This window comes from Doryrhamphus excisus, chromosome 4, assembly GCF_030265055.1.
Source record: "Doryrhamphus excisus isolate RoL2022-K1 chromosome 4, RoL_Dexc_1.0, whole genome shotgun sequence".
NCBI classification, from domain to species: Eukaryota; Metazoa; Chordata; class Actinopteri; order Syngnathiformes; family Syngnathidae; genus Doryrhamphus; species Doryrhamphus excisus.
Window position 1 is genome coordinate 13,983,441 of NC_080469.1, and position 72,089 is coordinate 14,055,529.

The following is a 72,089-nucleotide window of genomic DNA, read 5'->3' on the forward strand; positions in this document are numbered from 1 at the left end:
TTCAATTTAATGCTCGTTTGCAATAAATTGCTTGCTCAAAATGTTTTTGCATCAATCCCATTTCTTCTTTTTCCAATCTGAAGCTCTTTACCATTATTAGAGCCCTGTAGACATGAAATAACACCCCTATAGCCCCTTTTACACTCCTTTTATTCTTTGTTTACACCACTTTGCTCAACTGTAACACACATGGTATGCAGTATGTAACGCACTATGGTATGCAGGGACAGAAGAGATGGCCATGGCATGAACCATTAGCGATGTGACTGGTTAGCATCCATTTTATTTACTGTATTCTAAACTTAAAAAGGGTTTAAAATGGAGTGGGGAAGAAGAACAAAAAGACCAAAACTTACCACTTCCACATTTTATCTTTAAATATTTTTGAGTAGGCTGCACGGCGGTTCAGTGGTTAGCGCGCAGACCTCACAGCTAGGAGACCTGAGTTCAATCCCACCCTCGGCCATTTCTGTGTGGAGTTTGCATGTTCTCCCCGTGCATGCGTGGGTTTTCTCCGGGTACTCCAGTTTCCTCCCACATTCCAAAAACATGCTAGGTTAATTGGCGAATGGTTGTTTGTCTACATGTGCCCTGTGATTGGCTGGCGACCAGTCCAGGGTGTACCCAGCCTCTCGCCCGAAGACAGCTGGGATAGGTTCCAGCACCCCCGTGACCTTTGTGAGGATAAGCAGTAGAAAATGAATGAATGAATATTTTTGAGTAATAATACACCATAGTCAACCATGAAACAGGGCTCATTTATTAATCAATTAAATTTTGCTAAACTGATAGATAGAACCAGGCAGTGATAATCAAACCACCAAATTGCGATGGACGACAGTACCGCCAAAGCCATGAAGTGCTGTTGGGAATAGAGGCTCTACTTCACTACTTAGCACTGAAACATGTTTTTATCCATTAGAGAGCAAAAATTTGGAGCCATTGAAGTGTAAAGAATTGGACATCAGCCCTCCCAAGACCCTGAGGAACATCCACAAATGCTGGCTTGCCAAGGGCTGCCAGTTAAGAGAATGTTGTGCTTATGTAGACAACTTTGACAGTGATTTTGTTTCAGGATCACCCTGTGGCTGTCACAAAGCCTTTATTGTAGTGACTGTTTTACCTGGACTTACTGAGACTGGTAATGTTTGTCAAACTTTACAGTCATACAGGTGTAAAAATATGAGTTGGGGCAGGGTTTGAGGTTACTGTTCAGTTCGGTTTAGCGGTTCGGGATTATGTTATGGTTAGGGGTAGTGTTTCTTTTTGCTGGATACGAGTACATTTTGTCATGTTTAAAGCAAATACTCATTGTGTATTATATTGGCTTAGGGTTTGCCGAAAGGCTTAGACTTAGGGTAAGGTGAGGTTAATTTTACCCCACTGATGATGTGTCGTTGCAATAGTAATTCCCAAGTGGTAATTCTTAAGTGGCTGGGGTTTGTTTCAGAGTTAGGCGAGGGTTAGAGTTCCTGTTAGCGTTATGGTTTAGTGTAACATTGGGGTTTTGTTTAGATTTGGTTAGGGTTTGTCTTGGGTTTGGCTTAAGGTTGTTTTAGAATTAGGGTGAGGACTCGTTTTGTGGTTAGATTTGAGTTCATTCATTCATTTTCAATGGGCAGGGGTGCTGGAGCCTATCCCAGCTGTCGAGAGGCAGGGTACACCCTGGACTGGTGGCCAGCCAATCACAGGGCACATATAGACAAACAACCATTCACACTCACATTCATACCTATGGACAATTTGGAGTTGCCAAATAACCTAGCATGTTTTTGGAATGTGGGAGGAAACCGGAGTACCCGGAGAAAACCCACGCATGCACAGGGAGAACATGCAAACTCCACACAAGGGTGGCCAAGGGTGGAATTGAACCCAGGTCTCCTAGCTGTGAGGTCTGCGCGCTAACCACACGACCGCCGTGCAGCCCCTAGATTTATGTTAGGTTTGGTTATTACTTGGTTCATGCTTCTGCGTTAACGCTGCCCTTTTCCCTCCCCTTCAAACGCCCCCCACAAACGAGTCACAAAAATAAACGTTTCACACCACAAATGCATAAAAAAGGAAAATTAAGCAAGGTCATAAATGTTCACAATAACACATTACATTTGTCCTCCCTCGTTGGTGTGTGTTGTGTATTCTGTCAGAGGGGATTATCCTCTCAGATTACTGTTTTTTTTTTCCACCAGTAGTACTTCTGCGTGCATCCCTCTCTCTCATAGTGGACATTTAGTGAGAAGAAGATTACGAGATGCTGCATGCACTGCTCTGCAAAGGTCACTTCACAAGGTGGAATGTAACCGTGGTGATTTGGAGAACCCCTTTATTGAATCTGTGTGTGAGCCACATAAGCAATGTATATATGGCTATCTTTGTTGTTTTTAATCATATTACATTGGAACATTAGATGAAGCCATTTACACAGTGCTTTCATGAGGTGAACGAGACAAAATCCTATTGGATATCGGCCTAATCTGCTGCAAAAGCTCTACGGCTTCCAGTTGCCTTTTTTTTTTTCATGGGGTCTGCGTCCCTCTGTGAATTCATGACTGTGAACATATGTACAGCGTTAATTTGGATGAATTAGAATTGGCAACAAATTGCCGTTCTAAATTACCAAATAGAGCAGGATTGGAAAATAATGAGTAGCTGAGTCCTCATAAATGGTTCAAAAGATTATCCTGTCTGAATTGGACTGTAATAATATCACACTGTTAACTTTCATAGCGCTGATTCACTGCACGGTACCATCTCTTCTTGACATGTTATCAAAATAGCACAGCAGGAAACATGCTGCATGAATGCAATAATCAGACACAGCATTGGTGAAGAATTGAGCACAAGAAATAGCGTACTTCAGTAAAGTGAAGTACCTGTAAATAATGCAACCCAACAGATCTAAGGCGCATTAAAAAGGTAAGTTAATATTAACATCTGTTTATTTTAGTCATGTTCACAGTATATGTGAATATACATATATGTATGAATATAACATTTTTTTTTGGTCGACAATTGATGAGTCTGCTCCATTGATCACCATCTCCAGTTCACTGGTGTGTGTGAATGACAGGAAGAAAAGCATGGGGAGAAATCATTTGGCACCACAATGCCGCCAGGGCCCCATCAAGGAGTACGTTCAATTTTTTTTCATGCAGGCTTTAGAGAGCATATTGGAGCTTTTTAATGTCGTGGCAGTTTCATCTTTGAGATAAACAAAGACAGATGCAACTGTTAATCCACCATTATCTAAGAATATTATACAGTCAAAGATATAATTATATATATACACAGCATCCCACATCTATTTCTTACTTCCATGCCGGATTTACAGAGGCTCATACATTGACAAGCTTTCACTTTTTTTCAATGCTCCAAGTCATGCCTTTAGTTGTAATTGTATATATTACATGTTTTGAAAGCAGCTACATAGTTACATGTATGATGTAACGTAGTTAATGTAGTTTATGTAACACATGCCTTTGTGTATGTTTTTGCATTTTTTGGTATCCCTGTGGTGTTGTTTTGTGCCCCATACTGCTATTTCTGTTTATGTTCCACAGAATCTGAGTTTCCTGTGGTGGGCGGAGCTACTGGATGAGCACAGCTGCATCCCATCTACACCTTTACTTAATCACCTCAGCTGCTTACTTTTAATGCTACGTATATGTTGGGTTTTTTTTAGCTGTTTGCAAATACTCAGTGGCTACAGGTGCAAGTTTTCAATCAAGTAAACATGACTAATTGATATTGGTAAGCTTTGTGACTAAGCCTTTTTAAGATAAGGTACGCCTTTTATAAAGACAATGTATTACCGTATTTTCTTGACTATAAGTCGCTCTAGAGTATAAGTTGCACAAGGCCAAAAATACATAATTAGGTAAAAAATAAAAAAATAACATACATAAGTGGCACTGGCGTATAAGCCACATTTTTTGCGGGTAATTTATTTTACAAACTAATTGACCAAAACAGACATTATGTCCTCTTGGAAGGCAAGTTCTAACAATAATAAAATAATAGAGAACAGGCTGAATTGGTGTAAGATATGCTAACACAATGGTTACTCGGCTACACCAAAAATAAACATGAACAGAAAAGGTGTCCCGTGTTTATGTAACATAAACAGTTTTTTTATTTATAAGTCGCTCTGGAGTATAAGTCGCAGGAACAGCCAACCTATGAAAAAAAGTGCAACTTATAGTCCGGAAAATACGGTACTATAAAAATACCTCAAAGTAGCCTATTTATTATCACTTTCAGCCCAATGTAGTAGTTCTAAACTAATTTAATTGGGTCTTATATTGAGTATTACAAGAATTTATGTTCATGTATCCCGTTTATAGCATTCAGAAACTTATTTCTTATATTGGCAAATATATCAGATATTGGCTTATTGGCTAATATTGGCAAGGCTCTACATTAAAAACAAAAATTACTTGCACATGGGGAATCCTTAAGGTGAGAACTACTTGCCCGAACTTGCCCCATGTAAAATGAAAGACTGCCATATTGATATCATCTAATTTTTGTGGCATCTCAAATAAAGATGATGATTATGAAATGATTATCATTTCTTGTGGTTGTTTTCCTACATAGATCATGACGTTGCATGGAAATCTGGATTGTCAAGAGACTTCTAGGCACTTTGCCTTGAGAAATAAAAGTACATTCATGATTGAATAAACATTGTGCTTAAAAAAAAATTGTGTAGATGTATGTTAACATGGCATGCCATACTACCTTACACATCGTAGTCGTAGTAAGCAGTGATATTTATAAGTTGTGCACCACAATGAAACATTATTGAATAGACACATTTGTGTAGTAGTAAAGTGTTTTTAATCCAGAAAAAAATGCTCAATGGTCAGACAATAATTTGTGAAGCAAAGCTGAGAAAAATACACAGAGAAATGGAACCGCTAGATTTTGTAGCTTGTGCAAAATCAGGGCTTCGTATTGGATCTAATCGGTGGTGTTTCATTGTGACCACTTCAAATTGTCACAGCAATGTGATTTACTCACCTGTGCCATCATTTCATTTGCTGCCGCTAATAAAATACTTGTTTAGGAGGCATTGTTTCATCCCTTTTTGGTGTTTTCCTTCAGAAGTTGTTGAAGAATTAGACGATGTTGGCAGGGACGCCATGATAGATGTTTTCGTAGTCAAAGGATCGCTGATTGGTTGATCGCGAACAAGAACGGATGTGGGTAAAACACGGACTGTGGACTGCGGTCTAAATAAACGATTCTGATTGGTCCATTTCAAGATTTGCAAGGATTGGTTTGCAAATTACCACCGGAATTACGCAGTCCGTGTTTTACCAACACCCAACAAGAACCGCTTTAAAAAAAAACTCTTCACAGTATGGCATGCCAAAGTGCACTTATATCACTGATTGGATTTACTTGCCCGAATTTTGTTTTAACTTGCCCCGGGCCATCGGTACATCGATATTGTCAAGCCCTGATTGGTACTGGCATCGGACCCAAAAATCCCACATCGGTCGTGCGCTTCATGAAATATTTAGGTCAATATCATAATTGTGTCTAGACGTCAAATATACATTCTATGGCTGAAAGCAGCAGAAGCACTGTTGATTCTGTCTCAAGTAGTTTGCTGAAGCAGAAAATGATTACTGATAAAGGTTCAAATCATCTCACACTCCACTTTTCATTTCAACTTTCAAGGATTGCTTCTCTTTGACAGTAAAAAAAAATAAGTAAAATGACCTAACTTTTATCATATATAATCAACATTGCAAACGGTACCTGAGGTCAGTTTTTATTACCGAGGCATAACTATAGTATATGCCGCCGTCTTTTCTAGTTCCATCCTGCAATTTTATGTATTTTGTATTTTTCATGTCTGCGGTGAACAGTTGAAACGTTCTCATAAGCCTTTGCCTAAAGCTGTGAGCTCAAATATTTGAGTCACATTCACTAAAGCTTGGGGGGGGGATGCTATATTACTTATGATCAAAGGTAGAAGACATGGAACGTCTGCTAGAATTTGCATTAGGAGGTTTAAGACCGGTCATTTTAATGGCGAGATGTTGAAACATGCAAGGATTCATTGTTTGTCTGCTTTTAAGCTCCTTTTCCCCCGAAGACAGCTTTCACACTCTAACATGTACTCTAAGGATGCACTCCATGTGAACTTTTAACCTGATACGTGTCACTTGAGTCAGACAACTGAATTAAAATGACTAAAAACTATGTAACCTACTAATCACGACCTTTGCTTGGATATCCTCCAGATCACCCGTAGCACTGAAATGGATAAGTGATAGAAAAGGAATAATGAGTAAATGATTGATCTCATGCCAATTGCATGAAAGTCAGTTATGTGAACTACTACTCTACTAATAGCGCGCAGTTCTATCAGGGTTGCATAATGAATTAGCTCTTGACATGTTTAAAGGTCACACAGATATTTCAGAACAGAAGTGACTATCATGTAGATTTGTGGATTACCATAACCTGGATCACAGAAAAAAGGAATTGAATTGAATTGATTTTGATCAGAACTTTATGGTTAAACATTCATTCATTCATTCATTTTCTGCCGCTTTTCCTCACGAGGGTCGCGAGGGGTGCTGAAGCCTATCCCAGCTGTCTTCGGGCGAGAGGTAGGGTACACTCTGGACTGGTCGCCAGCCAATCACAGGGCACATATAGACAAACAACCATTCACACTCACATTCATACCTATGGACAATTTGGAGTCACCAATTAACCTAGCATGTTTTTGGAATGTGGGAGGAAACCGGTGTATGCACGGGGAGAACATGCAAACTCCTAGAGGGTGAAGGGTGGAATTGAACCCTGGTCTCCTAGCTGTGAGGTCTGCGCGCTAACCACTCGACCGCCGTGCCGCCATTTGATAATTCACAAACAGTATGTGCCTCTAAATGATGGAAAATCTGATCAGGTGAGGGTTACATGAGGGGTCCCACAAGGTTCTGTGGTGGGTCATGTTATTTGTTATATACATTGAAGCAGTAGCGGGTGGTGCATTTGGTACCTTGGGCTTCATAGGCGAGATTTTTTTTCACCAGACACTGTGAAAGCCAGTATCAAAAAATAATAATTATTAAAAAATTGTGCCATGGCTGGGATTATAACTGCGGTCTCTGGTGTTGAGTCATGATAGACTCTACGGCTGTTTACAGAGAGGTGAACTCCAACACAAAATTGTAAGTTTGCTCTGATCAACCAATCACAGGACAGGAAAGTGTTGATGTCACTGTGAGGCAGCCAGCTAGTTGGCCCGTGATAGGCGGACATGAAGTCTGAGTGGCTAATAAGCAGCCCCATAGAAGTTCTGAACAGAATTTGTAACAAAGAGCAGCCCTGGTGGAGTTCAACACTTACTGGAAACAAGTCAGACTTAGTGCCAGCAATGCAGACCAAGCTCTACCTTCCTCATACAGGGAGTGAATCATTTGGTCTGATATCCCAGAGTTCCTCGAGGGACACGTACACTGGTTGGGCAAACTGCCATACACCTTCAAGGACCCTGCAGAGAACATAGGCCTGATCCACAGTTCCACCACCAAGATGAAAGCTCACGCTGAATAAGAGCTTCAATTATCCGGTGAACCCCCCTGTCCAGGGCCCCCAAAGAAACCTTACCAGGAAGGCTGAGTCGTGTGAGGCCACAATAGTTGGAACACTCCCTCTCCATCCTTCTGGAACATCCATCCTGGTCTATCAATCCAGAGGCAGCGTCTGCAATGTCCACAGAACCAAAATAGCCCCTCAGCATCCAGGATCCTGAGGGACAGATCTAATCGACCCCCTGGGCCCTGCCATTGATGGTTTGAATATAAGCTGAAGAATAAATAATAACTAGAACACGGTGTACTGCAGTTTGAAAGAAGACGTATAAAGGGCAATCTCATATCTTGCCAAATGTTCAAAATATTACTTCTGCTCCGACTAGCTGCTTTTCAGTCCAGATGTCGAAATTCAAAGATGTTTTCATATGTGCTCTCTGAAAATATATTCAGTAATAATTAAATGTAATGTGTGATTCATGCAAGGTCAGCATGACATGGTCATGACATGGTCAACAATCTGGACAGGTTTAATAATTGACCGGACATACAGTTCATACAAATTATGTGAGGATATAACATGAAGAGGCTGTCCAAGTTGTGAATTATTTTACTCTCTGAGTTAATTGTGAAAATCTACCTAGCTTGTAACTACTTACAGCACCATTGTGTCCATCAGTGGAGGATAGCTCCATTCTTTTGGAGGGGCCTTGTTGATTTTCCCACTTGAGCCTCACTCAAGATCAATATCGTCTCAGGTTTCCTTCAGGCATCTTCCTTTTTCCAAGTTAATCGACGACAATGGAAAGCTCCTGGGATATGTGGAGACCCCGTTATCTGATCCTTTTCTCTTTGAGCAAGATACAGGGAGGACTGTTTTACTCTGTATCATTCTATGCCAACATTGAGTCGCCACTGCATAGTTACCGTATATCCTTAAATAATGTATACGGGGTGTTTATGTACTCAATTGCAGAGAATACCATGAATATATTTGTTCATTTGAGATGCAGCACATCAATAACTAGAGATCTGCCAGTTACTGTTTTAGGTTTGCACTTGCTGCATGGCTGTAAGACCTTCTTCGTTCTCTTTGGGCTTTTCCCTTCAGGGGTCTGACTTTATCTCCAAGACCTCTAACATGTGATTGTTCCTGATCCTATCCATCCTGGTCACTCCCAATGAGAACCTCGCCATCCTCATCTCTGCTACCCCTAGTTCTGCTTCCTGTCTTTTCCTCAGTCGCACTGTCTCTAGACCAAACAACATGGCTGGTCTCACCACAGTTTTGTATACTTTTATTTTAATTTTAGCTGAAACTCTTCTGTCACACATCATGTCTGACACTTTTCTCCACCCGTTCCATCCTGCCTGCACACGCTTCTTCACCTCCTTTTCACAATCTCCATTGGTCTGAACTGTTGACCCCACAGTACTTGAAATTCTCCACCTTCTGTATATCTTCTCCCTGCAACCTCACTCTTCCACTTGGGTCCATCTCATTCACACACATATACTCCTTCTTGATGCGGCTAATCTTCATTCCTTCATCTTCTTTCCAGAGCAAACCTCCACTCTTTTAGCATCTCCTCCACATGTTCACTACTCTCAGCATCAGCATTTTGCTCATGTTCTGGTAAAACAATCATATTGGCTTTGTTTGACTTGAAATAATGCCTAATCTATTAATAATCCAATAATAATAATAATGAACTAATAATAATAGCAATCTAATAATAAGCCTAGTAATAATAACCCTATGAAGTCAAGTAGCAGGCCTCAAAATATGACTTGTGAATAATGAAAATACAACTCATTATGAAATGATGAGGGCTTCTTCTCTCAAAGTCAAGGTTATGACATGTTGTGCATTTTATTAATAACTGTTGTTAGTACACTGCTTAAAATGTACCCCAAAGGATGAGGGATGTAACTGTGTTCCTGTGTCAGTAGCCATAATCAGATGCTAAATTGTATTATGCTGCTTTGGCAGTGGTCCCAAAAGGCATTGAAATATACTGCACGGAAAGAAGCTGAACTTGTTTTAAATTGCAAATTGTAACACAATCAATTATTTTTCTGTTCAAGGAATGCCAGAGGGGGAACAAAATATTAAGAAGACATCACCATGACCCCAAATCACCAAGACCGGAGGACATTATTTTACTAAATAATACCAATACAATGGCTGTGGTTGAATCCAGGGTCAGCATCCTAAAAGTGCACATTTGAAGGCTGGATGACGTCATCGTGCTGAGCGAAGGCTGTCTGAAAGTCAATGAAGGCTCCTCAAAATGCGGCCCGACAAATCTGTCCTCCTTCTCCATTGAGAAGAAGTCTTCATGGCCCATGGATCATCACAGATGGCCTTCAAACCTTCTCCTCCTCTGGCTTCCTGCACCTCATCATTATTTCACTTGTCCTCCAGCTTGATGCAGCGCAGGATGCTATATTGTTAAAATACATCACCTCATATATGCAATCAAATAATAATTCTTGTATTAAACCTTATGTGTTGCTGCCAATCAGTGTTGTAGAATTGAACCAAATCTCCAAAAAGTAATATCTACTAGTAAGTAACATTACTACAGTTTTAGCTGTGAGCTGGAGATAAATCCGTAGAAGGATAACATTTCTTTTCTCTCCTGTAAAGCCTCAAAAAACTTCAATATTATTTTTGTTTGTTTGCCTTCACTTTGGGCGGCACGGCGGTCGAGTGGTTAGCGCGCAGACCTCACAGCTAGGAGACCAGGGTTCAATTCCACCCTCGGCCATCTCTGTGTGGAGTTTGCATGTTCTCCCCATGCATGCGTGGGTTTTCTCCGGGTACTCCGGTTTCCTCCCACATTCCAAAAACATGCTAGGTTAATTGGCAACTCCAAATTGTCACTCAAATGAATGTGAGTGTGAATGGTTGTTTGTCTATATGTGCCCTGTGATTGGCTGGCGACCAGTCCAGGGTGTACCCTGCCTCTCACCCGAAGACAGCTGGGATAGGCTCCAGCACCCCCCGCGACCCTCGTGAGGAAAAGCGGTAGAAAATGAATGAATGAATGAATGAATGAATGCCTTCACTTTAGTTATGTTACTACTTTCTCAACTCGAGACTGAAGGCAGATGACATTCTGTCAGGACGTCAGGATAAACATGAGACCATGTGACACAACCAGGAAGTGTGAAGGAGGCTAGACAATCTGAATTCACAAGGCTGGTTCATTGCTGGAGGAGGAGCCTCCGAACGTCTGGACCTGGTAGGATGCAGACTCCGGATTCATACTGTATCCATTTATTTGTCCATTTCCTACCCCGCTTCATGGGTAAGCTGGAATCAATCCCAGTTGACCTTGAGTAAAAAGCAGGGTGACACTAGACTTGTCATCAGGCAACCCAAAATAAATACTTCCAATGATACTAATATTTTGCGTCTGACTTTAACTTATTCAATCAACTGAAGACAGTACCAGGAGTCAATCTACGGGAGGAGGTTTTTATTGTGCAAATATTTTTATAGTAATGTGGTTGCAATTAAAATGATTAATCTCCCCTTTGAATTACGTTCATTTACTTTGAATAGATCGCCAATTTGAGTAAACAGCGATTGTCTGTAATATTACTTGTGTTACTGTCAAATAATAATACTAAATAAGTCACTGTATTTGAGTAAATACAATATTTTCCCAAAAAGTAACACACTCTATCCAAACCATCTATGAAATGAGAACTTTTATTCATAATATATTCATACTTGTACACAAGTAAAATAAAATGAGTTTCTATGTTTCCATTGCAATTAACAAATCGACAGCATTCTTTTGGCAAATGCTACCCATATAACTTTTCTTTCATGAAAATAAAAGTAAAAATGGGGGCACAGTAAACCAACTGTTTTTCTTTTAAAAACATGAAAAAACAGAACATTACCCAACAAATGCATCACTTTCAATAAATAATGGGAGGGGGTTCCTTTGATTTTATTTAAACGGACCCAACATTCTTTGTGTGCTTACTGTGTCGGAATTTTCCTTTTTTTGTAACTCTTGGTGGTCTCTTTCAACAGTAGAAGCTTTTTAAGGTGGAGAAATGGGGGGGGGGGGGGGGGGGGGGCAGCTTAGACACAGTACAGTTCAGTACATAAAGAACAAACAATTCTGGGCACCGATTCATTATATACATCAGATCTGTAGTGTTCTGTAAAGGCATCCATTTTGTTAAATGTACTCTTATCATCGTCCCCATTGTTGTTGTCGCAGCAACTCACTGGCCAGTCACTGTCTGTCGTAGACGCCACTGCATCATCTCTTATCATTGTCATGAGCATCCGCAATCTTGAGTCCTGCATCAAGAACTATATCAGGAGTCCTAAGACATGGCTAGGGAGATCCAGATGGTGGGAATGAGGAGAAAGTGCAGAGCTTGCAATCTAGGGCTGCTGCCTTTGATGCAGTGGGCGTCTGATCTTGGCTTTTTGGAGCACTTCTTTTTCTTTTTGTTTGAGGCTGTAGAGGATTCTAGACTGTCTATAAGGTCAGGGTTTATACTTTCCATAGACTTGTCCAGGGTGTTGGATAAGGTTCCAAGTGGTCCGTCATTCTGCTTGTTCTGGGTCTCATTTTTCATTCTTTCTTGATCCTTGTGTTTTGTCTTGGACATGTTCTCTTTTTCCTTCAGGGGATTGTTAGTGATTTGGCGACTCTTGCCTGACAGGATAGAGGATTTATCGTTGTCTCCAAGACAGCACCTCGGAATTGTGTCCCCTGGGGGATTCTCGGTAGAAGGGAACTTTCCAGACGGGGCCTTGGAACTGAAGAGATTGGTCTGGATTTGAGGAGTTTCCACGCATCCTTCCATGTCTTCGCTCTTTAGTCGTTTCAGATCCTTTCCTGCCAAGAATTCAGGAACATTGCACTCTAACTCCGAGCTAGAACCCTTGAAACGCTTGAACCATTCCCACAAGGTCCTCGCCCGGCAGTCACAAATCCATTGGTTGCCATTTAAGCGCAAATATTGGAGGGTTGTGAGCGGGTCCATAGTTTCCCCTGTCAAGACGGTGAGGTTGTTAAAAAATAAAAAGAGAGATTTAAGCTTAGCCAGATCACTAAAAGCCCTTGGTTGGACATAAATGACGCGGTTCTGGTGTAGCAGCAGGCGGTCCAAATTGATTAAACCACGAAACATGTTGTCCGTCACGATTTTGATCTTGTTATTGTGCAGGTAGAGATAGGTGAGGTTGGCAAGGTCCAGAAAAGTGTCGTCATGCAGGGTTAGAATGTTATTATCCTGCAAGTAAAGGTACTGTAGGGAGAACATTCCTCGGAAAACCCCAACTGGCAGCTCTGACAGGCCGCACCTGTGCAGGTGGAGCGTGTGCAGCTTCGTTAAACCTCGGAAGGCTGTCGGGCTGATTGTGCGCAGGTTGCTGTTGTCCCCAATATCCAGTTCTTCCAGTTTTTCCAAGCCGTAGAAGGCGCCGGCCTCGATGTAGCTTATGTTGTTCGAGTAGAGCCAAAGGACGGTGAGATTTTGGCATGAACTGAAGCTTGTAGACCTCACGACTGTCAGTTTGTTGCTCTGGAGGAATATTCGCTGGCTCCGCACTGGGATCTCAGTAGGAATTGAAAAGAGTCCTTGTTGTTGGCAGGCCACGGTGGGCCGCGGTTCACTGTAGCATACACACTTGGCAGGGCAGCCATCAGCTTGAGGTGCAAAGTTCAACCACATGATCAGAACCAGGAGCCGCCCTCCTAAAAAGAAATGACAAAACACATCAGTGTATTAGCAAATATGGCTGAACAAAGATGTCTCATCAAATGAACATAACACTTATTACAACGCTGTTTGACTTGCTGCCTGGTACACAACAGTGAGATAGCGGAAAAATGCACAAATCAGCTTCTTTTGTTATGATGCTTTATTTGAAAATACATTTTCTACTTGTAATACATCTGTATAGTATCTGGATCAAGGGACCAATTTCCTCACAGCTGCCTGCTGACGTGAGGACCTGAACTGCCGAGTCATTTAACACTGTGTGGGTGTCTTTTAGGTGGAAAAAGGCCTCCTCTAATAGGACACACATAATAATAGTGTTTTATATTGTTTTCATTTGGCCTTTTGGACATAAAATGTCAGCTTGCTATAAAAATATACTATATTAATATATTTTTCACTTCAAACAGGTCAGAATTAACAACAAAAAATGTATATTGGGTAATACAAAAGTAAAGGTTACGATGTATATGGGTGTTATTTCATGCCTAGATGGCTCCAATAAAATAAAAACATGTATTTGGAAGATTGTATGCAGGTTGTCTATGCCATAACTACCAAAACATTCCATCCATCCAGCTTCTAGGCCGCTTAATTTCATTAGGGACACCGGTATGCTGGAGCCTATCCCAGCTGACATCATGCGAGGGGCAGGGAGAGCCAATCACAGTGCACATATAGAGAAACAACCATTCACACTCACATTCATACCTATGGACAATTTGGAGTCGCCAATTAACCTAGCATGTTTTTGGAATGTGGGAGGAAGCCGTAGTAGTAAATATAAAATGTATTAATATTGAAAAAATCCTCAAAATATAATATATTATTCATTCATTCATTCATTCATTTTCTACCGCTTTTCCTCACGAGGGTCGCAGGGGTGCTGGAGCCTATCCCAGCTGTCTTCGGGCGAGAGGTGGGGTACACCCTGGACTGGTCGCCAGCCAATCACATGGCACATATAGACAAACAACCATTCACACTCACATTCCTACCTATGGACAATTTGGAGTCGCCAATTAACATAGCATGTTTTTGGAATGTGGGAGGAAACCGGAGTACCTGGAGAAAACCCACGCATGCACGGGGAGAACATGCAAACTCCACACAGAGATGGCCGAGGGTGGAATTGAACCCTGGTCTCGTCGCTGTGAGGTCTGCGCGCTAACCACTCGACTGCTGTGACACCCTATAATATATTAAATATAATATATAATGAAATATTCAATTTATGAATATTAAATCCGACTTCATGGAAATGATCTTATTGCATTCAAAATGTCCATAGTAAAGAGTGAAGAGGTAGAAATTTTGACATTCTCCATTTTGCTCATGTGAACCTTTTTCCTTAAAAATAGACGTGTGGCTCATTTTCCATGTGGCTCTAAGTCTAGAGATTATCAAACTGCTTAGAATTGTAAATTAAATGAAAAAGATTACGATGGAAATAATGTTTTGGCATTCCCCCTGCAGCAGTGGAAAGAGCGCAGGTACGTAAAACAGAAGTGCATCATTAGGGGCTTCACAGTCCCCGTGAAGAAGACAAAATGCCAAAATGTCAGACGCATGTTGTAGTATCAGCATATAACTACATGGACGACATCAAAATCTCAAAAATCCTCCCAAGCTCCTCTCCAAGAAGCTGAGACTTCTCATTCGTTGCTCTCGTGCATGTGTTTAAATCCCGATGTTGTAACCATGACAGGTGCCCAAGAGTGAGAAAAAAAGCATGAGGCTTACTCAGCTTCTGTCCATCTATTTTCATTTCCATGCCATGCATTGTGGTGCTGCTCATCTGTTGACATGTGAAAGCGAGCCTGGGTGTCCCCCTACAGAGGCCCTCCACTGCACTTTCCCTTCAATTGCCCTGCTCAGCCGTCAGACTGCCACCGGAAAGCTGTCAAGACTTCCTACTCTTTCTGCATCGCAGCACATTTTCCCCAAGCAGTGCCTAACAATAGCAATATTTTACCACACAGAATGCTTTATGTATCTCCTCTGCTGTCCCCTCTCTGCTGTCTATTCATTAACAGGCTATTTTCACCCATGCGTCACATGTCAAAGTCAGCTTCCCTCTGCTCTCCCTGTAATATGTCCTGTCTTTGTTAGCATTTGCTTGAATGGCCGTGTTGGCCCGACAATGGTGTCAACTCCGTCCCAATTAAATTGGTCTACACATATTTGATCTGCTTCTGCGATAACACTGGCTAAATCTCTATTTTGATAAGATTAACTGAAAATCAGTTGATTACTGTGCTGGTTAGCTAATGCATTTAAAATATTTAATGATATTGTTTTACATTAATACATTTGATGTTTATATTTAGAAAATATTTAAGTTGCACTTCTTTATTTTGTCCACTTGTAAAACAAAACATTTCATGTCAAAACTGTGGACATATCAAAATAAATGTATTGGAATGTGCAGACAGGCTATCAGATAGAACTGGTTCCTTGCAGACACACTGTCCAGAAATATCCTCATATCTTCACCACAATGACTGCATTAGAATATGCTAAAAGCATAACTCCAGGTGTCATTGCATCTCTACACCAATGTGAGTGATTGTACACCCTTTTGAGACACTTTTCTGCTGAGGGTATGATTAGGTACAGTTACGTACATTTTTTTATATTATCAAAGCAGCATTTCCCCAGTGTTGGGAATCTTCCCCCTTCTCTACTGTGTCAAAACATGGTTTTGAGGCTCCCTGTTTTCGAGATCCTGCCAGTGGTATATCTTCTGAGAGCTATATCACTATGTAGTACAGCCCACAACATTAGTCAGTGTGAGTAGACAAGCCTCTTTTGTTTTCGTTTGACTGACACTGTGGGCCCTCAGCTTAAAGTATATAGCTTTCGGCCTGTCGTGCTATTTACGATTGCATGCTGACAGTAGAAGACAGCCTCAACAGAAATGCAGGATTTGTAGTCAGTTTGAGTGACACGCTCATTTGTCTCAATACTCAACTATTCATCATAGGGCCATTGTAAACAGCCTATTAAGTAGTGGTTGGATAATATATCAACATCACAATGTATCATAGCATACAACATCAATACACTAGCATTAGATATTGTATTGTCAACATTGCAAAACAACCAAGTTTTTGTTCATACTTTTCGTCAAGTATCTCCATTGGCTGTAATTGTTACATTAAATATATTTCATATATGCAGAAAATTGTGTGTTCATTTCTTGGACTCACTTTGTGGAAAAAATATTGGGATATGTATTGTATATCGATATTCAACCTAAATATATAGAGATATGAGAATTGGTCCATATCGCCCAGCCCTAACATGGGTAAGAAGAATTATGTGTCTCCATGTTTGGGTGCTTCATTTTTCAGATCTGTAAAGTTTCTATTCAAAGTGCTTCCTAAATATGAACCATATAAGGAAGTCCGCCCCTCTATGACATCATGACGGGGCAGTTTTACCACGCCTTTTGAAACAGCGTTTTGAGCTATCCCAAACTTTTTTCAGGGAAACTTCAGAAGGGTAATGGTCTATTCTAGAAGAAAATAAAAAATTGTCAGGCTGTGAATGCTGAATTATAATTTTCCACTGATCCATTGTATATAAATTGTTACATCATAAGAGTTTTTCTTCCAATACACCCATTATCATGCAATTTCTTTGCTATACTATTGGTATATAATCATTGGCAGGATTCACTTAACAAATATGGGAAAGTAGTTTCCACTGAATCTTTTTTTAAAGCTATGGCACAGGCATGATGTAACAGAACTGCAAAATGAGGGTTGTCTGTATCAAAAAAAAAATGTCTGAAGCTGAACTTTCAATGTTCGTTCCTGTGGAGAACAGCATAAATACATCATATTTGCTGCAGGGCTGAGCAATGGAATTACAACGATACCAACCCTGCAGCCTAAACGAGGTGTCGGCCCTCAAATGCTTCTAACTAAGAATTTCGTTTCATGTGAACATTGCATGTTAGCAAACACAAACTGATTTCATGATGTTAATTTTAATGCTGAAGGTCTGTATAAAAGTGATACCATTAGCTACTGTAGCAAAAATAACAGTAAAGCCATCTTTGTTTTGTCAATTTTATGTCCATATGTGACATGTATATGTAATTCTACTTGACTATCAGTCGACATGTGGGATTCTATTATTCCTCCAGCCATCGTATGGTTTTGCTCTGATTGGCCGAAATGACCATATGATTAGGGGTTACAGCAACACACATTGTTTGCAATGTAACATATACCTGGCAGCCTGCCATTGTATTTTTGTAGAATATTGCATGTTCACGTTTTTTTAAGCACCGGTTTGGACAATTATTTTTATTTTACTTGACAAAAAAATGAGTTAAAAATAGCGCTGTGTGTGCACACAGCCTCAACTATATGGGTGGGTGCAGACTTGTCAATCATGTGTGCCTGGTAAGTTTGGAGTCCTGCACAAACACTGATTTATCCAAGTGCAAAAACACCACAATCACTTTCCTCCAACCCACGACAACAGACAAAGGTCATATAAGGACAGGGCATTGAGCCTCCAATTCATCATAGTGTCTTTACTTAGACTCCCTTGGGATTAGGCAGGGACAGCTAACATGACAGTTTCATCCCCCTGTCCTCCCCACCAAGTGGAAGTGACGTCTCTGTCAGATATGAAACACATTCTTATCCACTGGGACCTCCTGGCCTCTTTGTGAAATTGTACATTATTGTCCTGCACAGAAGCAGCCCTGCATTTAATTTAGACATGATCCCTCTCTGTGAGGTCATGCATCTCTGTGAATCCATTGGTGAATACATACATTGTTTGGATCATTTGCATAGCTTTGAGGAAAAAAAAAACAACGTTTTACTGATATTTCACTGACTATTTTAAATGGTGCTTTGACCCTCCAATTGTAAGGGCTGTCGATTAGAGAAGAATCCTCTATGGACTCCAACACATTTTTTGTTATCAGTTATTGCTTTGCATTATGTGCTTTGTTTGGGAGCATTTGTTTTTTCACTCCACCAGAATAGCGGTTCTATGTAGGACTCTGTAGGAGGCGCTGCAACGATGAGAGAAAATTATTTATTTATTTGTGCATAGTGTTTATTTGCCCATCAAGTCAGGGTGCGTGGGTCAGATGGGCGCCCTCTACAGATGGGAACATGGCAGCCAAAATACAGTAGTCAGGGGGGTGAGTTAACTGCTGGGCCTCAGTTTAAAAAAGTAAATTACAAAAGCAATGGATATAATCAAATTAGCTGACTGCGGTCCATTTGTTGTGTAAATAGCATACACATTTAAAATGCAAATTAAGGGAAGCGTTGCCTCACCATCTACGGTTAGCCAGGGTGACCACAGAAATCACTTAAACACTTCAGGTGTGTATATAAATATCTGTTGAATATCTGAATATCTGCTGGAGCCTATCCCAGCTGTCTTTGGGCGAGAGGCGGGGTACACCCTGGACTGGTCGCCAGCCAATCACAGGGCACATATAGACAAACAACCATTCACACTAACATTCATACCTATGGACAATTTGGAGTCGCCAATTAACCTAGCATGTTTTTGGAATGTGGGAGGAAACCAGAATATCCGGAGAAAACCCACGCATGCACGTGGACAACATGCAAACTCCACACAGAGATGGCCGAGGGTGGAATTGAACTTGGGTCTCCTAGCTGTGCAGCCCTAATTTCAATAGTCCCTTAACCACTCATCCGCTGTGCAGCCACTACAACATTAAATACATTCAATTCAAGAAAGCTCTTCAAATCTTGAAAGTAATTATTTATATGTTCCAGGGTATCGTAAGGCAAGAAATGATATCAACAGAGCCTTCTAGTGTTCACTGTAAACAAACAAGGCGTGCTGTCAATCTGGCCAACCAGGCATTTTACAGGTTATGGATTGTTGGTGATGGGACGACTCATACATGATCCTATTTATAATTTAGCACTCAACATTTGGCCCCAAATAATAAATGTGTTTTTTTGGAAATTGCAACCATAATACCACCCGTATACCCGTGTAATACACACATACATTAGAGCTGCAAAAATCAATGATGAATCAATGATTAATGGATTATCCAGTGTCAGCATAAAACTCTGATCGGAACAGCCCTAATTTTTAAGCCTTGCCGTTTAGCTCTGCAGAGTGATCTTGTCAAAGATGAAACGTACAACTCTTGCGACAGAAAGTAACTTTTTGACACTAGGGCAAGGATTAAAACATCGTAGCTGTGGAAGAACTGGAACATATTCTAAAAGGAGTTTTCTTTGAACTCTAAAGCTGTGAAAAATGTCATATAATAGGAAAAATGTATTACTTTCCAGAAAATGTAAGGGTTTATAGGAAGGTCACTTTTCCATAGAGGGGGTTGGATCAGAAGGTTGTTTTTTTTTTGTTCCAGAGTATCGTCTACCACCTTTTAATCCATGATTTAAATCAAGTCATTTACTCAATATTTCACTTACGGCTGGTTTTAACATCTAACTAATGCATGCATAGGGTGCATTTGTATCTCAGTGGGATATGATTTATCGCCAACAAGACTTGGAAACATCGATAAAGCAGATCTTCACAGTATTTTAGTATGTGGAATCAAATTATGGCTCAGATTAAGTAAAGAATTACAACAATGCACTAAAATGAGCGACTTCAAGAATGAACAAGAAGTTGATGTTTGCAAAATAAAAAGAAGAGGCTATTATACTATTGATGATGTCTCACTATTATTTATAATGGTTATTACATTGTTACTTTCTATGTCTAATAAAAAGAAAAAAAGGGAGGGAATAATAGATGAATGCGGATGGAGGGGGGTAGGTTTAAATAGGATATGCTTTTTTCTACTCCTTTTGGACATGCAAAACTGATGTATTCCATTGTAAAGTGTGTGCATGTTGAATAAAATGAAATGAAGCCTCACATATTAGATCAAAGTGTTTATTTAGGGCATGATGGAGCAGAGGGTTGAGCCGCCGTCCCTTCCTTAACAACAAGACACAACTCGATGGCCGAATTGGAGAGTAAGGGGGACAGATGAGGTCCTGTTCGACACATGTGGCACAGCGCTGGCTCAAGCAGATGGGCTCATAAATAACTAAGACAAGGACCAGGCTGTATGCGTGTATTTCAAGGGCTTCATAGACACCCACACATGCATGTGTGCAAACACATATTCGAGTATTCCACAAGAAGATGACAATCAATTATAACGAATGCCCAGTAAATAGTTGAGGATAACGGTGGCAGGCAGATAGGTTATCTTGTCACACCGCTCAAATGGATGCGGTTAAGAAGAGGCAGTGGGATGGCGATGTCCCGACAGCGAGGGAATGAGCTCGCAATCAGAGGGCTGTCTGATCGAATCCCCTCTTGACTGCTGAAAAATTGAATGGGAAAGTGGAAGTGAAGAGTTCTCCCCCTTCAGCAAATACCATCACATTATCATCAAGCCCTGAGTGATTTGTGCCGACCTCCCAAGTTATACAATGTTGTTATCACTTTCCAACTCCAACTCAACCTGAAGTTGCTGCTTCTACTATAATTTGGAAGGAGTAACAACATAATACGGTGTACACAATGCTGCAGGCATATCCAGCATCTGTAGTCTGGATACTTTTAAGGAGAGTTAGAGATCTCTTGAAGTACGCTGGTGTCTCCAGGGATGTCATTCACGGCATACAACCCTTCACTTTTCAGCAACCTTTTGTGTTACACTATATCGTCTTAAGGGACTATACTATTCTGAAGAAACATGGATATATTTTATAGTAGTCAGTGTATATAGCATGTGTGGCATATATTTACTATCCAATAGGAATGCCATCTATTACTGTCTAAATAACTGGCAATATATACTGCAGTGTCAATGTATACACTGACGACCTTAAGAGTCCAATTTAATTTCAATTGTTTTTTTCATTCTTTCATTTTCTACCGCTTATCCTCACGAGGATCGCGGGGGTGCTGGAGCCTATCCCAGCTGTCTTTGGGCGAGAGTCTGGAATGTTAAATGTCTTAATAATAATCTCATATCTTTATAATAATTTCATCTTCAGACTTGTAGCTATACCCGTCGATAAAAATGTCCTTCCCAGCGTAGAACATGCTGGTGTGCTGGCCTTCATACCAGCACGAAAACACAACATATGTTGGTCATACTGGGGTGCTGGTTAGGTTAATTAGCGACTCCATGCAAACTATTGTCTATGTTGTTTTTTCAGCAGGGTTGTAGGGAAATTTCATTCATGACACTGAATAACCAGCAAGACCAAGTTGTGTTTTTGTGCTGGTCATGCTGGTTATGCTGGTAGCTTGTATCCAGACCAGCATACAAGCACAAAAACACAACATTGGTTGCATTCCCTGTCCAAGTTGTCCCAGCCTGTTAAAACCTCTTTTCTTGAGAAAGGTCGGACTGTCCAGTCCCTACTTCTGGATCGGATTCGGAATCCAACACATATGGCTGTATATTAAAAGCATGACAGCAGAGTGGGCATACCGGCAGGCAGACGTGGGTGGCATAAATAACAGACTGCTTTCACGGGAACCACGAAATCTGAAGAAATACAGCTGAATAGGTGTAGATTCTGGAAGAACTATAAAGCTTTGTGTGCTGGTTATGGTGTGTAGCTGCTCTATAGGAGTCCAATACAAAGGGCCCGACAATGAGTATAATAAATCCCCTTTAAATAACTACAATTACATTGTCTACCTTACATGGGTATGTGAAGGACAGCCCAAGCAACAGAGAAGCAACAAATGCCCTACTTTGAAGGTTTTTTCGTGTGCTGGCTGCAAAGCAACTATGCCTCATCAAGTGTTTGAGGCTTTATCTTATCTGCATACAGCTGCCGAGGAAAAGAAATGACTGTTTCACTGCATGTCCCCCAGAATTGGTGTTGCTTCGCTCTTTGGGCAGCCTCAGCAAAGCTATTTATGATATTTCTAAGCACTTTTCCATGAACATATATGGAGCAGTTTTGACAACTTCGGGGTCTTTCTCTGCCGGAGGTTTTCAAAATCTAATTAACTGTATGAATGGAGACTTGCTCCAAGGATGAATGATTTCACTAACAAATTATGCTTCACACCGCTATAAATACTGTAAAACCACCACAATCAGATTATAGGCATTATATTTAATAGTGTTAGAGAAAGAATAATGCTTCCTTTGAGCTGCCTTTGAGTCATGAAACAAGCGAGACTTGTTTGCTTTTGTGCAATTAAATTTGAAAAGCTTCAGTAAACATCAACTATGGCTTCAGATAAGGCTAACCGTCACACATGAAGCCTAGATGATTTTTATAAAGATGATGAAAACACACGAAGGTGGTCCTCTGGCCGTAAGGAAAGGCTGCAATCTATTTTGAAACATTTTGGATTGGATTGTGTGACTGCTGAAGGCAAAAGCTGCACGCTCGACTCTGATTCAAGGCCTCAAGGACAATGTGGAAAGGATGGACATTACAACATCTTTTTTTTGGCAGGTTCATTGTAACAAATGTCCACTTTTGGCAGCACTGGCTCACTCTGGGAAAGACACTTATGTTTGTCCAAGAGGAACATGCTCGGGATTGAAGAGTTGACTGAGATCTGAGATACAATTGGTGGAAAGAAAAAACAAGTCGAGTCTCAGTGGCACTGTGGTTTAGATTGTAACCTGTGAAATAAAGATTTCCCATAAAAGTCAAAAATAGGAGCTATAATAATAGGAACTCCGGTTTCCTCCCACATTCCAAAAACATGCTAGGTTAATTGGCGACTTCAAATTGTCCATAGGTATGAATGTGAGTGTGAATGGTTGTTTGTCTATATGTGCCCTGTGATTGGCTGGCAACCAGTCCAGGGTGTACCCCGCCGCTCGCCCAAAGACAGCTGGGATAGGCTCCAGCACCCCTGCAACCCTTGTGAGGATAAGCGGTAGAAAATGAATGAATGAATGAATCCCAGATTTGGAAGTAGTTTGCCATATTTCACACCTAAAACTATGTGACACCAACATCTGGCTCGATGGAAATTGCTTTCTATGTAAAGTAAATTGAGCCAGTGAAGGATAAAAAGGTAGAGACGGCACTTGACAAGACAAAGCATTATTGTCACACTTTTAACTGTCATCATATATTCAATCTCAGTTCTGCAATATTCCACTCTGCTGGACTCACACGCTGACTATGCAGAATAATGAGTTTAATGCAGATCTTTCAGACAGACAGGGATGACATGTATAGTGTCACATGAAAAAGCACGAAGAAGCCATTTCCTCACTGATACTGAACATTAAAGTAGTCAGAAAATAATATAATGTTGGTGTAACATGAATTCTTGTTGCAAGCTGTTTGATGCCATGCTGGTGTCAACAGCAGCCACGCTGGATTGGATGCTATGGGCTATAAAATCTGTTCCTCCTTGAGACCAGGACATTTTAATATGTTGTGACTGGATTGCTATCTGTGATGTTGACAGCATCGCAGGAGGGGAGAGACAACTGGAATGTACAGGTAGATGTTTGTCTATTGTCTGACAGACTGGGTTGTGTGTTGATAACAGGGTATTGATACCACACTTATATATGAAACGTATTTTCTTTAATTATGACGTTTGGGTGCGTGACTTATCAGACATGCAGTGGTGGCAACACAGAGTCCATGTGCCCACAAGTGTAAGACTTATAAGGACAGTGCTTGATTTGTATACAGTATTTGCATAAAAGCAAATCAATTAATAAACACATGCAGCATGAAGCAAAAGTGAGCAAATTCCGGGCAATTCTATTTCTGAGGCGTGTGCAGCCCTTGAGGCATGTTGACCTGAATAAAACAAATCTCTACCTCTCTTTCATCTCCTTTAAATCAATGCATTCATGCAACAAGAAGCCTCCTTATGCTGCTCCACACTAAAAGGAAATGTGTTGATAGCAGTGTGTGGGATCCCACTGTATTTAAAGTCTTCTAGCCTCTCTAAAATGCTTGTCACCTTGAAATATTTTATGCAATCAAAGCAATAGAAGGCCAGTGTTTATCTGCAGGGCTGCTGCATTACTCAGTGATTGTATGGAGGTGATTTCAGGCATTAGTAAGGCGTAGCATCTTGCCTTTATGGTACCTCATTTATGGTCATTCATTCGTTATCACAGACCACCCCTCCCATTGTCTATCTGTTTCAATCTTTAGCACTGTTTCAAACTATTTTTATTATTATAGCAATACTACAGCATTATTTAGAACGTCTACATTACTTTTTGACTAAAGTAATGAAAAGCTTGATATATGACACACAAGAGATGATACAAGGACACATGGGTGATGCATGGGGGAATAAGTGAATGGATAATGTGGGAATTGGAACAAATAAAATGAATGGACGAGTCACCCAGCAGATGAAGACCGCTGCGTCGCCAGAGTCTCGCATCTGCACGTACACATACACAGGCGATATTGCACAGTGACACGACGGGTTAGAAAGTGACACTGATTTTTTCGAGGTGTTTTTTGATGCAAATGTATTACTCGTATATTACTCGCATATTAGTTTTGAAAAGCGAAATTCTTTACTTAAGATATTTACCATGATAAATAGGTGGGTTGCAATAGGAAGGGCATCCGGCATAAAAACTAAATCAAATAATCATGCAATTAACACCTTGCGACCCCTGACGGAAAAGCTCAAGTCAACAACAACATGGATGGACATGTTAATTTATTGCAAATGGATGGATTATATCAACCCTCGTGATGATAAGTGCAATGGAAAATAGATGGATGGATGATTTATTGATAAACAGGTGGACAGATGAATGATGCAATGATGGATACTACTTTTATTACTAGATTGATTGATGGATGCGTAATAAAGATAAAGATGGTTTTCATATTTGGGAGAAGCTGGTGAGTCTCATTCAAAATTGTATGCAAAACACAAAGACGTCTGATAACGCCATCATTCACACATACCTTATTTTTTGACAGTCACAACATGAGTAACACATCTCTCCAATAGGCCACAACAAAGAGCTCTGCACACCTCCCAACATTTTGTATTTGACTTGCATGAGCCAATGGTTAAAGAAGGATTTTTTTTTTATTTGGTTGTTTTTTAAGCAAATCCATGCTTCCTATTTTCACTTTGCAGAAGGGAATCCAAACAGCTGTGGCCTTGCTGGTTTAATAATCCCACTTCACAGATTGTCCAACAGTGAATGTTCACTCCTTTGCAAGAATGAAAGGAGAAAAAAAGTGTGCATTATTTACCAGGAGCCTCAATGCCTCACCCTGTGCAGACAAAGAATTCTGCTGCAGGAAAATATATTTCTTTTCTTATATTGAGAATAAAGAGATGGAAAGACTTGAAAAAAAAGTGGAGACAAGGACAGAATGAGATTTGGAATGTCTTCACATTAACTACATTTCCTTCATTCAGCGTTTGTGCTTCCTGCCCTTCTTTTTCCCTATTGGCCTGATAAGGGCAGCTCTTTACATCAAAGGTCTCCGTAAATCAGTCACCTTTGCTACTGTAAAGGTCGCACACAGGCCCAAAGCTCAGTTCAGTCATCCCTCCTCCTGAATTCCCAGGTGAGGGATGATCCGAGGCTGAGTGTCATGCTCACCTGGCCCCGGCATATACTCTCATCTCTTCAAAACACCTCCCTCACAACTTGGGTTGCATCCAACAAGATAGAAATAGGAGGAGGAGGAGAGCTGGTGACGTTTCCCATTTCACGATTCACGGCTTGGAAGGCACCAGATAAGACAAGAGTAAAGATCCAATAGTAGCAAGTCACCTTGCTGCCGTGTATCTGAGCCAAGTATGGGCCAGGTTATCTGCCTTTACTGCTGCTCTGGGGACAAGAAGTAACATATTGCAGTCATTCCCAGGAAAAAAAAAAAAAAAAAAACTTTACTGGATTTAATCCTAGCTGCACGATACTGATATATATGGCCCATAATATAGCCAAACCTGTCAGTAATACAAACAGAAAATAAAAAGCAGTATCCATTCTTCAAGAAAGGCATTGTTTACGATGTGTGTCCCTGGGCATATTTTCCCATTTATGAGCATATACCCTCCATCTAATTCATTGGTGTTCAAGGCCAGTCAAAATCATACTGCGTATAGACCTTGCTTTGTGCACGGGGGCACAATCACGTTGAATCACACTGTTCTCAAACAGTTTCCAGATGTACTGAATTGAAAAGTCCTTTTCCAGGCTTTATTTTGTACCAAACACGTGTCGTTATTGCAGCTCTAAAACAATCGTATCACATTTTCAGTGTGATGCACAATGGTGCAATTGGAGTGTGGCTTTATTGCAGCATGACGCATATGACAACACTTCTTGCTTTGCTGTCCGGGTAATGAGTCTTTCCATCCCTAGAGGGAAACTATCTGGTATTTTTAAACCACATCCTTCAGCTGTTCTTTCTCCCCTAAGCTCCATCTTGGAAGTACCCGTTGGCTTGGAATATGAAAGGCATTGCTAATGTCGGCATTAATTGGTTTCATATGTTAGGATATTGCAGATATAAAATGTAAAATGATAACCAAAACATTGTACAAGAACTGAGATTAACCGTTTAATTGAGCAAATGTCAAAAATAGGGGCATTCGAGAACCAGTTCCACCGTAGATATTTCAACAACTATTTGATATTCAGAGAAATTTGGCAATTTAAAGTGATAATTCATAAATTTTCTAGATTGTCAAGTTATGGTACTTGATTATAATCCATTAAGGGATGTGCTTCTGAAATTTTATAACAAATCACCTGTCGTATATATTTTAGAACGCATATGACTTGACATAATGTACCTTTCTTTAATGGGTGCATAACCTTTCCTATATCAAACCCTCCTGAGCGTTAATTCTGCTTAGAGAAGCACAAGTGTTTCCATATCACCTGACAGCAGGGATTTCAATAATTCCGCTGAGCTTGTAACCTTTTTTTTTTTTTCTTTTTAGCCGCAGCTGCGTAATTCTCACCACAGCTGCTCGCTAGCGTCTTACTAATTTACTGGCATGTCGTAATGTGTGTGCTTGTGTTTTAGACCATTCTCATAGATTTAAATAATGCATTGCTTGAGACAAAAAGAAGACAGAAGGTGGAAAAGTTGATCTCTATGGGAGAAAAGTCCTTAATTAAAAGGTCCTACGAATGGAAGTAGCTTCTGGGCATATAATAAGAGAAAGCAGCACTACAGACTCCTGGATATAACAAAAGTGCAGTTGTTAAAAATTGCCTCTGTTTTCGCTTGATGGCTCTATTCATGGGAAATTGCTTCTGGTAAAAGACAACAAGAAATTGTGTTTGCATTGTCATGTTCACAAGGACAAGTAGTTGTCGGCAATGGGCAGACAATGACGAACATTACATGTGAATCCACTGCAAGTCCCATTCAGAGCTCAAGAAGAGCTCAGAGAGCTTCCATATTTCCTTGTGAACATGGCATGCTATTTATGATGAATGGGGCAACGGACTGGGCCCGAGATAAGAGCTCAATTAACAGTGCGGAGCCAAGGGCCTTGACTCAGTCTCCTGTGACTAATCCAGTGGCTTTTGCTGTCATTAGCAAGAGCAGACCTTTAATCATTGCTTCTCACTGCACTGGGATGTCCTAAACATATAAATATATGTTCATTGAGAGGTGGTCAAAGCCAGTGTGCTCTCGTTCGATCTAGTCTTTACATCTTTTAACGAGTCCGCTTTGGCGACACTGGCAGACAGTTCTAGTAAAATGTTCATTAAAATTTAAGCAGCAAATTGGGTCTGGATTAACTGCACCCTCTACTGGTTGATGCTAAGTAGTAAAATCCATTATGCCTTCATTGGCAAAGACAGTGTCCACAGCAACACAAATTTAATGAAATGCATCACATAAAACATCGATATCTGCTTGTAAACCAATGATAAAGGACGCGGCAGACATGATCAATAAAACAGCTGACAGCATTTTACTCTGGCAAATCAGCAAGCCAATAAACTGACCCGTTTTGGGTTCCAACCCAATTTGCTAGGCCTAAAAACAAAACAAAAGCAAAAACAAAACAAAAGCTAATCAACTCCAGAAATGTTTTAATGCATTTTCTGAATGCCTTATATTTGTATTTTAGTTCATTTAGCCATTTTTGCGTTTGGAAAATGTAATTAGAATGTGATTCAAGTGATTCTTAATACATTTGTATTTGTATAGCTATTTCATATATGTCTTTAATACGAGACAGTGACTGTAACAGTGATGGTTTTAGCTGTGGGCCAATTGCCCAGGTCGGCATTCTTTAAGGGGTGCGGCGGTGGGAAAGCAGAATATACGTACTGCTGCTATATATATATATATATATATAAATGCTCAGTGCTCCTCAAATCCTGAAAGAGCCAGTGCATTTGTGTGGCCCTCTACAGGCGTGATACAAACACCCGCCACATGATGTGGATCAAACCAAAAGAGTAGCGAGGGGGTGGGTGCCGTTGGACCTCAGGCCTCGGATTACATACAAATTGCTCAAAAATAAAACATTCATTCATTCATCCATTTTATATACCACTTATCCTCTCGAGGGTCACGTGCATGCTGGAGCCTATCCCAGCAATCTTCGGGCGAGAGGAGGGGTACACCCTGGATTGGTTGCCAGCCAATCACATGGCACATATACACATACAACCCTTCACACTCATTAAATTAAAACATTTAAATTTTAATACTAAATTAATTATACGGGCGACCAAGAGTCTCAAACATGAAATTAAAAGGGAGGGAATTTTTAGTCGATATGAGTTGGTTTAGCCATGACTTCTAGTTGTGTCAAAAAGTTAATTTGTGTCAGCAAAACATGGAAAAGACAAATTCAAAGCTGTGGGGTGTACAATTTAGAAAGAGGAAAGAAGAAGAGGAAAAAAGATAAAAGGTATGGAGCGATAGCATCACTTTATGTACAGCATATTAAGGAATGTATTTGATCAAATACAACATTAATAAACTAACATTAATTAATAAACACATTACTTTGTGTATATATTCTGTATGCTGGATATGTATCAAACATACATATATTTTTTTTATTTTAAAAAATTGAATTTGAGGTTAGAAAATATTTTTTTTAAAATTAATTCATATAATCCTACACATTTTATCTAAATATGACAAAATATACAGTATCTGCTTTAGAAGTGGGCTGGAAATGTTACCAAGCAAATGGGTGTAATATGGATAAAAATATGTGGAAAATAATGGCAGTGTTCATCTGGCCACTAAGAGATCCACTGAGGAAGTCGTGCGCACTAAAACACATCTCGCATGATGCTGTACTCATCCTCTGCAGGCAAAAACGTAACACACCATCTGTTCACTGATCCCCGGCAACAAACAACAGACAGACCAGCAGACTTGGGCCCGGGCACCATTCCCACACCAGCAATGGATTGTGGGAAACACGGAGACATGCACATAGTGTGGTGACTAAATGTGTCATGAGAGCTTGTTAGGATTTGATCAGGAGGCCTTTGCTGTCATTGCACACGGAGGGATGATGCAAATTTAGGCAGGCAGTGTGATGGAGGCACTGTGAAGCTCATACAAGTGAGGCATTGGCAGATAGTGAGATGATGGGTTCAAGAATGCAGCCTCTAAGAGAAATGCGAGACGGGTGAGTGTATTTTAAGAGCTAACACAGACAACTGAGGATGGGGAAGGTAGAGATTTGGATATGATCCATTTTTCAACCAAAATGAAGTCTACAGATGCCTTAATCGGAATGTTAAGTGACCCTCTCGATGTTATTCAAGGAAAACAGAAACACGGTACCCACTTATTTCGCTTATTTCCCTGGATTTTTCTGAATTTTTCTGAACCTCTCCACGACCCGACGGACACCTCAGTCACTCGGCTATGCTTCTCTGAATCCTGGAAAGTAACGCGATGGAGGCAACACTTGGACAAGAAAAGTCTGTAGCAAGAACATCAGCTAGCTCTGTGTTAGCTAGCCAGCTAGCAAATCTCTCAAAGTGCTACCATGGGACCGCTCTTGCTGCCTCCAGGCTAGGCTAGCTACAATCACCATGCCAACATTGGACTCTGACTCGCCTGGAGAGTTGAACTATGATTAAAAAAGGCAAACAAAAGGATTGCTGACCTTCTCGAGGACATTTACAATTTAGAATGTCGGTCTCGTCTCCCAACGCTATCCAACTGGCTAGAGTCCTCAGTAACCGGTGAGTCTGCACCACAGAACATCACTTTGGCACTCGGGCACACAGTTGTCTGGGACCCGTCCTCGTCATGTCAGCGACCTGCCTGCTCAACTCCAAACAAGGGGACCCCCTGGACCGAAGTGGTTGTCCGCAGACGGAAGAGGCCCCCGAGCGGAACTAATGACGGGGCACCATCTTCCCCGAGCCTGTCGCTCTTGAATGAGTATGGGGCTTTGTCTGTGAGCGAGAAGCTTGGGGCCGGAGACCTGTACCAGGAAGCTGCACCTGTTTCTACGGACCCAGACATCATGGCCCCGTTGATGGACACCACAGCCTTCCCTCCGCTCAAGGCTAGCTGCCCTCCAGCATCAGATGGGTGTCCAACAGGGCACCGCCGGCCTGCGAGGTCCTGTTCCTCATCCCAGCGCAAGCGGCTGGTTAAGGATTCGGTTCATGCTCCACCACTACCCATCTGACACACAATACCGGACATGGACCAATTCTCACCAACATTTCACCCATTTCTGTTATCATAACATAGTGTCAACACACCAGTACTACAATAACCTCTAACAATAATAACCAATAACAATAATAATACCTCTCCGGAAACACCAGCAATCAACCTCTTTATACAATAAGCCACCTGTCACCATCAACATGGCTGTTTTTAATGTTCGCTCCCTTTTTAATAAATCTTACTTTATTAATGATCTAGTTTTAGACAATAAAATTGATTGTTTATGTTTAACTGAAACATGGCTGTCTAGAGATGCACCAGTTGTTCTCATTGAGGCCCCCCCACCAAATTTTAACTTCACATTCTCTGTGAGAAGTGGCAGGAAGGGTGGTAGTACTGCAGCAATAATCAATGATTCACTTAGACTTAGTTTTTAGCAGCGCCCTCCATTCTCTGCATCACAATCTACAGACCACCAAAATATGATGCTGCTTTTATCAGTGATTTCTCAGAATTTTTATCAATAATCCATGCCACTTACAATTTTATCATTATATCCGGTGCATGTTGGTTTGCATGTTCTCCCCGTGCATGCGTGAGTTTTCTCCAGGTACTCCGGTTTCCTTCCACATTCCAAAAACATGCTAGGTTAATTGGTGACTCCAAATTGTCCATACGTAGGTATGAATGTGAGTGTGAATGGTTCTTTGTCTATATGTGCTCTGTGATTGGCTGGCGGCCAGTCTTTCGCCTGAAGACAGCCTGGATAGGCGCCAGCACCCCGCGACCCTCGTGAGGATAAGCGGTAGAAAATGAATGAATGAATGAATGTAGCAGATCCAAATAAAGATTAAGTCTGTTTTCACTTTGTCAGTTCCATTACATTCCTGTCTCAGGTAATACTGATATCAGTTTGCTGAGTGTTTTTGTACTGGAGTGCATTCGTTTGAGCTGAAATGAATAATTACTTTCTCAAGGGAGGGGATCATCCTTCTCAATGTCACAGTACATGATGGATTTAATGTTTGTCCCAATGATGGCAGAACTCATGCAACCCCAGACCATGAGGTTACCGCGAACCATGATTGACTGTAGGCAAGGCATCAGCCGTTTAGACAATATTGTTCAGTCAGTGGATAACACATATGAACTACTATACAAGCTATACACTCTGATGTATATCCAAGTTTCATTTCTCTAATATTGTCCCTGGAGAAGATAAACTGTAGTAAAAATTACTGCTACAATTGAGGGGTGTACTCACTCGAGAGATACTGTATAAAAAAGATGAAAGAGTAATTAGGTGTGGATTGACATCAAAGTCAGTGCTACAATAATAGAAATATCCATTATTTAAAAGAGAAATAAATAATTTGACCCATTAACTACATCACTCAACTGTGTCCGTGTTGTATTTGCCAGAAGCAGTTATGATTAAATTATGTGCTGCAATGTTTCAGTGCTGGGAGGAAACAAGATAACACAGAAAAAGCAGCATATTTGGAAGCAAGTTTTCCAACAGCTGTAGCTTCCGCATGCAAGGCTGAGTTCACACTGTGATGGTGTCACTAAAATAAAGATACAAATAAACAACACAAAGGTACATCACAACAACAGGCTCAGGCTATGACTTCTAATTTCAGATTTAGTTTTCTCGTCTTTTTATTAAGGTGAAACTGACCACAAAAAACAATGCTGACAAGCCCCTGATGTCCAGCTCCCTATTATCTCAGAGTATGTGCCTCCAAAGTGGTTGTTTTAAGCGCGACTCCTTTGCACAGTGCATGATGCAGACAAAGGGCCCAGAGGAAGACATTAGTCTCAAATAATGTCTTTCATTCAAATGATTTCTCCACACTACAGTGTCTAATTTATCTCTGGAGATGGTCAGCCAACCAGAAGTGGACACTGAGGTCTTGACCCGAGGTCTCGGTATCAAATCATTCAGAGCAAAAGATCCTGTTTGGACAAGATAAGTACCTGACCTCAAGTCTATTGCTCTGGGGTGGACAGTCTCCTTTGTGGATGCTGCCCTTTGATCCAGCCTGCAGAGCTTAGGAGGGAAAAATGCAAAGTCATCTTCTTATCAGCAGGAGGGGAAGACTTTGTGGATTAAAGTTTTTATTGTATTTCCCTCTCAACTGAATATCATAGCACACAACCAGGATCAGCAGGGTGAAATCCGCTCGTAATTCTAAATGAACTAAAAGGCCGGAGGCGATGTTTAAATGCTGCAAGCTGAAAAACACTGTCTCCACTGTGAGGGCATTGTTAGAAAAAATAAATAAATAAAAGAAGAACAAATTGCTCCTCAGCCAATCAGCTCTGATAGTGAGCGACAGTCTGTTGCGCCCCGTCCTCTCCTCAGGCCTAATATTCCACCAGGGGACTTTATCTGATGGGACCTTGCACTGAAATCGACATTTTGAAGATCTCAGCTCGACGCGCCATTTGGAGTCTATTACCTAAAAGAGCTTCTAGTTCCTCGCCAGTGGTGGCACAAGATCCACTCTGCGGGTCCGAGGTCGATAAAGTATCTGCTCATCAGGAGAGTGTGACAGCCTGTAAGACGAAACCACATCAATCACGAGGACCTGGCTAGCTGTTAGGATAATACATAGAGGGCCTACTGGGCCCATCATGAAGATCCTCAATATGTATCATGCGCTGAGGTCACTGGACTCTCCTTACTACAGCACACAACACTAAGTACATTTGAACATTCAGTAAGATCCAATAGAACAGAAAATATTCTGATAATAATGCTTACTTTTAATTGAGAGTGTCAAAGAAGGGTTGTCACTTGTCACGTCGCAGTTCAAATTGTTTGGTGAGACACACAAGCACCAGACTTGAACGGTGGAACAACAGGCACAAATCCCTGCTGCGGTAACCCACGCCAAGCCAAAATTCAACTCACTCTCAACTCAACTCTCCCAGGGAATACATTTATAGCAACACACAAAAGCACAAGTCTTATTAGTCTTACATTGTTTATCTTATCTTATTATATGTATGATGGGTAATACAAGGGCTCTAAAAAGTATTTAGGTAGTTTTATATGCTCTATGAAAATATTTGACTAATAAATAAGGAATCCAAATTTTTTAAGACAAAATGAAAGACGTATCTTTTTTTTTTTAGGGCTGTGTTAAAATTTTAATCATAATTAATGCACGCACATCATAGCAAGCCAAACTTCTCTTTATTCCTTAACATATCAACAGCAGTGTAATTCCACCACTATATACACACTAAAAGTATCACAACATCAAAAATTTTCCTGTTATCTATTGAAAATTAAGGCTTTCATTCCAATAAACAGCTTGAAATGGTACAAAGGTAAGTGGTGAAGGTTAAACAATAAATAAATAATGCGTATTTCAGAATTATACAAAAAGGCATGTTTGTGGGACCACAAAATGGGTCAACGACTTAAAGCTGTTCTGTTGGACAAACCCTGGCAGGCTTGGTGTTCAATGTTCCGGAGTACTTACTACCTCCTTTGTCTGCATAAAAACAGTGTTCGATGTGGTACTGTAACCTCATGAATATCAGTTGAACAGCATTGTATTGGAGAAATTATTTTGGCGCTGCAAAAATGGCAAGAAAGAGGGAATTATTAATGGAGGAGAGACAGACTGGAGAGACATATGTATGCATAGGATGTAAACACATATTTTGCTCCATATGAACATAATGTAGTTTATTATGGGGTACATGTGACATATTATTTCGTTCTACTCCTATCACTGGCAAAGAGCTCTACATTCTTGTTGACAAATGGCCAAGTAGAAAAAAAAATCTAATTCAGTCTTCCTTGGCACCATGCCCACCCGTGCATAACATTTTATTGAATATTCCCTGTTTGCAGACAAACAAATGAAAAAAAAAAAAAAACGATTTCACCCGCTTGGCAGTGTGTTTCTAACATTTTCCTAACACCTTTTTCCATCTGTTAATTCTAACATCCCTGTCAGCCCTTTTCACCTCATTCATCATTCAGTCATTGCCACCGCAAATAAACAGGAATGCAAACAGGATGAACCCAAACCAGCTCAGGCACTGGGATCCCCAAGGCAACTTCAGAGCACCAGATGTTGTTCTGCAGATCACGTTAAGTGCAGATGTCATCCAAATTCCGAATATGTTGCCACACGCCGCCAAGTGTGAATGGGTTGTCTGAATGTAATTCTTTTGACCTTTATACCTTAACTGTTATTTGGGCATTTTCTGTCCAACCTGCAGTTAAAGATTTCACTTTACTGCTTAATGCATGTCAACTTCAATCTTTTCCTGATGCTTCCAAATTCATACTCAGGGCGATGCAGTGGCATTTGTGCAGGCTTCTATAAAAGTCAAAGGATTTTAGTTGAAAATGTATATACAATAGCAGGCTTTTTAGACAGCCATGCAATACATTTTACTCACCAGGACTCCATCTAGGACAGTAAAACTGCTATGTCACGACTAAAACAGTTTCCTTTGCCAAATAAATAATAATGTTTTGATCCCACACTACTATGCATGTGACATCACCACAATGTAAGGCAACCATTGATCTAGTGGAATCATTGCTGTGATTGTGTCATGGTGCTGTCAACTGGGTTTTTTGTGTTGAGGATTTGGGGTTGCATTCATAAAAAAGTGCTCTTTTAGCTGGAAAGCCTCTTAGAAACCAATGTTTGTGCAGGTGCTATAGTCTGCATATCATAAAAGCTTGTAAGCAATGGCTACACTGATGAGAAAAGTATGTGTATGTGGCCATCGATTGTTTATCTAATCAAATTATTTCAATCTATTTTTTTTGTCAGTCTTATATTTGGGGTCTACAGATTTAAATATGCAAAACACGTGGCAACTGCTCCCCAAGCTGTCATAGATTTTCTTCATGTCACTCTCACACGTACCCACACACACACACACACACACACAAGTGTTGACACACACCAGATTGTTAGCAAGTTTGCAAACAACAGAGGTGTTATGATGCTAATGTTTGGATAATGATGATCAATGAAGCAGAATCAGCAGAGTTACTAATGAGCAGCTAAAAAATATGATTTTTTTTTTTACCAGTTGCTTTAACCCTAACATTGAAAGAAAAAAAAATGTGTTGCTTTGCATTCCAGTCAGTGCTTTACGTACATTTTATTATTTTAACCTTCCTTTATATTACACATTGAAAACAAAGTGGTACTTTATTGTTAAAGTTACTCATGCTATTTGGATTTTTCAATATATCTCTGCATATATCAATGCAGAGCATTGATAATAATATTAGGTGACTAAACCAACCAGTCAGCACTTGTTTTTTTTAAACAGTCACGACAGGCTCTGGTTTTGACAATGCCCTGACGGTCCGTTCCTCTATGAAGAACAGCGTATTTTAAAGATGCATCGTGTTGACAGAAGGTGGGTCAAAACTAGAACAGCAGTTAATGGTTAATCAATGAAAGATTAATCGAAACGTATTTTGGTATTCAAACCATGTTTTTGATTTTAAAATGTAAATGGCCTCTGATTTCAGCCTGTTAAAAGGTGAATATTTTGTATTTTTGGGGGCAAAAAAAGATATTCACACACATCAGTTCTGATTGTTGATCAGTGATTAACATTTTTTGTTTGTTTTTTCTGACAAGCCACAAAGTGTTTTTGGTTCATAGTTATTTGGATTACTTGATTACTCAAAACAACAAGCATCAGATTAACCAACAAAGAAAATAATCGTGAGTTGCAGCACTAGTCGGAATACCGAGATTTAGACGTCACATCAGTTTCCATTACTTGAGCAAGTGAACACTCATGAAGTTGGATAATGACAGGATCGACATGGGATATGGATTCTTCCAGTCCAGTAGTTGATGCATAGTCGTGCTTAGCAACAAACAACCATTAATAAAAACAATAACTAATTGGATACTATGAGGACAAACAGAGAAAGTCACTCAAAGCTAACTAACAGATGAGCTGTTGAATAATTTCACTAGTCATACATGTTTTCTCCTCATAATAAGCAGTTTGAAACCTGATGGCGTGTTTAAATCTTGCATCATTGTCTGTCTCCTTACATATTTTAACACATGGGTTAACTTGTAGTCTCGCTGACAGCATGGTGACAAAAATCAAAATAGATGCATATAACTGCATATCACCGCATCCCCTCCAAGCTGTGAAGACAGAAGCATGAATCACCTCCATGTGTTTTTAGCACCCCAGCTATTCCCCATGTGGTTAATGACACATATTGCATAGTCACACCACCGTGCATCTTCTCAGCAACGTCATTTCTAAGCCAATTAGGCAAATCAATATGGCATCACCGTTATAACCGACATTATACTGCCGGTAAATTACTTCTACATGCTGCTGCAGAGTACTTCAGTGTGACACTAAGGTGCATGTAACCGGATGACAATAGCGATGACAGATTTATGGCACAGGGGGGAAATATATCCTGCTTGCGTGATTCATGGACACTTCAGGTAAAAAAAAAAAGTTGCATGAAAACAAGGATTTTTTTGTAGGACCATATTGTTACAGGAGGGTTGCGGGGCGTGCTGGAGCCTATCCCAGCTGTCTTCTTCGAGAGGCGGGGTACACCCTGGACTGGTCGCCAGCCAATCACAGGGCACATATAGACAAACAACCATTCACACTCACATTCATACCTATGGACAATTTGGAGTCACAAATTAACCTAGCATGTTTTTGGAATGTGGGAGGAAACCGGAGTACCCGGAGAAAACCCACGCATGCACGAGGAGAACATGCAAACTCCACACAGAGATGGCAGAGGGTGGAATTGAACTCGGGTCTATTAGCTGCGAGGCCTGCACGCTAACCACTCTTCGCCGTGCAGCCACTGAAATAGATACATTTGTGCAAAAAAAAAGGGGCAATATTCTTTTCAGCCTTTATCTAGCGGAGGTTGCCAGTGCCCAGAGCAAGCGCTAGCTAATGCTGGGACCTGGGTCTCTTATGTCAGTTTGCAAGCCCGATTTGGCTGGAAAGACATGGCAACCGGGACTGACAGGGAATTGTGTGTGTGTGTGGGGGGGGGGCATTGATTTTATGATGTGTAGTGAAGCCTGATTTACGGGGCGGGCTTATTGAGCTAAGCACGCAGCAGAGATTGAGGAAGGAGGTTATTCCTTCATGAGATCCTTCATGAAAACACAGAACTTTAAAAGCCGATTGAGTTGAGGGAGATTATCGATTTTTTTCACATTTTGAGCGCATAAACAGTCTCTAGGGACACTACGTTTATGTTTACTATGTGTACGTTTGTAAGATTATTAAAAAGTCAATGTTTCAGAGTAGGAAGCCTTTAAACTAAAATAATAACTACTACTACTATTTCTGCATTTTTGTTGTTTTTATTTTGAAAATATTTAACCCCCCCACCCCACGCTTGAGTGTAAAAGTTTTCACTGTCAGCACCATAATCATCACTGGAGTATTTTTTTGTTGTTGCTTTTAGGTTGAAAAATGCTTTCATGGTGACAGCGATGTCACACTGGGAAGAGCAGTGGTAAACGTCTCTGAGAAGTTGTGACACTCGATCTCAAACATGAGGCAGTTTGCTGAGCAGGAAGAAGGATGTAAAAATCGGGGGAAAGAGGGTGGGGGCGGGATTGACTAAAGTATGAGTGCAACAGGAGAAAACGTTCAAAGAAATGCAAGACTGATATATACACATCAGTCAAAAGTTTGGACACATTGCATTACTTCTGGTTTGTTTATTTTAGTTCATTTCTTTAGTTCCAGTTTCAATGCTTTTATTTTGTAATGCTGCTTGTGATGTTCCGTTCTGTTTCTGCAGCCTTTCCAGATTACATGCCCCTGGCGCTAATTTGTTTTCTGCCTACTTAGCTCAGCCAGTGGCTTCATTGGCATTGTATTTGTTTCAGGCTTTCTGCTCATTTCCTTTTCCTTGCTCAACATCTGCACATCTTCCAGCAGCCCTCCTTCAGCTCCCGCTGTTGCACCTCAGCTCTCCAAGCTTCCAAAGCTCCGGTGCCACCATGTCACCAGAAGCCTCAGACGCTACTGGAGCCTGCACCACATCTGTTCCCAACACTCCCAGAGCCTGCAACACATCAGCTCCCGATGCCCTTGGAGCACATCCCCGGTGCCGGCACCACGACGGAAACCATCTCGAGTTCAGAGCAGGAGGGACCCGTGACCCTCCTCTAAGCCTTTCAGCACGGTTCTCCCCGTTTCCGCTTCTGTTGATGAAGGACATCTGGAATATGCATTTGGAAGGAGTATCTCGTACCATCAGATGTGTGAATGGTGACACGCCAGGCCAATGACGCTTTATCTTACTGCTTCACCTTCCCGTTAGGGGCACGAGACGCTTCCTGATTCGCCATCACATCAGGTGGATGAGCCGCTTCCTGCTTCACTCTGGGCAGACGGTGTCCCCATGACACTGCTGTCCCCCTGTGCTTAGCTTCTGATAATTATTAACCTCTGCATCCACACCACGCCTTGCCGTGACGCAAACTTTTGACTGATAGTGTAGATTGGATCGGGGTGATAGAAAGTGACAGGGAGTTTTGTTTGGGCTCTTCTTATTTCCCTTCTAATGGGAACAGCCTTTGATGGCCCATATGCAGTTTATTTTCAAACCCCCAGTGATGGAATACAGAGCTGCATATGGCACATTCATTTTTTTTTCATTTCCACACCACATTTGGGACGCCGCTTCACCCCACCAGAAGCTAATTTTTAACTAAGAAAGGAACAGCTGCAAGACTGGAGTTTTACTAGAAAAACATCATTAAATAAGTTATTTGAACTACTTGTGGAGCATTATTTTGGCATTCCAATGAAATGCGCTCACATGCAGAAAACCCTGTGACTACACACAAAGAAGCGCATCCTAGTAAACAGTAAAAGTATTGTGTTGTTGAGCTTTACTGCCTGATGCAATCACATAATAATATTTCCTGAAAGTGTGTCATTTTCTCAAATTCCTGCACGTTTCTCGTTTTTTTTTTTCAAGCTGAAGGTCAATGAGCTTGACAATTTTGTGATTGAAACTTTGCAAGGGAAAATATTTACAAGGGTTCATCAGTATTTGGGTATATCAATATCATTAAGGCTGTTGCAATAAAACGTGTTCTCTAATCTGCAATAATGTTTTAATGGGGGTTTTTTTCTGCTTGTCTCCTGGATAGTTTGAGTTCATTTGAGCTGCACTGCATCTCAATTATGTGAGCATCTTTGAAATTGAGCAAGATACAAGGAAAATTGCTAATATGGCTTTGAAGATCAGAAACAATCTGGCAACGGAATCTTTTTCTTTCTTTTTTAGCATGGTAGCAAAAAGCTACAGTACACTCAACATAGGTAAAAAAAATGAACAAACCTCTCCTTCTTGTTACTTAGTTTTGTCTATTATTTGTACAAAAATATGCCTCCCACATCAATTTTATGATTGATGCTCAGTGGATGTGATATATTAAATCTGCATCATAAAAGTCTCCGTTTACAGGCTGGGATAATGGCTGCTCAATAATACCCATTGTACATGTGTGCGGTCCTGAAGTCCTTTGCGTGTTTAAAACTTGCATAAGCCTCTATGTATTTGAATTGCAGATAATGACCATGTTATGAAGAAGAAACCTCTTGCTATGCTGAAGTGCATAACTCGTTTAATTGTGAGACAATTTTATGCAAATATCACTGATGTAACCACTGATTTTTCCCAAGTGGGACAGTTGCCTCACAATGAGGAAAATACTGATTTAAATCATACCCATATCAACGCTGTGGCTGCATTTACCTGGCGTATATTTAAGATTAGCGGCACGGCGGTCTAGTGGCTAGCGCGTAGACCTCACAGCTAGGAGACCAGGGTTCAATTCCACCCTTGGCCATCTCTGTGTGGAGTTTGCATGTTCTCCCCGTGCATGCGTGGGTTTTCTCCAGGTACTCTGGTTTCCTCCCACATTCCAAAAACATGCTAGGTTAATTGGCGACTCCAAATTGTCCATAGGTATGAATGTGAGTGTGAATGGTTGTTTGTCTATATGTGCCCTGTGATTGGCTGGCGACCAGTCCAGGGTGTACCCCGCCTCTCGCCCGAAGACAGCTGGGATAAGCTCCAGCACCCCCGCGACCCTTGTGAGGAAAAAGCGGTAGAAAATGGATGAATGAATATTTAAGATTAGTTACTACATATAAAACTAATGCTGTGCTGTTCCAACACAGTCCAGAAAAAATTAAGGAAACATAAGTATCATTATGCTCCAATTAACACCCTCATTTAAATAAGTGCAAAGTCTCCTATAGTCGCCACGTGTGTGGTCTACAAAAGCAATAACATCCATTGTCAAATTAGTGCCGGGTTTAAAAAAATAACACAACACATCATCTGTGGCTGTATGCAACCTTGGAGACATTTGAAGTATCCACTTTCTCATGCACTCAAAATCATTCTTTAAGAATGACAGAAATGAAACAAGGCGGACAACAAGGCAATGCAGGTCAGAGCAAAAAATACAAAAGACAAAGGGAAAGCGGAGGGGAAGTAATTACCTCACGGGTGTACAAACATGCAGAGGAATGCACAAAAAATCATGTCAGATTTGTGGGAAACCATTTTGGAAATGCAAGGTCACAGGTATGACAAAAGACATTAGTGGAACGAACCGGCGCCTTCTGACTGCAATTGCCTAAGACAGGTACTAATTGCTGAGAAGCTGCAGCTGTTTCTCATTGACCAACCTCCTCCCGAGATCAGGAACACTGACCCCGACAGGAAATGCTACAATAAAAGTATATCTGTCATGTGGAACATGGCGCGTTGTCCAATCACTTGCTTCCAGTTAACACCCTGACCTCATTGCAGTTATCAGGTACAATTACAGCATGTACGATAATCCATTCCAGGGGCAAGCTGTCACCATCATAAAACCTATAACAAGCATTTTATAGGGTTCTATGATCGGAATCACAGGATTGAGCAATAAAAATGGAATCTATTGTTAAACGCAAAATCTCACAGAAACTGATCATGTAAATGGAACGTTTTCATTGTGAGGTGCCGGAATGTTCATGTAGGAAAATATTTCCTCTGGGGACAATAAAGCGATACAGTGTTTGGATTGCATCGGAGACGGTTTTCCTTAACCACAAGCACAGACATTACAGTTTGTGGAGGGAAATTTAGTGAAGCTACATCCGTTTCTGAAAGACTAGTCATACACAAAGTATTGCATCAGTAAATGTAAGGATTTTTTCATTTAATTAAAGGGATAGTTCGGCTCTTTTGACATGAAGTTATATGACACCCCCATAAGCTGTCAAGTCCGTCAACAGCGACTCACTCCTCACTCTAGCTGTAGACACGACGGCAGAGAAATATAACGCAGAGCGATTTCTGAGGTCTGATTTTTTTCCAATAGGCATTTTTGTGATGCATTTTTGTGCTTTTAAACGCATATTGTTTTGAGAAGCTAAACTCTTTACTTAACTGTCCCCAGCATCTAGCTGCAACTACTTTCCCCAGCACCGAAATCAGACAGGAACTGGGCTTGTGACACGAAATAGGGAGTCGCTTTTGACGGGCTTTACTACTTATGGGGGTGTCACACAACTTCATGTAAAAAAATCTGCATTTTCCCATTAACAAACTGTTTTTTTCATTGATACAAAAAACACATACTCTATGGTGGTAAAATAAGTGTAAAAAGTAATAAAACTAAATTCTACATTTTTTAATAAAAGGAAGAAAAAGGAATCAGGAAAAAATACGTTTTTCATAGGGCCCTCATTTTAATAATAAACAAATTATATTTGACTAAAATGCACTAAAAATCCCCTGACAACAAACGCAACCAACATTCCATACTTCCATACATCTTCTGAAAAATAAGGAATTGCTCAAGCATGGATACACCTGTGATACCAGAAAGGATTTTATTTTATTTTTTGATGTAAGTTAACATATATTATGGTCACCTCCTTGTTCACCTTTAGTCATATTACCCAGAGCAGCCAGGACATATAATATGTGCATAAAATTTCTACTTTGCAATTCATTAACTTCCCGTTCTGTGGTTATCATCACAGGTACCATGATGTGGTGCCATCGTAATATACAGTAAGTTAATCTTGTAGTTTTTTTTGGAGGTTCTGTACTGATTGCAGCTTCTGAGAACAAAACAAACCTCCCTATCAGCACCAAGCACGCCAATTTCCATCTTTACGCCTCCAAGAGTTTGGAAAACACATCACACCACAGCTTTAATACCCACTTAATTACTCTCATCTTTTACCCTGCTGATAAAATGAGCCCTGCTGCCACTGCCTCTTGTGTTTCTGTTATCTGTGCGTAAACGTGTTAGCATATGCCCCCTTTAATGACATTAATTAGCGGTAAATTGAGCTGATTTTCCTGTTAAGTGCTTGAAGAGCCAATACCATAACACAGCCTTAATATGCGTATGTCCCAATGTCTATCTAGTTGGGAAGGTGGTGCGACAGGGAGGTGGTCTATGTGCCGCAAGCACAGGGTTGGCAGGATGAGCACATTCACTGATAAAGAGGGTATCGGAACATATGTAATTACAATGCTCTGCTATTGGTGGTAGGGTTTCTTTTCCTTTTTCAATTATGTACGAGTATGTGGAGTAGTGGTCAAATATCAGCAAGGAGAAGCAAAGGAAAAAATTAACTATGAACCATATAAGGAAACCCCGCCTTTGTGACATCACAAAGGGGCAGTTTTACCACGCCTTTTGAAACCGAGCATTTGGAGCCATCACAAAATTCTTTCAGGGCTCACTTCTAATTGCGCAAACATCATTATCCGAAACTTTGGCATCGTTAAACATGAGAATACAACATTAACTACATTTATAGGCCACAAAAGTGAACTGATTATGTGATGCACTCAATTGTAGTCTGATGCATGTTCAAATTAAATAAAACCATTACCATTACCAAAGTGGAAAAAGTATAATAGGTCAACATTAAAGAAGTTTGGGATGTCTCTGAACGCTCGGTTTCAGAGGGCGTTCTAACAACTGGGGATTTGTGATGTCACAGACTGGCGGGCATCCCTATATGGGCGTGTACATGCTGCCCTCCCCCAAGCATTGCTTCCCCCGCTCTGCTTCGTCCTAGTTTACAGAACTAGACTATTACCTGGATAATCAATGTTTTAACGGCCCAAGAGAAACATGCTCGTATGTTCCTGGTCAGACTCTCTTAGAAATTATTGACAGAAAATCATCAAAAATAAATAAACCTAGGGAGCTGCTGGGAAGATTTCCACCATTTTTCAACAAGGGTATGATACTATCTGAGATCAGTTAGAGGGGTCAACCATGACTGGACAAAATAATTGTTTACATGTCCCTTGGATCAGGTACGGGAACCCCAGTGGAACTGATTCAGGACTCAGATGAGCTGCCGAATCTCTACCATACATACTTCCTGTTAGGGCTGTCACGGTAACCAATTTTGTCAATAAATAAATAAACAGACAAAGACCCAAAGTTACGCCCTGTTATGCTCACTCTCTTCTGTGTTTGTTTCATATGGACATAATGCAGCGTGAACCCTCTTGTCATCCAGCTAACAGATGGCGCAGAAGGACATACACTTGTGGGCTCGAATTTTTTTTGCTCGATAAATCGATACATCCATTATCGTGACATGCCTACATACAGTAAATGTATGTTGATGACCTTTCTCAATAATGTCTCTACCATCGATCAATCAATGTTCTATATGGGTCACTTAAAGCACCATAATCCCTTCATGTCATGTCAATAAAAGATGTCATCCGCTCATCCACAATAACGTTCCTTCTTCTCTATTTGCTGAGTAATGCGCTGATGTTCAGTAGTGCTCTCTGACTGGGCGAAACTAATGGCTGCGGTTCCTAATGCACAATGCTTTTGAAATAAAAGGTTTCTATTATGGGCTTGTGTGCAGATGGACTCCATTGACGGGAAACGTTGGACCACAAGTGACCTCCTAGAATTTCCGAATGCCTGCAGTCTTGTCCGACATAGCCACTCGCTTTTAATGGAAGACTACCTCCGCTGAGGAATGCGGTTATCAGCAGGAAGCGCTCATAAATCAGGCAAATTTTCCAGACGGGTTAACGGTTTAATGGCAGGTGATTGGTGTCATTGATTGGCTGTTACACACAGAGACCTTTATACAGGGCCCACAGACAGGAAGTCTTTTAAAAAACGAAAGTGATACGGTGAAAGAGCAGAGAGCCTTTGTCAACCTGACAAGTTCTGTGTCAAAATTTTGATATAAGAGCGATAACAGCGGCTTGTAGCTTAAGTGAGAATCAATTTCTAGTTGGGAAAAACTACATAGCCTTTGGAAAAGATCTAAAGAGTGAACCTCTGGCTGCTTTGTTCTCAGTCTAATACCAATATTTTGTCAACCCCCTTCTGTGTCTGACATCAACAGGCACCTTTTGGCATTTACTTTAGTTGCTCCGGGATTAGAAGCACAGGCTCAAATAAAGCTAAACCGTAGCACAAAGCAGGCAGGCAAGAAACTAATAATAATCATATGGAACTAAAATACAAAGAGCGTGGGCAAGAACAAAAATAACAAACCCCAAAGCTGAGTGGAAGGACAGGCAAAGAGCTGATTGGCTGGCAGAGGTATAAAGGCAGAATGGACACATCAAGAAAACATTGATAGGAAGAGATGTGAGAGAAAAGCACAGTGAGAACATATTTTTAGAATGCATGGTTGGAAACAACAACAATGTATCCAGCAATATACTAAAACACAGTCTGACAAAGATGCATTGTCCTTGTGTAGAGATTTATATACATGCAAGCCAACTAATTATTCAAAAAAAAAGTCCAATCTTTTCTTTCAGTCCCACACAATTGACTAATAAAGAAGTAAAAATGTAATCACAACACATAAACACACTTGAAAGTGTCTTATAGATTGGGCAACTTAACAATAGACGGTTTTCGGTGAACCAATATTACTGAGTAGTACTGATCTTGAAGACATAATTTATTTAGCTTTTTTTGTGTTTTTGTTTCATATTCTAAATTAGAAAACAATTGTCCAAAAACAACAAATATGGGGCTAGTATTTTAAAATAGGACGAACAGGGGCGGCCCTAGGATTTCACATTGTGCTGTGCTTTATAAGGTAGCAGCTGTACCATTACACCACCAGGGACTGACTGACAAGTGAGTGGGTGAATTCTGCCATTTGTTGTGCTTTCAATCGCTTTTTTTTTTTTTTTTGCTCTCCTGCCTCGGTCTGACTATATACGCACAATACTATGTTCCAAAAAAATATTTTAACCATTCTTATGTATGTAAACTGAATATCAATTTTCCACAATACAGTTCCCAGCTCACATTTGATCTACCTGTCACGTTTTGGGACGGCTTGTCTTCATCTCAAAATAGTACCACGAGAAACTCCAGGTAACATGCCACCTTGAACACATCAGTCAAAATGAGACACTCAAATAACAATAATATGATAAGGGATGCCTGTATTAAGGTCATGACAAGGGGCACATTTTATCCTCAGAGAGACGACAAAAGCAGCAAAGCCTGTAGCATATAACACAGCAGAATTCAAACTTATGTAGCCATGTTTTTTCGGCATTTCTGGCCATGTATCTTCAGACGTTACAGAAATGGCAACTCTGCTCAAGCAGTGCCAATCAGCTACCTCGAAGTGGAAAAGGAGCATAATTAAGATGTCTTGATTGCCTATAGTTGACTCTCTTTCAAGTCTTATTCCAGTGTGGGCAACGGTAGACAGTGCATTCAAATCAGAGGGGAGGATGCACCAATCCCCTGGCTCTTTCTGCAAAGTTAACTGTGGGTGCTATGAAGATTCGCCTCATTTGTAGTTGCAGTCTGCTTCCTTAAGCAAGTGTGAGTCAGCAAACGGCAGGGGGTGAAACAAGAGAGTGTGTGCATGTTATGCATGTGTGCTATACTCTCCCCAAGCTGAAGTGTGATGAAAGTGGAAGAAGAGTGTTCCTTCTCTCTCCTGTCTCATATTTCTCAGTATAATGTACAACCTATTCATGTGACGCCCTTTAAAGGCATGGTGGGACTCACTCCGCGGCCTGGCCCGAAACTCAATATGCTAATGTCTTCCTAGGGAGCAATGGAGGGAGAGAAAACATAACCTGTCATTTACCCCCGGCAAAACCACTGAAGTATTTATGGCAAAACCACCGGAAATTTCCAACAGACAAATGAGTTTAAATATGCAATAAATGGAAACGTGCCACTGGTTGTTTGACTCATTAAAAAATCATGACACTAAACCTCTCCACCTCAGATGGAGGAAAAAAGGCTGATCTGTCAAAGCTCTAATGTCTGTCAACAACTCCACTGCTGGCAGTTGCCCCAGGATGCCACAGCGAGACCATAAAGAATCGGTTTCCTCACATAGTCATCGCAAAGAAACCTTCATCATAATTTGTTTACAGCTCTGAGACGAAGTGTTGACAACGTCATCTCCCTCACTGGAATAATTGCCATAATGATTGGGGAGGTTTTGAAGGGAACACATAGAGACACGAGAAAACAGGACCATTTTTGGAAGGTGTGTGGAAAATAGAGTCAAGCTGCAGCGCCTGCAACATCGACACGTTCTTCTTATTTCCCTTTTTCTTTCTCATCACTTCAATTACTTTTTCAAGCGTACTGATACTGCAGCCAAAGGCGGCCTGTGGGACTTCAGATCTCGCACTTCTACTCAGGCAGAATCTCAGTGTTTTCACCGTGATGCAATCATCAACAGTTTCAGGTTCACATTCAATACATTCCCATAAATAACATTTATTGTGACATATGTTTGTGAACCACAGTTCCGACTAGAGGAACAAATATTACGGGTAAGTCTTGTCTCTTGCCTCCAAACAGGTGCTACACGCTTCATAGAACAATGGCAAACATAGTGAGACCTGTCAATTATATGACTTTGTCTCTCTAGGGCAGGAGGGCCTAAAAGCCATCCACATTGGCATACACATTGTAAAAGAGTGGAGTGGAGCAATGTAAAGAAACTATAGTAGAAAAAAATTCAACAGTGGGACTATTAATGAACAAGGTCAGTCCATAAACACGAACGAGCCAGTATGCCAATTATATTATATATTAGGGGCAAAATAAATGAACATAAACAGAATACAGAAAAAAAAATACACTTTGTGCCGACAGCAAACACCCGCTGAGACATCAGTTCGACAACGTACTATACACAAACAGAACAGCACAAAATGGTGTGCGCTCACACAAAGCCAGCGTACAAGTAATGCTGCTCTTTAATGCAGTTGAAAAGCCGACATTTCAAGAAATGCTACAAACATTTAACATTCATTCATTTTCTACCCCTTTTCATCATGAGGGTCGCGGGTGCTGGAGCCTATCCCAGCTGTCTTGGGGCGAGAGGCGGGGTACACCCTGGACTGGTCGCCAGCCAATCACAGGGCACATATGTATAGACAAACAACCATTCACACTCACACAAACATTTAACAGACAGTCCAAATTGGCAATTCTGTAACTTTAAAAGGGAAATATTAAAGAAATATTGCATTATTATGATAGATTGTTATTCATTCTTATTCTTATTATATATAATGAAAACAAACCAAAAATGTTGCCATTAATATGGTTTAGCGTCAATTTGTGAGACAATAAACATTCCAAAACATGCCTGCATTGTTTTGTGACTCTGTAAAATAGACAAAGTTAATCCAGTCATATTTTTTCATTGTACTTTTCTTAAAATTAATGTTACAAATTTGTCTCCTCCCGTCTTGTTCTTGTAGGCCCAATCTCATGCATTGTCTGGTCTCGTGAGACACCCTTAACAAAGGCATTACAATGATCTGTAGGGCGCGTCAACCACTAATGATGTAGAATCATAATCTGGGTGGACATGTTACACTTTGAGCAATGATTGCATACGTGGTAGATAACGGGTGAGCAGGATGGCTTGGAGATCCCATACTCTCTGAAAAAGTACTTTTTTTTAGCCACATTTGGCCACTCCGGACTGTTTACTCTCTCACAGTACAAAGTTTAAATAATGAATTTTGCCTCTAAACATAACTGAAGCCAGTGTAGAAGATTTAAAATAGTTTTTATTTATTTTCATGAAGCTACTACCTCCCCTAAAGTCTTCTTGCGCCTCAAATTTGAAAACCGCTGGCCAAGAGCAGCCATACATTTTCTATGCCACTTATCTTCATGAGGGTCACGGGGGTATCCTGGAGCCTATCTGCCCTAGCGCAATAAGGACAAATAACGTATTATAGTATATGGTCATGCTTTCATAGGCTTCCGCAAACCCACGTTCGGAGTGAGAACAAGCGGATAGATGATCATGCTTTAATATTCAATAATTGACTTGATTGCAGTTTGAACTGAGCAATATTTTTTTTTCTTCCATAAATTACACATAGTGTTCTGATTATTGCATTGCCAAGTCTGTGCAGCAGGGCTTCCCTGATCCTTAATTCAAACCCAAATTTTGAGCACAACAGATAGGCAGGCAAAATACTGTATTGTCAGCAATACAATAATAACGCATAATCCTGGGGGCGCCCCTTTTAACAAATATAATGATATGTTTTGTTTCCCCAGAAGGAGGTCTTAAAAAGATTGGTCGTTTTCTAATAGGTATATTCATGAGCTGCTGGTTTTCGATTCTGAAATAATTTTAATTCTTCTTCGCAGAAGGCAGGATCCATGTGCATTCCTCTTCTGCCAGCCACCAGAGCCATACTGAATCCCCCTTCATGGTCATCATCCTCTTACCTTCCCACAGCCTCCACTACTGCTCCCCATTGAGTCCAGGAGATAACAGATATCATTATAATGCAAGTCCTTACAGGCAAGCTGAGGTCACATTTAATTTGCCATGGCCTGGTATCGACACAAGGCAATCAGCGTTTTACACCTGCTAGTGGAGCAGATGAGCGACAGGCTCTAAGCCCAGTAGCTGAACGACAGATTTAGCGAGACTGAGGAAGCGGGATGGAACAACTGTGAAGAATCAGGAGAAATGTATTCGTCAGACAGAGAGCACAGTTACAAAAGAAGAGTGAGAGAGTTCACGAGTCAGATTTGCATTTTAATAAAAAGTAACCTACTTTGGCCCACGGAGATTACTGAGAGTTGAACTAGATTCACGTCAGAGCTCCTGAACATGGACGATCTCGCTATGCTGTGCTGTAGTGCCGGCCGGTACTGTTTCTACACCACATTTCAGAGTGATGAATGGTGCATTTCAATAACCTGCTATTAAGGATATTGATTTGTGTATGAAAGAAAGTTACATGTGTCGCCAGACATTTGCAGAATTTCTGTTTAAAGATCAACAGATCAATTTCTCCCTAGCCAAGAAGTGACAACCTATTTCCTGTGAATGACTCCCTGCGTGTTTTTAAGTCATCCATCTCTTCAGGGATACAAGTGACCAATTACACTCACTCACACTTTACTCTAAGTAAGGGTTTTTTTTTTCAGCGAAATCACAGCTTTGACTTTCACTCTTCCGTGTTTCACTTTGCTACTTTCTCAGCTGCAGCCATTGCAGGAAAATGAAAAAAATGGTCTGGAAAATACAAGACAGCTCAGCAAAGAATGATGATCTCTTGCTCCAAGTCAAGTCGCTTTCTCATTCCACAGCAGACAGGAGTGATGAAATAGCACAGACTGGACTGGAAGGAAGGAAGGAAGGAAGGAAGGAAGGAAGGAAAGAAGGAAGGAAAGAAAATGGACACAGGCAATGCTCAGCTTCTGGTCAGGGATCTGCATACAAATTTGGTCTTTGGCAACATGTGAAACATAGCCACACGTGTATTTCCCTTTTATGTGCGTTTAAAAAAAAGAAAATGTGTTAGCATGGATGATGGGCAGAATTTCAAAAAATAGTCCAGTTTTCTTCGTCAAACGGGGCGTCAAACTCACACCCGGGGGCCAAATCCGGCCTGCGGGACCTGTTTGGAAAATAGCATTGAGTTGTCCCGCCTCACGGACAAAGTGCTTACAGCGATCTGCATGATAAAGCGACTCCAGTCCGCTGTAAACTACTCCTTAAATGTAAAAGTGGAAACAACACCGGAAGTCCTCCCAAGCGCTTAAGAGTGTGACCATCCACAGCGGAGTGAACGTGCCTGGAGGCAGGCATTGGGTGGAATAAATTAAAGCAGACCGTTTTCGCAGGAAGCACGAAATCCAAAGAAGTACAGCTGGAATAGGTGCAGATTCTGGAAGATCTAGAAAGCTTTTTGCGCTGGTTACCGCAGGAAGCACGAAATCCAAAGAAGTATAGCTGGAATAGGTGCAGATTCTGGAAGATCTAGAAAGCTTTCTGCGCTGGTTATCATTTGTAGCTGCTCTGTAGGAGTCCACAACTCAATACAAAGGGCCGAAAAATTAGCATAACAGGTCCTCTATAAAAAGGTGCTAGAGTCAAAGCGAAAGTCAAAATAATTTAACTGTACACGACTAAAAACGGCAGCACTATAAAATACAAATGCACTGTACAAAATAAAACCGTAAAGAGGAATAAGACAGACCAAAGTGATCATTTTAACACAGCAGAGCATGCTGGGAAATGGATAATACTGCACCAGCAGTATCGACTTTTGGGGGTCCAAGGCAAACCCAGCTGTTGGGGCCCCCCACATCCTTGTACTACCCTGACAAACTTTTTCCATTTTAATTTCAATTTTTTACAAAAGGTGACTACTGTATGTAATTTAGGCCCCCTTTTCCTGCTTTTGAAATCTGTTACAGTTATGTGTCAGCTTAATTTGCTAGCTCCATTGCCATGTTTATTTCTCGCCTGCCTTAAAAGAAAATGAAATATTAATGTTTATCATCTACTAACGAGTGTGAATATGAGAAAATTATCATATTCCATAGTCCTTAAATTCCCCCCAGGGGATTATTATTACTTAAATTAATAATCTAAACACTTACTGCAATTGATAGGAATATTAGGTGTTAAACTTCGGGAATGAGCTGCAACATAAGTTCCACCGTTTTGTATTTCTGAATTAATATTCTTTATCAAGTAATTTTTCATGTGACATATTAACGATGTGCAAATGGGCTGAAATTGACATCAGATTGTGTTTTATACACAACAGTCCCAAAGAAATGATTCAAATGTGCAGATTGAGAGCGAATGAGAGCTGTGTGTGCACTCGATCACAATCCCGCCTCTCCTGGCTTGGACAAAAAAACTGAATGACTGACAGATATTTGTTAGAGAGAGAGGAGGAAAGCAAACACCCATGTATGTGTCAATATAAAGTAACAATGCCGGCAAAATTATTGACTTTAATTGATTTGATTATTGTGACATGGCTACTGCCGTCCCGCTTTGTCCTTTCTTTGCTGTGTTGCGCAATGAGGCCCTGCACCTTAAGTTGCCATGGATACGCCATAGCGAGTATGAATGGCAGACTTTTATTGGGCCTCCGGGAACAACTGATTGCGACCTAAACTGAATTCTGCCCGGCAACAAATGCAATGTATGATATGTGTATCGTTCTCTTCATTTATCCACTCGTCCATTTATCTATCTCCGTCGTACTGCTGCTTGCAAAGAGAGTCTGAGGCCTACCCTGACAAGAGCTACATTCATGCGCCTAATTTAAGAGCTTCTTCTTCTGTCTGATTAACAATTAACTGCGCTATCAGTCAGCCTCCTCCATTGCGGTGTAATCAGTGTCATCAGCATGGTGCATATTTGCAGCTGGACTCCTACATACTTGCAATTTTCACGGATACAAAAAAGTGGCCACAGAGATTAGATGACATAGAATGAGATGACAAATGAGCTACTTTTTATTGCATGGTATAACTACCACCATATAGTGTTATACAGCTATGTCGGAATATGCATATTCACTGCAGGAGGGTGCTTTGGTGTCACATGCTGATTCAGGCAGTGAAGTATATGTCGTCTCTGTTGGGGCTGCACATTTTTTGCGTGTACTTTGAAAAGGCTGCGCTCAGGCACACTGAGAGCCTTGACCTGCTCTGTCATGCGTAAGCACCTTTAAAAGGATTATGATACAGTGTCAGAGTGGATTTTGGTAAATAGACGCTAAGAAATCCTCTATGAGACTGCATCCGCCCCACTGTGGTGAAGTTGTATCATATTAAATCACGGAGGGCAGCATCCGCCATCGTCTTGTCTTTGCAAATGTTCCACGGGGGAAAAACAACAAATGGATTTCTCACCCATACACCTGATGGATGTTTTTCTGTTTGAGGCCAACATGCCTGTCAGTTAGTTGATCATCTCACTGCACAGTACCTACTTGGATCGACTCCACTTTCTAAAGCAGTCTATTTTCCTGCTGCCCACAGTCTCCTCCTAAATCCAATGTCTTTTTCTCAAACGTGTTAAGAAGTGAATACAGGAGAGCCTTGCTCTCTCTCCGTAATTGTTTATTAGCATGACCCGTTCAATGCAGCATGGTATGTTTCCCACAGGGGGAAAACCACACCAAACCGAAGCAGGCTGAGACAAGTAGAGCTAACCTGGAGGATTCAAGCCTGCTATACAATTTATACTGCCCATGAAATCTTGACAACGTCACTAAAATATCCAAGAAAAGCTATGCAGAGTCAAGACACTTTTACAACTGATGTAAAGCTTATGATTATTATTTAGGTTGTCCTAAAAGGAGACAAAGCACAATGTATTCTTTGCTTTCTGGCAATATAATCTGTGCTGGTACAAGTCAACAACAAAAAGTACATTTTATCTTACCAGGAAAAGTAAAACAAGGTTCTAAAATTGAGTCAAACCGCTGTCTTTCTACAATATTTATTAGGGCTGCTCCAGTCAATTGGCCACCAATCGGGATCTGCCGATATTTGCTTCAACGCCAACCCCATGGCAGATAATTATAAGCAGCTGGTGGAAAATCTCTTGAAGTCCTACAAACGTCACTGAAGATACACATGTTGCGATCCCATCTAGATTTCTTTCCATTGAACTGTGAAGTAAGTGATGAGCACGGGGAACGATTCCACCAGGACATTGCAGCTAGTGGAAAGTGGATCTATCTATACTTGCTGACTATCATTGGAACGTGAAAGGGATGAGTACTGCTGAGTATAAGAGACAAGCCAAAAAGCGTAGTTCACCTACTGAATAAAGGGAACTTTAAGGGATATTTAAATATGGTAAAACAATATCATGAAATATATTGAACACATTAGCTAACCAGCACCAGTTAGCAATTGATTTTCATTCATTCATTCATTTTCTACCGCTTATCCTCACGAGAGTTGCGGGGGTGCTGGAGCCTATCCCAGCTGTCTTCAGGCGATAAGAGTTTTACACCCTGGACTGGTTGCCAGCCAATCACAGGGCAAATATAGACAAACAACAATTCACACTCACATTCATACCTATGGACAATTTGGAGTCACCAATTAACCTAGCATGTTTTTGGAATGTGGGAGGAAACCAGGGAGAACATGCAAACATGCCTGCGTGTTAACCACTCAAATGCCGTGCAGCCCCAATTGATTTTCAGTTTATCTAAAATAAATGTGATTTTGCCACATTTATCTCAGAAGCAAATTGAGTCCAAAAATTACTAGATCAGTAAAATATTAAAGACGTACTATGTGTGTCTATTTACATATTTAGTTATTCAATATACTTGGCTGTGTCTGCTTGCATTGTCACTGAAATCAATGTATCAAATGCTGGAATAATAGTATGAGAAAAAGAAGATACATTTACTCCATTTTACATTCACAAATGGCCCACTGAGGACGATCATAACACTGATGTGGCCCAGAATAAAAAATGAGTTTGACACCCGTGCTCCCAGTGTATACGTATGTAGTGCACCAGCTCTACATGAAGGGTGCGGCCAATTAACAGAATTCCCTAATGGAGAACACTCATCAGGATGCAGCGAACATCTCAAATCCACCTCCGCCTGCTGCAGTCCATCACCGTTACTGAAACGTTAACAGCGCCAAGGCTCCGTTGTGCCAAACGCTGATGTCTTCATCCTTTAATCTGTTTGAAAATAGGACTACAATGCCTTTCAGGCACGTGTAATGAATTCTTAAAATGTATTATTCAAAACTAAATCAACAATGTCAGGTTGCCTCCAAAGTTATCACTGTTACAGGAAGCTTTTTGTCCTTTTACTGGGAAATAAATGCATTTTTTTTCATTTAATTTAACAATGTGAAATGGGGCGTTCAGTGGACAGAGTTGTGCTAGTGGCTGACTTCACACGCAGCGAAGGAGAAAGTGTTTCAGCTGTTTAACTTGTTCTCACAGAAACACAAAAACTTTACTTTTTGCCCTAGACTACTTTTGGAATTATCCGGAATGTTGCCAAGTGAATTTTCTATTACACAATGGGACTTTCCAAGCAGGGAAAGCAGCAGTGACATCCAAACAGACTCAGAGACACACAGTATAAACAACATTATGGGAAAGAAACAAAAAATTAATTGTTAGTCAAAAGAAAATGTTGATGTGTTAAAATGTAGAATGCTGAAAGGTCTTTTGCACAGGGAGGAGACATAGAGGGCTTTGCTATATCTAAAAGTTATTTTTGTCATTTTAAATGCTGCAAAATAAAGACCCTGAGGGACCTCTTGATAAAGGTAATAAAAGAATTTACTTGTTTTGCAGATTTATCAAAGACGCAAGGAGCCAAAGCTTTTAGTCCAGTTGATGTTTCAATAGATTAGTTGTTGTCAAAGAGTAAAGGTTATGTTCTTCAGACATCTTCGACCATTAAATGGACATGTTGAATAAATAGAGCATGTGGGGCAGGGACTGAATAAGAATTGGTACCAAAAAGCTTGAAATGCAAACCAGAAATCATGATCAATAGGCTGTCTTCGGGCGAGAGGCGGGGTACACCCTGGACTGGTCACCAGCCAATCACAGGGCACATATAGACAAACAACCATTCACACTCACATTCATACCTATGGACAATTTGGAGTCGCCAATTAACCTAGCATGTTTTTGGAATGTGGGAGGAAACCGGAGTATCTGGAGAAAACCCATGCATGCACGGGAGAACATGCAAAGTCCACACAGAGATGCCCAAGAGGGGAATCGAACCAGGGTCTCCTAGCTGTGAGGCCTGTGCGCTAACCACTTACTCACATCAGACAAATTACAGTAATTTTGCTCTAACATGTAATCCCACAGATCTGCTGTTGAATATACCACTGTAGATTTCTTAAAAAATTTGACCCCAGCAACAGAAACTTAGCAATTGGGAGGAGCGTACAGACAAATTGACATATGATGAAAGACATGAACTTTAAGACCAGATGCGGAGTAAAAGGACAACTCACATAACCTTCAAGCATCCTATGCCCCTCCCTGCACTCAGACTGCCATAGGAATGCACAAACAAACACAGATCTGCTTTTCTTTTCTTTATACAGTACGAACACCCACCCAAACACAAAGGTGGATCTATTTCACATTTTCAGCTCAGGGTTGCAGAAGATGTCGCCTCTCATTGTCAGTTTAAGGCAGGATGTTTGATCCCACCTAATGTCGCTATGCAAATCAGCCATTGTTATTCTTTCTGTGCGCGTCCTCGTTTTCTTTGCGGCGTGATAAGTCCCAGACAATTATCTCTCCACCTCAGATGCTGCATCCTGTGGCCTATTTCCTAAAAATAGGGCAGTGTTTTGACACTGCCAAAACAAAAAGAAAAAAAACTGCTTAACTCATTAAAGGAGAAAAAAGCAGTGGTTTATAACAGTTTAAAATGAAAGAGTTTGGTTCCACTGAAATGGCTTTAGCCATTTGTTTTGAGCTTTATTGGTTTTGTTTGCCTAGTGAAGAAAAAGCACCCATGAGCAAAAGCGTTGCCACTCAGGCATTGATCGGATTGTGACTGGGTGAAAAAGTAGTAAATTAAGAGTCCCGTCTCAATCTGACACTAACAAAAACAAAACAGAACAAGCAGCTTTTTCCCCCCAAGACAGAAACAGAAAAAGAAACTTAATAATATATGAGACAAAAGGCAACAACTAAAACTAAAAAATGGAAATAAATTAAAGTCAAATTGCATTTTGCAAGCTCAAAGTTGCCCTACTATGTGGAAAAAGGATTTTGAGAATTAAATTATATTTTATTGTCCTAGAAGTAGTACTATCACAAGAAAAAGCTGCAAAGTTATGGGAATAAAGTCGTAATATCACAGAGAAAAATATTAAAGTCTGATGATGTCCACAAAAAAAATTAATCAGAAAAGGACTAATAATATTATGAGAAACAAAGTCATAATGTTAAGAGAATATGCAGTGGTGTGAAAAAGTGTCTTCAAGATTGTATTCAAAATGTATTACATTTTTCAACGCATATTGTTTTGAAAAACTCTCTACTTAAATCCAACCAGAACTGGGTTCACAAGACCAAGTGGGGGGTAAGTCACCGTTGATGCACTACACTGCTGATGGGGATGTTATACAACTTCTTCTCTTTAATGTTACATTGTTGCATGTAATAAATCACATCTGTTATGTTGAGTATGTGCTAAACTATGAGGACTACAGTGATTTGCAGCTATAATCATATAAACATATACTGCAAAAACATTGAATAAATCGGAGGAACAGTGTTGAATACTTTCCACAAAGTTATGTCGCAATGGCAACATGCAAATGAGTTGATGTTTGCATTGACACACATTGTGAACTTCAGAGTATTTACAGGATATTTATCTGGTTTTTGTCAATATTTAAACAATAACAAAAGTGACACTGATTCAAAATCCAAAATATGGTGTCGTGTCCATGATACTTGTTAAGAGACAGTTTTCTACTGATACATTTTTCCTAATAAATACGCTGTTAATTTTTTTTTCCATCATGTTTCTGCGAAAGGTGAAGTATGTTACTCTTATGCCAACAAACGATGAAGAACATAGTGTCGAGTATTGCACAGAGTTTGAAACCGGGTCCATCCACTAGCCCTGTGCAACTTGCAAAAACGACACCATTACGTTGCGTCCTGGTCAGGAAAAAAACTCATAAATTGTAATAAAATAAATATCATTTCCCCATACTGTTAATGTGTATGCACTAAAAAACTAAGGAAATTACGCATGTGTAAATCTCCCATGTAAAAATGTCATAATTGTTGTTTTCCCCCAAAACCTCCAAAATTTTATCATATAAAGTGTAAAATGAATAATAACCAAATAAATGATGTTTTAATGTAAATATTACATGAGTATTCTGACATGAAATAGACAAAAAGGTGATATTTCCCTGCATGTTTTGCTTCATAAACTGAAACAAAACAAGTAATACTTTATTTGAATACACAATATGGTTGAAAAGTACCTTTTGTTTGCTATGTTATGCTTTTGGTGCCATTTTCAGGAGAATGACCCACACTGTCCACACTCGGTCAGACAAAAACACCTCAATGGACATACAAAAGTGTAGTACACACCTCATAAAATGACATCTATTCTCATGTTTTGACTTCAATCATGCAACATGATGACATCAACACTGTTGACTTCATTGTTTCCTCCTTTCAATGTTGCCCTAACCTGCCAATGGATGGAAGAAAGGGCTGTGGTCTGTGGGATGCTGTGCCAAGGAAGGGGTCTGTACATGCATATGCATGACGGTGTGACTTATCAAAGAGAATACACAAGTAGGTGTGTCTCTTTGATTCTCCTTGATGGGAAATGCAAAGATGGGCCCGCAATAATCTGCAGCTTTCTTTCCCGTAATCCTGCAGTTTTAGCCACATAATGAGCAGTGTGAGGGGGAGTGGGAGCATGTTGCATAAGCCCTGGCAGTGTGTGTGTGTGTGTGTTTGAGGGTGGAGCAAGGTGGATATGCAAGTTTTCCCACAAGCTCCTGATAATAAATGAGTTGTTATGTATTCTAGTGCATTCATTGTCTTATACAGTATACTTTCAGTACACACACATAAACATAGCAGGTGCTTCCTGCACCCAGCATGCACCCTTCTTCAATGACCCATGCCAGTGCGTGCACACGTCTGCTTGCCAAGAAATGTGATTGTTGCCCTTTTCCGGTGGGACGAAGAGCAGGGTGGGGGGGGGGGGGTGGCGAGGCGGAATCCAGTGCTTATTAGAATTGCTCAAAGTCCTGCCTCGTGAAAGCTTGGGAGGACCCAATTTCCTGTCACTTTTGAGTGGGACGAGTCCACAGCATAAAATCACCAATTATCGAGGAGTGGAAGCTGATGCTGTGTGTGGTGCTACTGAGCCGCCAAGTGGAGTGTCTGTGAACTTCATCAAGAAGGGGCACGTCCTGCTTAAGTTGCATGCATTACTAATAGAATAGGGGAGCGTGCGCAAATCTATTTACATCATGATTTAATTATGAATCAAGGTCGTTTATGAAACATCATCCTCAAACCCTCAGGATTTGCAAACTCCGGGTTAGCACATTTTGCGATGCGCAATAAACCATCATGTCTGCATTGTGTGCAAACTTACTACATTGTCTTTGTGTCTACTCACCATCAGTAATAATGGTCTTCATGGTTTAGACGGGGCTCAATGTATAGAAGCGGTGTAAATCCAAGCAGTTTTGCAGACAGATATCCAGGGAAAAAATTGCCAATCCGGAGATTTAAGGGAGAAGGGCACCCCTGCAAACTTTAGCCGCGGGTCTTGCCGAGTGGGCAGCCCCGTCTGTGGCTGCACCCGAGCTCAGTCATTGGGGCTACTTGACGCCAAGAGTCAGTGATAAACATCCAGTTTTCAATCAGCGCAATCGAGACACCAGTCGAAGCCAAAAATGTGCTCAAAAACAGCTCCGAGGAAGACCTGGAGGTGGAAAGGAAAAGGGAAAAAAGTAGAGCTCAGCAGCACAGGCGGAAAAACAAGATTGAATCCATGTTTTTTTAAAGCACAATCCCCTTGCTCCTGTCCTGTATTTCCCAAGTAAAAAGTGTGTGGATGCGCATGGATGGTGCGCGCCACTGTGCAGGATGATGGTGATGGGGGGGAGGAGGAGGTAGGGCGGGGCTGCGAGGGAGGAGACGGGGAGAGAATTCAGAGATAAATGTTTTATGTGTCTGCATCACGCTACTAAAACGTCCATCCTATAATCTCAAACAATACTCACAGTAAAGAAACAAATGATTATTATAATGTCCTGCTGCCTTTTATTTTCTGCCTGGTTTCACACAATCCCTAAAGTTATTTTTAGATTAATCCCTACCGGGCACATTTTTTATATATATTTTACATCAGGCTGGAGACGATTTGATGAGTGAGTGTGACACTTAATTGCTTATTCACATAGACATGTCTTGCTGCGCAGTGCTGCATGCTCTCTGATGAATGTTTTATGTGCAAGTGGGTGGTGGGCGGTGGGTGGCTTGCATAGGAAGGTGACGTGAGGCGAATTGATGTGGATCGGACACAAGGCGGGCACGCACCTGCCTGCAAAAAGAGCCGACAAAAGGCTTCTAAGCCGGCTCCCGGGACCAGTAGCATCCTCCCTGCTTGTCTGATGGGGTGTATACTTAGAATAAGAAGTGTTGGGATCATTTTCAGTTTTTGCAAAGCATGATAAACCGATGACAGCCATTTAAAAATATATCTGAAAGTTTTCTCATGCAAGATACCATTGCACCGTATACACCTAAGGAGCAGGCTGATGAATGTAGACTTATACGTCGTGGAGCCGGTGTGAACCTGTGGTGAGTGTGGTGGGAGCTCAGCAGTGTTCTATCTTTAGCTCTCCACCTCCCCCTACCGGTAAGAAGGAACACACTTTTCAGCTCCATGAACAGAAACACTGTACATGACGAGAATATATACTGACAATTAGCAGTGTCTAATAAAATCTAGTGCAAGAGATGTATCAACGATGCTGCCTTTTTTAAAATATGTATCTTAGATGTAACTCTTTAAGAATGTGTTATTGAGGTTGTAGTTTGCAATTGGTATCAATACATTAATTATTGCTTTGGCACAAGAAGACGACAAGACGATTACATTTTTACAGCTAACAACAAGCTAACAACCTTGACAAGCTAACAAGCTTTTTTCACCAGCACTTTTTTGCTGTTTCGCACCTTCACTAGCGTGTGTAAGTGACAGGAAGAAAAGCTCTGACTCTTGTAGACAAGTCGTTTGGTACCACCTGTTATTTTTCATGTGTCAATCTTGAGGTCCCAAATATATTTTTGACTTTTTCTCAGAGAAAAAAATGCAGTTAAGTGAATACAGTAATACTGTTTAGTGGTTAGCATTCTGGACTTCGGAGCAAACACCCTGGGTTCGAATCTCCACTAGTAAGCATCATTGGTATTCATCAGGAATGGCATTCGAAATATAAAGTGCTCAAGCCAAAATCAGTATGTGAATCAAAAGATGCGCGGTGGTGACTCTGAAATCAGGAAAAAGCAAAAAGAAACAAAAGTTTAATTTAAAACTTTGTAAATACAAGTTTTAATCATTATTGGAGCTCTGTAGACACCCCATAGTCACTTTTACATTCCCATTATTTTTTGTTATATCACATTGCGCAGGCTCTGGGGTCACTCTAGAGCAGGGGTGGGCAAACTACGGCCCGGGGGCCACATCCGGCCCGCCAAGTGTTTGAATACGGCCTGCCCAATCTTTCAAAAGTATTTAATTTAAACTCAACATACAACCTGGCATCATGGCCTGAGCCAACCTTTTGATGGTTGTATCAATTTCGTTGTTTGACATGGTCTGTTGTTTACAAAGTGCTCCTGAAAAAAGAGACACAAGCACATAATAATAATAAAAATTAAAATAATAATTATTATATTATTATTATTATTATTATATTTATTATATTAATGCTAATTATTATATTAATTATATATAATAATATTGTTATATTTGCATATTTTACATAATAATACTATAATAATTATTATTTTAATTTTATTTTAATTATTATAATATTTTATTATTTTTAAAATATTTAAATAGAAATATAAAATAATAAATAATAATAGCAGATTGCATGACAATTTTACAGATACAATAATACCAGGTGGACTGTTACGTGTAAAATATATAGTCAGTCCAGAGACTGCTGCCACTAGCGTAGCAAGCTACCAAGCTAACTAGTTAACCTGTCTAAACTTTAAGAATTGTTTAAAACGGAGTGGGGAAGAAGGACAAAGTAAGAAACCAAAACCTTACCACTTCCACACAGAATGGGAGGAGAACCATTTTTTTCACTTTATTATGTTGGACATGCCATGGCTGACTACATGTATACTGGGATATTGCTACAAATGTAACCCATGGCAAGTTAAAATTCAACTCTGAACACCTGACATCACTTCCTGTCCACCCACCGCTCAGCTCCCCTGGGGAACACATTCATTGCAACACACAAGCACAAGTCTTATTTATATCTGAAATGGCTTATTTATTGTCATTGTCTAATGTGTACTATAATACTATAATGTGTACTATAATGGTTAAATTGAGTGTAAAGGTGCTATTATTTTGCTAAACACTTATTTAGAAGGTTATAAACAGGTTTTCTACATGCTTTAAATATGAAAATATTTTATTTGTATTTAAGGAATCCTACTTTAACGAAATTCAGTTATCACAGTTGGGTCTGGAACCAATTAATCGCGATAAACGAGGGATTACTTGAGGATTATCTTTGAAAAGGTAGCCGGATCTCATTGTGCAAGGAGTGGTTGAAGTCGGCTGTATTTCTTGAACTACATGTCTTGATGTGTATCTTGTGTGTGAAATAATGCAATCTGGCATAGAATCCCTTTGGAGGCTTAATGTATACTCAGGCTAAGATTACTGTCATGAATGGAAGAGACAGCCAGGTGGGATCCAGCCGAGATGGAGGCATGCACAGCAAGATAATACCTACATTTTCGATAAACGCCAGCACTGAATCGCAGTGTCAGAAATACAGTATGCCCAGCAAGCCACCTGACCTAGCCTTACTCGCTCACAGTAGGGGCCGGGCATCACCAGATGGTCGGTGGAGGCACAGTCTAAAGCTGGTGCCGTGACCCCACTGGGAATGATGCCATCCCGAGAGCGGAGGAAGTGCTGTCACCTTTCACAGTGCACTAGTCTATGTGAATGTATAAATGTGTGTTGGCGTAATCCTGTCATGCATGTTGGACCTGTGTGTCCTACTGCAACACACATATATGCGGTGCAGCTTTAGTAGCATTCTCTGTATGCTTTTGATAATAAAATATGAATAAGCACATTATTTACTGAAGCTCCTACACACCATGGACAAAAGTATTTTGGCGCATAGCCGTGATGCTTACAGGAAGTAAAAACGGATAAAATATGTTGGTCATCAGCTTCAGCTCTTTTGAGGAGACCTTCTACAAGATAGTGGCGTGTTTTTTTTTTGTAGGAATGTGATATTTCCTTGGGATTCCCTGTGTCCGATTATAATCCCTTCTTCCTTTTGTTATCAAACATAGCTATTCACACACACTGAATACTCAGCTCATTCATTTGGAGTATGTCACAATTATATCCACCAAAAAGTGAAAAGGACACAGGTAAATTGTCATGGGAGCTTTGAGGCCGCAGGCCCAGCACAAGGACCGACTGTAAATGAACCAAGCCGGATCATTGTCATGCCAACGGAAGACGGAGATTGAAGATCTTTAATTCATGACTGTAATGAAATGAGTCAAGCTGTTGGGTCTCAAAAGGCTTCGACTCCCTAGACTGAGGCTCTATACTACTCTTTTCACGGCAGCACTCTGATGGATCAAAAAGGGCATAAATGACTTCCCTTGTTAATGGGAATGTTAGGGTCGTTGCCCGTACAGTAAGATCAGTGTTAATGAATTGAAGTACTTTTTTTAAATGTATAATAAAATCAAATTGCTTAATACTTTTTAAATTGATGCAGTGCTCATGTAATGAAAGAAGGTCACAATGTTTCAACAGGGACACAAATCTGCTGAACACAAATCAAGCATGATGATGCAGTAAGAGTGTTTGTTCCAGAAACGGGTAACAGGGTCAATTAAGTGTTTAAAAATATCTTGTATTGCATTAATTTCCGCTACTTTTTTTCTGAAACTTTGAACCCAGCACTTATACAGTATAGAGCGGTACTAATTATTTGAATTCTGCTAGCTCTTTCTATGACAGGAGTGAATCACAACCTGTAAGGGAACTCACTGTGGGCTTCTCAAACCATCTGAAATCGCAGGATGACGCACAGGGAAAGAATACTAAAATCATCACACTGCCACTTAACACTCAAAAGGTAGCTAAGAAATAAACAATACAAGTACCATTACAGTAAACCTCGGATATATCGGATTCAATTGTTCCCACTGGTTTTGTCCGATATAAGCAAAATCCGTTATATGCGTATACCAGAAAATGTCAGTTTTACGCATATATCGGATTTATATCCGGTATATGCATAAATCGGATTTTATCCGTTATAAAAAGGCACTTCCTTGACTATGTTTCCAATGTACCTGGACTGGGCAATGAAAAGAGACGTAAGGTAATTAGAATTTAACTTTATTGGACTCTGAGCATAACAAATTGTTAATTAAGCTAGGCCTTGTTACGCCCGTCAGGCCTACGTTATTTCCAATAGTGAGGTTAAGATCTCATTCACTGCTGTGCTAGTATTATTGACGTCACTCACTTTTATATTTGTCCTAAATCTGGAGCCAGGAGAAAGACAATAGCCAGTGACATCAACAAGATTAGCATAACGATGCGGCCATCCGATATATGCGAGGGAAATTTAATGGAAATGCATTGGAACGGGACTGGAGATTTTGTCAGAAATAGGCGAAATCCGTTATAAAAAATCTGATATATGCAATGAATTTGCAGCCCTTGGTCAGCAGACGACAGCAACACTATATTGCATTCCTCTCTGGGCAGACTATGGCCCTGTTTCCCCTCACTTTTCCACCAGTGTGCAGGACAAAAGGTTCCCGCTGCTTTCCTGCCGCTAGTTCATTAGGTGTGGGAGTCAGATATATTAATTCCGGCCCAGGTTGGAACCCTGTCTCCATTAAGATCGGGTGACAGCTCATTTTCCTCAGAGGCCTGCAGAAGCACAACAGGCATGATGGAATTTTTTCCCCCCAGTCTGCAACCTCATTAACCCATTGGAGTAAAGACAATGAGGACTTGTTTGCATTAAGGCTATAATTATGCTGATTCACTCAGGTTCTACCACACTCGCTCACTTCATTCTATTTGCAGCCTTGATGAGATTCTAAACCGTTCAAACAGCAACAACATAGACGACTGACTCTTCGCTCATGAATTAAACACTTAGTCACCATCAATTCCTTTGAGGATGCAAGTGTCATGGGGACAAAGGAGGGTGGAGGTGGCGGGCGGGGCACCACAAAAACTCGCCATGTGCCTTCACTGGTCATACATCAGCTGGCTTGACAAGGCTACATTTCTTGAGTCTGTCACTGAGTCGGGAGAAAGTCTTTGGAAATTCATTCTCCTGCTAAGTCACGTGCACGCTGGCCTGACCTTGATTCTCTCTCTTCCTTTTCGTGTCAGAACCGCACAGAGAGAAAGGGAATAAAGATAGAGAGACAAAGAGGAATGCTTGGGTGAACACGGCGTTGTGCATCTGTCTCATACGGGTGGGATTTGTTCTTGTCTATAAGCCGATACGGGCGGCGATAGCAGATGTCAGGCACTACTTCTCTCATGCTGGCTTTTTTAGTGCATACAATTATCAAACTCACTCAATTTGTGGAAATCAATTGTAATCATGTAACATTTTATTCTAAAATCAACCTCTGACATGTCAAAGCTTTCTTTCTTAGGTGGCTTTACAATACATTTACAATAAATAGCAGTGGTAATACAAATAGTACTTCTAAAATTAGTTAATGGAAAAGCAGCACGAGATGAATGAACATCTTACATAAGAATGTTATTAAGTGGGTTTATCCAGGTCTATAATTTGTATGATTGTAGACTTTTTTTAATGACCTTTTATTTAATTTGTCCTAGTTTTTCTTCACCGTCTTAGTCACTTTTATATAATAGATCCTGACAGGAGAAATGGACAGAACATTAAGCTTGCTTAAGAGTTCCGTTTGGTTTGTCTCCTGACTATACAAACTTTATTTATCACTGACAGTCACCGTGCACAAATACAGTCATATCCGTGAACTCTGAACCCCGGTCCATCACTTTTCAGTCCTCTGTGTCAAACCCAAACAACAATAAACAATTCCTATTGTACAAACTCTGGTCGCTCATGAGAGCAAGTGTTCACATGGTAACTAGCCTGGTATACAGGAAGTTCTTAAATCTGTGAAAAAAAGGTCATCTTCAAAGGCTTTGTGCCATTCAATGCCACAAAATTTTTGCACAGGAGCACCAAAAAGGGGACATTGAAATGTGGAATGAAGTTTTCATTTAACCTGGAGCCCTTATGGCTTCCGTGACTGGCATGACAAGGAGATCGCGCCTGAGATGTTTTCCACACGGCACAGTCGAGGGGGCGCCATCATGATCTGGGGGGCTATTTCCTTCAATGGAACAATGAGGCTTCAGGGGCGTCAAGAGAGGGAGATGTTGCAGGCGGCATCCTCCATGACTGAAGGCCCTTGTATGGGTGGTAATGACTGAATTTTTGACACCATCTAACCTCCTGGTAACCTCCTGCATTTTGAAGCTCTGCTTAGAACCTCCAGTGCAAAATGTAAATTCTTGCAATTTTTCAACTATTCTTAAAATTTTGATCAGGACTGTATGAACCTTAAGGCCCAGAATATAACGGCAATCCAACAATTTTCTCAAGAGAAAATACTTACAATACATTCAATTTGATACAGAATCTGGATAAATCTGCCAATACCAATAAAAATATATATTTTTAACATTATACTTACAATGGTTTCAAAACAACCATCCATTGTCCAATGTTTGTAAATTTTCCCAGAACCAGGAAGTATCCTGCTAACTCACTAATAAACCATCAAGAAACAACCACTAAGTAAGGTACAAAACATCTTGTTTAGCGACTGGCACAGTGTTCTGTTCTTGTTAGCTTCACATTCTTCTACATGGAACCATGGCATAAGATCACAAAGGCTGACAGGCTGTACTTTGAATGCGAGAGACGTAACAATTGCAACATACTGTATATCCGTCAGCATCTGTCAAGAGTAAATCAAAGGTTAGCTGAGCCTATGTTGTTGTTGTGTTCCCCATTAATGTATCATTAGAAACGTATCACATTCAAATTTAAAGCGGCTGGTTGCACGACATAAAATGACAAAGAAGCCAAAGTCTGTACACTTTCTGAGATCCACTGGTTTTCTTCATTGTGACTGGGAAGATTTTATTCAGCAGATTTCTACTGTAATAAAAACAACATTAACTTTCCCAGCAGTTGTCTAACAACTGTGTTTGGTCAATGTTTTAAATAGCTTTATGCAGAGCTCTGGAAATAGTCCATTTTACACATATTTGTTTGATGTTCGTTCCCACTCTTCGACGGTTCATATTCAATATTATTTATTCATGATGAAGAAGGATTTGTGAACCCTTATTTAACAGTGTGTGGCCATTGTATTTGAAAAGCACACTACACACCACACTAATATATAGTCCAATTTGTCTTCATGTGTTAGGCACACATAACAGAACAATTTGTGCACTGTTGTTGTTTTTTTTTTAAATAAAAAAAAGACACGTCATTGTACAGCCTCCAGTTCAACTCAGGTCATTTTTATCATCTTAAAAAACTGGGCTATGGAAGGCTCTTCCAGTGTCTTGCAATACTGCCATTCTAGAGTATTTAGTGGTCTAATACTATCTCTGTGATAGATAAAGCTGATTAGATGCGGTCCCTGAATGGAATTAGACAATTTGCCTCACTTCATTTAGAGTAATCTACACCGTCAAACGTAATTGAACTAGCCTCACACCTGACAATACTTCTCTTCCACTATTAGAACCTGAAAAACTCTTTGGGACAAGTCCAAACTGAAGGTGAGAGAGAGAGAGCGAGAGAGCGAGACAGTAGCTTGTTTAAAAGTCATGCACTGCAGCTGCTACAAAGGAAACAGCACACTCAATTCCACCAATCAAATTACGGTATTAAGGTGGTTTATGAGTTACTGGCGAATTCTAGGCTGCTTTTTGTTCACACGCTGGGAGGAGGCAGATCTCGTTGAAGTTCTGAATCAGATTGGATTACAAGCTTAGGTATTTTTTTCTGTTCTCTGGTGGTATTAGTGTTGGCAGAGAGTGCAGTGATGCTGTGCTTTCTCCCAGCACAATCAGATTGGATACATTTCTGCCGACGATTACTGTCTACAGTCCTTGTGTCACTGGAGTTGTCACGTGATCATGTGGAAAGTTGTTTAGAGCCGATTGATCATCTTTCAGGCTATACGTAGAAGTCTTTATTTAAATTCTAATGTAAACCCTGGACAATGTTAACTGAATGTGTAGTGTCAGATCATGTAATGCAACATGCACTGTCTTGCACAGACTGCTGAAATCTCCGTGTTTGAATACAAATAAGGTCTGCTGCTGAACCTTACCAGGCCGATATTAAGATTGTGTGAAAATACATAAATCAATCTTCCCAAGAGTCTCTTTTTTTTAAGATTACCAAAGAGGATCAGACATCAAGATTGCACTCCATGAGCATCGAGATTGCACTTCGACTTACAGTAAAAATGGCCAGTACATGATGATTAACCCTCCAAAAAACATGTTATATCTCTAAGACTACAGTCAATCTGCCAGTCTGGTTTGCAAAACTGTCAATCCTGAACAAAAATCTTGTTTTACTAATAAATTTGTACATTGTTTCATTGAATGAGTGCAAATAATCTGTACAGTCATCACTGCCACTTCATTCTTAGAATGTGGCTACGTTGTTATTTTTAATAAATCTACATTTTAAGAAATCATCTGGTTTCGTGGTTGAATATGACCTATCATTAGTCAAAACATATACATGTTTAACCCATCAAATCCCAGCCATTTTTCAAAAGACATCCCCTTCAGTACCGGACATCTTAGATGATTTGGACTGCTATTTCAAGGCACACAGAATATTATATATAATATAATATATACAGAGTTGCACAAAACGTAAATATGAACAAATATGTTGTTGGGATCATGAATTTGGGTTTATAAACATGTATATGTATTGGTGTTGAATTAGTTTAGATAATGTATTTTGCAAACAAAACAAATGGCGAAATAAATCTACGGCATTTAAAAGACACTGACGTAGTATTCTCCACTAGTCATGGTGCTATAATGTTCATTGACACATACAATCGTCAGCCTTGATCGCCGGAACAAGAGGCTTTTATTGCAGATTTGAATAATCTCACAACAGGCACAATAATCCCAACTAAAAATCTCTAATAAACATTCCACATAAACATATACACAGCAATACATGTTCCTTATTGGCACTCTTCTTTATTTTAACATATATTTATACACATTTATAGAAATATCCAAACTAAGTGTCCTTAGGTATCAGGTATCTACTTCAAACTTTCAGGGATTGTCTTGCTATAAGAGAAGGTATTCTCTAAAATATCTGCTGAGAAAGTAACAAAACTATGGTCAGATTTAATTAGAAGTAGGAGATTATGTTTTTGTTATGTTAATTGGAGACTCCAAATTGTCCATAGGTATGAATGTGAGTGTGGTGTGAACCAGTCCAGGGTGTACCCCACCTCTAGCCTGAAGACAGCTGGGATAGGCTCCAGCCCGCTCACGACCCTCTTGAGGGTAAGCGGTACAAAATGAATGAATGAATGAGGACAGTAGCTGATATGTTTGACTCTGAACACCAGGTATGTAATCTGTCTCAAAAACATGTTAGTGTGAATATTTTTGCAAGACTGCACCACGGAAGTAAGCTATAAGTCATTTATGGCACACATGCCAAATGTGGGTCCGCATACCAGTGCATAATGGACCCTTGAACCCGCCACCTGCAGACTTCAAAAAGAGATGGACCACTATCCAAAATGCCCCCAGCAGCAGATTGGCCATATGGATAGTTATATGATAGTTGCATTTGCATTTAATTGTTGGAATTTGATATTGAATGATGTATATTGAACAATGACAATGATCCAATGATTACAAAAACCTAACTGCTGTTTTTGTAATTTGCGGTTGGCTCGCCAAAACCTACTTAACATATGTAATATGGCAGCCGGTTAAGCTTGCAATGATGTACTGTAAAGTGATGTCAGTCCTGTCCTTGTTCCACTTACTGAAGCTCCTTTTACAGTATAGACTTGAGCCGAGCATTCCTCACTGTGTCTTCTCTGCAGGCGTCTGTCCTCGGGCTACTGGCTATCTCCGCAAAAGGTCAGTGAAAACGTTCTGGTCTCATAAAAACAGGCCAATTAACTCAAAAACCAGACTTCTTCAGGATCTCTCCTTAGCAGGAAAACGGGAATGAGGGAGGAGGTAAGGATGATGAAGGAAGAGATGGAGGAGATCAGAGGCAAAGTGGAGTTTAATTACCAGCAGCTCAGCAGGCTATCTTCACGGGGCAAATCCTCGGCAGGCGCTGGTGCAGGCACCATCTATGTATGCTTCTGTCAAGTTTCACTATTCACACGGCTGTAATGTTAAACTGCTCTCGTATCACGGTGAGAACAAATCTTCACTACAAGGCTGACGCATGAATCATGAAAGAAGTGTTTTGGTCCTGAATTAAAAGTAGAGCATTTATGGAGTGTGGTAAACCTGCTTTCTTTTGGAGATGTAATTGAACGTCCTCTGTAGGTAACTTTCCACTCCTGATACACACCCAGAACATGTTATCCAGTCTCGGGGATAAACACTTAGCCTCACACAGAGTGAAGGAAATGGGATTAAGTCCCTGCATCTACACATCAGGTGATACACATCATTAGAAGGAAAAGCGCCTGGTCTAATTTGTTGTGATGTGCCTGTGATGTAATGATTGGATGTGCTCCTCCAGATGAGAAGGAGGCAATGGCAGTCACCTCGGAAAAACACTTTTATCAGGAGATGTTGTTGACGACAAATGTTCTTTGATGGAACAGGTTATTTTGAACATGATTTGCCAACTTTGTCAAAAAAAACATCAACAACATTAGCATTGTGTAATTAATTTAGTGGCAGTGTTGTACACAAACAAAAAATTAGGCAAGGTGACTCAGATGGTGCAAATTAACTGTTGTATTTGCAAATCCTTGTAAGATAACACAATCCATGCCAAGATGACTCCGGTTTCCTCCCACATTCCAAAAACATGCTAGGTTAATTGGCGACTCCAAATTGTCCATAAGTATGAATGTGAGTGTGAATGGTTGTTTGTCTATATGTGCCCTGTGATTGCCTGGCAACCAGTCCAGGGTGTACCCCGCCTCTCGCCGGAAGACAGCTGGCATAGGCTCCAGCACCCCCGCGACCCTTGTGAGGATAAGCGGTAGAAAATGAATGAATGAATGAATGAATGAATGAATGAATGAATGAATGAATGAATGAATGAATGCCAAGATGGTGGTCATATACAAGTGTAAGAATAAGCTAAGCAATCTTAATAATAAAACATTACCGTCATTTGCATGTAATTTCACTTAAGGTGCATGTGATACGGAGGCGACCGGTGATCATGTCGGGTGTCGGGGAGTCCACCATTACCGGTGGGTTTTAGGGAGCTGGACTGCTGCATGGCGGGAATGACGGCACACAAGGCGGGGCTGATTTGCTTCGAGGCGGGGATTGGTGCTGACAGTGATAACGAAAGAGGGAGAGAGACTGGTGAGGTGTTGGTCAGGGGATTGTGAGGATGTTTTAATGTGGAAAGCTACTTCTGGGAGGCTACCGTTTAACTAGCAGTATTACACACACTGTTTGGGGAAAAAAATAAATAATGGTTTAAATAAAGGCTTATTTTTGAATAACATCATCATGTGTACTAAATACCCCATTTTACCTTGCAGATCAGGCAAATCACTTTAATATTCTTAACTACCATCCAAGTGTAAAAAGAAGTTAACCACTTTGATGTATTTTTCTGTTCAGCTAGTTTTCCTTAGACTTTCTTTCAGGTCCCTT

General features: G+C 40.5%; 1 protein-coding gene across 1 annotated transcript; it reads right to left on the reverse strand.

The window, feature by feature from the left end:
* Positions 1 to 11,653: 11,653 nt before the first annotated feature.
* rtn4r (reticulon 4 receptor) lies at positions 11,654 to 59,957 on the reverse strand. Its single transcript, XM_058070775.1, has 2 exons — positions 59,505 to 59,957; positions 11,654 to 13,297 (listed from the first exon to the last, which is right to left on the reverse strand). The coding sequence occupies exons 1-2, from the start codon at positions 59,524 to 59,526 to the stop codon at positions 11,916 to 11,918; spliced, it is 1,404 nt and encodes a 467-aa protein (XP_057926758.1). The 5' UTR covers positions 59,527 to 59,957; the 3' UTR covers positions 11,654 to 11,915.
* Positions 59,958 to 72,089: the final 12,132 nt, after the last annotated feature.

Bases quoted from the DNA above. Each gene is read 5' to 3' on its own strand.
- rtn4r (XM_058070775.1), bottom strand. From the start codon at position 59,526: ATGAAGACCATTATTACTGATG. The intron at 13,298-59,504 runs GTGAGTAGACAC...ATTTCTTTTTAG, and splicing joins GAAGACCATTATTACTGATG to GAGGGCGGCTCCTGGTTCTG.